Raw genomic sequence first — 63989 nt, forward strand, 5'->3', positions numbered from 1 at the left:
TGCACAAATCAGCCCCTAAAGTAATAACAATGTTGTTTTCTTTCAGGCCCCAGCCCACAGGCAAGTGACTGGCATTCAGTTCCCTCTTCCACCAACAGCACTGGAATTCACATTTCTCAGGAATGCGACCAAAGCAACCAGCCAGCCTCGAGGCTTACCTGGGCTGCCCAGAATATGCAGCAGGGTCCTACAGGGTGGAGAGGAGCTTCTCCCCTTGCAGGGTACTGAAGCATTGTACGTGGAGTACCGGTACCAAAGCAGGAACAAATAGCCTTTAATCACAAACACACCCACCCTGCCTCCAGCCTCACTGTCAGGGCACTCTGTACAGCCATGTATATCTACACACACACATATATACATACCAAATGGATGAAAGGACTTCACACTGGTACTCACCACTCTTTCAAACAACTTTAACACTCCCTCTATTTGACATAAATACAGATAAATTGTTTAAATAAATAAATAAATCTAATTGTTCAAATAAACAAGCAGATGCCAGTGATGACCTATGAAGCATGCGATGCAAAAGCAGGTTTGAGAAGTGACATTCGCTGTGGAGATGTGCAGCTCCGTGACATGGGAGACTCAGGAGGGCAGAATCATGACTGGATTAAAGAAGGAATTAGACAAATTCATAAAGGACAGTATATTAAATGGAATAGTTTGGGTGCAGCCATCAGCTCAAAGTCTAAATTACTGATCCCTAGGAGCTGAAAGGACAGAACAGAAGGAATATGTATCTGGTTTCTTACACTTTTAAAATTGTTTGCTACTGACCACAGACAATAAACTGCATGGACAGGCCCACAAACTGCCATTTTGGTGCTCTTACATCAGCAGCAAACACAGTGGGGTGGGAATACCAGAGAATTAATATTCACTGTACCTGAAAGACGGAGTTCATAGACTACAATCCCACAACATAGATGTGGGGTCAGTTCTGCCACTCACCCTTCACCAGGCTAGAAGGGCACAAAGCAACGTGGGCTAATTTTAAGTCTCAATAAGCACCACAACGTGGTCGTATGCAATTTGAAGAGGTTCAAAGAGGATCTGTGGCTTCAGCTGTTTGAATGCAGGCCACCTCCATCCCTCATTTTTCCCGTGACAGAAAGGTAAATGGAGTTCTCCCTCCCTCACACCAGGAAACATAAAGCAGGAGATTACAGTTATTACAACCACCTCTTGTTTGAAACAAAGTTCAAAGACTTGTCTTCTTTAATCAATCTTCCAGTGGGCTAACGGGGCTGTAAATCTCACTTTCATGAAACCAAAGCACTAAGGCTAAAGCAGAGTTTTTCCCTCTGTTTCTCTTTTCAAAGCAAAGCACAATGCAAAGGAGCTCAGACGAGAAAGTTAGCCAAGCTGGTGATATAAGCCACAGCACTTTCTCCAAGGAAAGCAAAAGGCGAGAGGTAATAAAACATCTTGGCTCCAGTACCATATGCTGGCAAGGCACTTTCAGGAGCAGATATAATGAATATTCAGCAATCTCTGGGTATTGTGGTATAGCAAAGTGCATCTGTCAGGGGAGTCGTTTCTGTGGCGGAGGTGAGAAAATAATAGATCTCCGCTTGGCAGAGGTAACCACAGACATGTTAACTCAGAGCACACGGATCTCCCTAGGTAGTGTCCGGCTCGAGGTTATTAATGAGTCCATTAATGAGCATTTTCACTCCAATGAAGTGGGGAGGAGCTTTTACCATATTTGTGCCAAGTAACTCTTGGAATAAAAGGTTCAAGGAAAAACAACAAAAGCATTGACCAATAAGAATAAAAGCAGTGTTCTCTAAATATATTTTACTATTCTTTAATAGCAACTACAAACATGCAGGACTGCTATTGTGTTCACATAGAGTCAAAGACAGCAAAGAACTCACAAGCAGGAGGGGTTTCATGCTAGCAAAGCTTCTGAAATGCCTAATTTCTTTCCCCATCTTCATAACAGCTCAGACATCATTCAGTCTGGATTTCTTCCAGTTCAGACTCACTGATGATACCATAGGTTTTAAATGGCCCCTCAAAACAGCAGCAGTAATGGAGAGCAGAAAACCTGGTCAAAGGGAACATTTTGCAAACAGGCTGGGGATCTGCGTCTAATTTAAGGGCACATTGGAACAATTCTGTACATCTCCTACCCCCTTTCCCTCTGTCTCTTACAGCCCCGTTGCATAGGGGCTGCATGGCAGCCTGGTCAGTACTGTGAGCCTCCAGGATCATGGGCACCCTCCTCATTGCTGGCTTGCTGCCTTGAGCTGCAAAACCTGCACTTTCCAGAGGGTGAACAAGCCCTGTGAGTACCATGCCTCTCCCCTCTGGATGTATGGCCCAGCAGATGCACGAATAAAACCCACAGCTGCCTCATAGACATTCAGCTCTGCAGAAGGTCAGCAGCATTTCTTTTATCTTCTGTCCCCACTGTTTATGCAACCATCTCATAACTTGAGGATTTTTGACTTGTTTGTATAGCATTGGTCCTTTATTTTTTTTTCTCCTCTCTTTTTGTATAAATCAGCTTTTAACAGCCCCCCCCCCCCCCCCTTTTCCCTGAAGGAAACATGAGAAAACACTGAGTCATGCTCTGCTTTCCTAGAAAAAAAAAAAAAAAAAAAAGCTACTTTCTGCATTGCTCTCCTGTCAATTTCCAGGTGTTGCACAGGAACTGGACCAACAAAAACCAGCCTTCTATCAGCACAGGCACATTCCCAGAGTTGGGGATATTTGCAGTTAAAGATAGCTATTATCAATAAGAAACTCGTCTCCCTTCCCCTTCACTGGGCTCTCAGAGCATCACTGGAAATGGCTCAGTGCTGCAGAGAGACATGACTTCGGAGAGCAAATTGATTAGAAGGAATTTGTTGTTAAATCAAGGATGGGAAAAAGTGATAGGGAGAAGATGGAAGCAGCTGCAGGATGCTCCTGGGATCATGCAGGGGGATGTCAGAGCTGGTGCTGCAGCCAATGCCTCTGCAAAGCACCAGGTGAGTTGCAGCAAGCCATCCTGCCAAGGCAACCAGCCAGCAGCTCCCCACAGCACAGACACAGCCCCAAAGAGAGGGACATGTCCACCACCATGCAAACTGGATTCCCCAACTCCTCCTAATGTTAAAGGCTGAAAGGGAGAGGCAGAAAGCAGGTCCTCGCTTATCCTTTTCTAAGCTACAAGACACCCTGAGAAAGAAGAGGACTGCACTGCAGGCTCGAGGTGTTGGATTAACACCGGAGGCAGCCACTGCCCTAGGGAAGGTCCCCATCTCTCAAGCCTGGAAGTACCAGGGAGAGGCATCTCCATGCTAGCACCAACCAGTTAGCTCAAACACCATACCACAGAAGTGCCATGGGTGCAACATACTTCATTGTGGGCAACCACTAGAGGCTGCAGGAACAGCCTGCTCTGTGCATATGCCAGAGAGCTGAACCCGTCTGAGGGCAACAAAAGGGACAATTTCAAGCATGGTCTGGTAACCCGGCAGGCAAACCAGGACAGGACCCCTGTGTACCTATTCATGCTGCTTGAGAGGTCTCCATTACACCATTCCTAAAGGACAGCATAGTATTTTATACCACCACCCTGCTACACATACCCACGAGAAAGTAGCACCTACAGCTTTACTGCACAGTGCTACCTGCCACGGGGCTTGTGCTCTGGCAGCCACTGGATCTGTGCTAGTCCCACTGCCTGCCACTGGCAGAGGCATTTAGAGAGGCCTCACAGTGCTGACATGCAGCAGTCCTGTTGAGGCAGCATCACAGAGACCAGCGCCAAGCTGCTGCGAAACGTCTGACAGCTCCGAAGCTGCAGGCACGTTAATGTGAAGCTGTCTGTGCTGCAGCACGGCCGTCTCCAGAGAAACAACACCACGGGGAAATACACGCAGCACTGACACCAGCCAGTGGGACAGCGAAGGGTGAAGGAGCTGTCTCGTTTCTGTGCAGGTCTGGGACTCAGTAGAATAATTCACACAAATGGCAAAGCGTGAGACTGCAGGTCCTCACTGCTGCCAATTTATCTGCAGCCTGCACATCACCAGCATATTCTCCAGGCCCTTTTGGCCAGCCAGAGGGTTCTGGCTCAAATGCAACCTCCCTTTCCCTCCAGCTATAAAGGGAGGGAGCTAGAGGAAATATCTGTGGTCAAACCAGGTTTTCATACGTGCACTAAGATGGGGGATAAGGCGAAGAGCAACTGGTGCTGGCAGCATGTCAGAGGCAGCATCAAGCCTTCTGTAGATCCAGCAGGATGGAGAGCAAAATGCAATGCAGACAGTGATCCAAATCCTCTAGAAGGTGCCTAGGTGCTCAGAGGCCAGGAACATGTTCTCAAAGACAGTAGGAAAAAGCATGCTTTCAAACATGGGTGTTCAGCAAGGTTACCATGGGACCCCTATTCCATATTTACACCCCGAATTCCTCCCCAATACCCACCAAAACCACAGCTCATGAGAAGACTGCAATGAGACAAAAAAAAATATCCAGAAATCATTAATTTATCAATTGATATGATAAATCATTAATTTATCGATTCTGATGAGAGGCTCTCTCTGCAGCAGCTTCAAGTCACGCTTGAGGTTTAAGTGCCAGGGCAACGTCCTCCAAGCTCACTTGTGGGGGGATAGGACAGTGCAAAGGCTGGTGTGCCCAAGCACAAGGCGTGAAGGAGCAGCCACTGAGCTGTGTCTGCTGCTACAACTTCCCTAGAGGAAGCAATAAGGCTAAACAGGGGTTTGCCAGCCAGCTTGAATCCATGCCCCTCTCTTCAGTAGAATTGTGCATTTATCAAGTGAAGAAGTAAGGTGTTTCAGGGGTGCTGGGAGCCCTGCTGCACACCAACACCTCTGCTGATGTTCACACCTGCTCTGTAACTTTTCTTTACCTGTCCAAGGAGCATCACAGAGAGCAAGGGCACTTTTCAGACACCATGCTGGTGTGGGAGGTTTGACACTCCCAAAGAAGGGAACCAGGAGACAGCATCTATACCACAAACACATTCCCCACTCCTGGAAGAAGAGTGTGAACAAGACAACCCCTCCCAAGCTCTGCCACACCTCTAAGAGCACCGAGCGCTCGGTGAGCCACAGGGTGCAGGTCCCTCTGGAGCTGCTCTGAAAGCTGTGGTAATGCAGCCACTGTGGCAGACGCTGCCGTGAGATGTTGCGGAAGGCATTCAGCTGTGACAGTGATGGGAGCTGCGCAAGCAGGAGGCAGAGAGCTAATTAAGCAGCCTTATGGGTTTTTATGTTATCCATAAATGCCCACCAGGCTCGTAGCAAGGGTGTCACACCAGGTCACCGTGCCAGGGAGAGCAGCATGGGGACTTTGCTCCTTGCCAGACATGTGAGTGACTGAATGAGTGCATGCGTGTCTGGCATTTCATGGGAAAGTGAGCTTTAATGGGTTGGGAGAGACTTCACTTCATCTTGCTGTACAGAAACCTTCCCTTCCATCCCCTCCATGCAGATCAATGTGACATCTGGACAGGAATTATCCCTATCCTTTCCGACGACTCCATCAGGGCCAGTTACTGCCACAGAGGCTCTGTGCAGCTGAGGCAGCATGAGGGGGGTCAAGAAGAGAAGGAAATGCAGGAATAAAATCCCCAGACACCACACAGCATTGCGTACGCTGGCTCTGACCAAACTCTGTTTTCCAGCCCACTTCCTGCAGTGTTACTGGGTCCCTGAGCCCCTGCATAAAAAATACCCTAGCAGCCAAGCACGCAGAAGGGTGGAAAAGAGACATCTGAGCAAGGGAAGAAGAGATTTACAGTGCTGAGCAACATGAAGAGGGAAATTGTTTGCTCTCTTGCCCAGTGTACAAAGTGGCATCAAATGCACTAGCAGGCAGCAGGAAAAAGCAGAGCAGAGAATGAGCATCACACACCACTTTGTTAAGCTCTCCCCACAGGAGGCTCAGGACACCAAGTGCCTATCTCAATGCAGAGAGCAGCTGGACAAGTTCAGGGAAGAAAAGTCCCATCAAGTCACCAACATTAATTCTGGTTCAAATAGCTGCTGAGCTGCAAGCTGCTGGAAATCCTCACCCTGTCCTTCCAGCTCTCCCACAAGTAGGCATTTCTGATGTGGCTGCTGAGCACCATTTCATAGCTGGACCTTCCTCTGCCTTAAACCTGCTACTGGAGGATCAGCAGAGAAAAGCACCAGAGCTCCCCAAGGGATCTCAAACCAGTTTCAGGGCAAATACTGATGTCCGGACAGGTCAGGGAGAGCTTGCAGAGCTTTCAAACCACAACACCCATCATGAGCCATTGGCCTGAGACTCCATGGAGAAGTACACTTGTGGTCTTAGTGATGAAGAATGGGCTGATAAGGGATCCCAGCAGGCTGTCCTGACGCCCCACATAAGCCTTCACCATGGATGCTGGAGAGACAAGGCTTTGTCCCTTGCCCATTATACAATGCTGGGTAGAAATTTCCACAGAAGAACAGCATGAGCAGGATTTGCAAGGTGAAGAGTGCAACTGCATGCTGATGGGAGGGGTAGGAGAAAAGGAATGATTCCAGCTGAGGTTTTTATTACCTCATTTGCTTTAAATACATTTTAAACAGACACTGCTAAACCCAGGAAGACTTACACTAAACTAAGCCAATTACACTGTGATCAATAGCTTAAATTTTGAAAAAAGTCACGTTTTAAGCCAGCTGTGAACCTCCACAGAGTCTTGCACTTTTTTGACAAAAGAGTTTAAATGCGCCCACTGACTTCGAAGGCCGGGCTCCATCCTGGCAGTTAAGTCTTCAGTGCCTCTGATGTCTCCCCTCTACTCAGGGTGTTTAAAATCACCCAGCCCCTCCAAACAGACTGCTCAGTCTCCAGGCAGGCCACCTGCAGCTCAAACACACAGCTCCTGCCACTTGAAAGGAACACACCAAAAAGCCTTTTTCAAAGAAACCCCTCCAGGCGGCCACGTTTGAAGCGGCAGAGACAAAAGCTTTTGCAACTAGCACGGGGCTTCGAAGGCTCTCGGGGGCTTGCGACTAACTGCAGTTTTCCCTGGGGAACCCATTTCTTCTGCCTCCCGCACCGGTTTCTACCAAGGACAGCTTTGTGGGTAGCTCAGGCAGGGCTTTGAAGCTTGGCCAAACACAGCCCAGACAAATTACCTGCGAATTGAGCCTCTGCTCTGCTCCTCAGCTCACTGCTCTACCCCAGGGCAGTGCTGGAGGGCACCGGGTGCTGGACTCCAGATGCAAACTGAGTGACTACAAATGCATCAGGGCATCCCAGCTCCATCTGTTGGGCTCAAACCACTCTAAACCTTCTCTCACCTCTCCCCAGCATAACCGTGTCTACAGAGAGCCCACAAGGACAGCACAGGCTCTTTCAGTGAGGCGATAGCGTTGTGCTGTTATTCCCTCCTTGGTGCAAATGTCACTTCTTCACTTGAGTAATTAGGCTGTGAATAGACTGCTTTTTCCCCTCTCAACCCCTGCTTATATCACTCCATCCCATTTTGGCCCTAATTACAGAGAATAATAAATCCAGCTAGACAGCGCTTTTCTGAAGAGCAATTTGGTTTGACTCTTCCCAGCACTAATGAGTTCGTTAATAGAGGATTTTCCCTCTCCCTCCCCTCTCTTAATCTATATTTCCCTAAATAGCATCACACACATGGGTACCTTTCCCATACGGCTGCAGGTGCTGCCTCTCCCTAACCCATCTTCTCCACTCCCCGACAGCAAGAGAAGCAGAGCGATGCGCCTCCCCGTCTTTTCCTTCTGGCGAAGGAGACGGAAAGCAAGCACAATTAATAACTGATTGCTAACTAGCACCAGGAGGATCACTCGCCAGTTCACAAGCATGGCAGACAGAAATGCTGGGCTACTACAGCCTGCCAGGTTAGAACCAACATCAGGACTGGCAAAGCAGCAGAGTGCTGGGGAGGTAGGTTAGCTGCTAGCCCAAATAGCAGAAAGACAGCACATGGTGCCTATCACAACTTCACTGCTTCATTCAAAACAAACCAAACACACACAACTTCAAAACATCTCGTTTACATCATAGGAAATATTGCTGGTGGCCTGCAAGAAAAAATTTCCACCTCTCACTCCTGACAGAAACAAAGGACCCAAAGCAGCAGATGTTCTCTAATAAGTAACAGTTTCCCCCTGACTCTTATTCAATAAAAGCTAACCAAGAAAAGGGGAGATGCAGATTCCCTTCCCTAACACGCGCAGAGAAACAAGAACAGTCTCTTCATGCTTAACCAAAATTTCCTAACAAGGCTTTTATCAGTGGCTCTGTGAAAGTCTCACTCCAATTGTTATTCCTAGAACTTAAATCAGAATTTCCAGGGATGGGTGTTAGATTTGATAGTTCCTAATTAATCCAGCTCTAAGAGGAATCACCCAAAATATTGAAGGGAAATGGCTGCATGGGTGACCTTACCTGCACTGACTCTGCAGACCAGATTGCAGACCCCAAATTCCAGATTCCATTTTCCATATGAAAATGGAAGCATTCAGTATTTTTCAGCTTATACTTTCAAGGCTTTGTCAGAAACTATTCCATAAATTCCACTCAAATTCACTGATGGCTTCTGTTGCTCTCATTCAGAGTATTCTCGGGATATTTTCATGCCTGCCCTGTGCCTGAAGACATGCCCACTGACCCCAGAGCACGCAGCATGTCCCTAGGCATTTCTCTTCTTGGATATTTTACAGTATAAACCTGAACTAAAGTACCAAGTCTGAGACAAGGAGAGGTCATCGTGGTGATGTGCGAGGTACAGAGATACCAACGATTCTGGAGATTTCAGTTCTGCCTCCATGCTCCACAATCTTTCCCCTAAGCCCCTTATTTGACAAAACTATTTTCTCATATCTCTCAGCAGCCCATTTATTATCCTCTCTGTTAATAAACCTTCATTCCCTGATGAATGAATGCAATTTATCATTAAATTAGAAGATGAAATAGGGCTATTTTTTTTTTTAAACAAGGAGATTAACTACTATCAACAGGATATTTCTCCATTATAAAGCTCCATCTTCCTCAGCGAATGCAGGAGCAGCACTGTTTAAAGCAGCCCTAAGATGAGGCAAGGCAGGAGGGACAGCCAGGTGACATCCTGCTATGTAAATATACGGATCAATCTAAAAGTGTCTGTGAAAGAAAACACAGGGCGTTATAGCCATGATTCACTCTGGAGCTTTCCAATAGAACAATTAAAAGAAATTTAAAAATTTCACTCATGCATAAATAAAGCTTCCAGGAGCTGACGTGACAAAGCACTGCCTAGATAATAGAAACCATCTCTCCACGCGTACCCCAGTGATTAATCACACAACAGAAGGTCAATCAGGAAAAGCATTCAAACCAGATATGAAGCAGCTTTCCACTGGAAACCCAGGCCAGCCTCCCATAGTATTTCTGTGTCCTCCAGGTCCTGAGAACTGTCCCTCACAAGAGCACAAAATCAGCGCTGGCACAAGCACAGAACGTGTCCTCAACACCACTGTGGCCGAGCAAGTTTGCTTTCCTGCAAGTTTCTCTGCAAGGCTTCATCCCCTGGCTGCCACCTCTCTCTTCATGATGCAGTAAATGCAATTCTAATTTCATCTAGGGGGAGTCCACTATACGATACTGGAAAAGCTCCAGTGTTTCCTGCAGGCTGATGATGGCTCCAGGACTGGTCCCAGGCAGAAGCCAGAGAGGAAAGCACCTGTGCACATCCCGTGTCCCACTGCAGGTCACTACATCACTGCCAGGGCTGCGCTGGCCTGCTTGCCTTTCCTCCCACATCCCACCACCTTTAATCGAAAAAGGCAGCCTTGATGGGGCATAACAGAAGTCAGCCAGCACTGGGCACCACGAAAAAGCAAAAACTTCCAGTACCATTTCCCGACTATCCCCAGAGCCAGTGCCTTCACACACCTCATTATCTGATTTCTATCTCTAAAGCCGAGGAAGTGATTTTCTTTCATTTTTGGATGCTAAGGATGTAGGCCATCTTCTGCCCCCGCAGTGCGGAGAGAAGACAGAATTGGGTTTCTACCTCCCTGTCCCTGGTCAGCTGTGACGAGGTTTCTTCTGAAAGGAACACAGCGAGAAACTGGACAAAATCCACCCTGCTGAGCACACTCACACAGCAGTGTGCCCTTGCTCCAGATGCAATCTTTCCTGGAGCAGCACACCCTGGCTGGGCTATTCACGGCCCACGTCAGGTTCCTGCACTGGAGGAATCTATTAATTCCGAGTAAGGGCTCATTCTCTAAAGAGCTGCAGATAAAATGGAACTGATAAAATGGAGGTAATTTAAAGGTCAGATGAAATCCAGCTCGTGTTCATCCTGCCTTATAACGGAACATCACCAAGATACTTCATCGGCAAAGGGGCATTTATATGTATTTCTATTTTTTCAGAAAAATTGCTTATCTGTAACAGAGACACTGAATGCCTGATAGGAAACCTTCCCACATTAATCTACCTAACAGCTGGCATCCTGCTGCCCGCCTGGGTGTCCCTTCCTGGAAATTAAGTCTCCTATCTTCTTCTTATCACACTTTGGAAGAAAGAAATGGGAACCAAACGCAGCATCCACATGAGCAGCAGAAAGAAGAGCTGAAACAGATAGGTCTGCATTAACCCAAGCATGTAAGGAGACAAGATGCTGCCGTACTCAGTCACATTCCTCCCCCTTTGCTCAGTGCCATCTCAGTCCAGCTGCCCATGCCACATTTTTGTTTGCCATTGGATCCACAAGCCACATGGACTGAATCTTGCCCTTGAAACCAAATTCTCTATGTTGTCCACGTTACCAAAAATCTTCTCACTTTTCATGATATGGGATAAGCTATATCAAAGAGCATGTCTGCACTGCAGCAGAAGCAAACTCACACGACAGGAGTAAGCTCACACATTTCCCCAGGAATCCACAGGAGGAATCAGGCAGTACCTCAAGTTGCTTGCCTTCTTCACACTCCCCTGCCTCAGCAGCCACTGTTGGCTGCCACGGAAGACTATGCTAAAGCTAGACCTGCTACAGTGCTTCCAACATGCTAAGGTATTTGTTGAGGTACTCCAGGTCCCAACTAAACAGGGGCTTCCAAGCAGTGATATCCAACCCATAAACTTTTCTCCATCTATCACACACCCTATTCTTTGCTAACTGAACTCTCTGCTGTTCCCATCAGGAATACACATAGGCCCTGGATCTGTCTACAACAAGGGAAGCTTCTCTGCTGCCACAACTCAACGGGTAGGAGGTTCAGATAAACTCCCCCATGCTGATCAAAGGGACAGGGCTCCCCAGCTGCTCCACTTCCTTCTGCAGCAGGAGACTGTTGCACTCAGACCTCATTCCCTCCAGCCTAGTCTCTGCTTCCATCCTTCCCATGCTCCTCCCCAATTCCCTATAATTAATATTAAACATCACAGTTTTGTTCTATTAACACAGATTGCCCTTTCCAGAGGCAGATTAAAGAGTTTCCACTGGGGATTTCTCTTCTCCTTAACAATTTGGCTTCTGTGATCAGTGCTGTCTGTGTCTCTCACTAGCTCCTAGGGGAAAGGAGTGGGAGGGAAGAAGAAGACAAACACTTATTAACAACTACTTTGAAGAGCTGGAGATTGTGAATTAAACTGATGATTAACTCCCGTTTTGCCAACAAGGCAGGTTCCCCTTTGCTTCCTCCTCCTGCTTCTCCTATGGGAATGACAACTGGGAATCACCCAAATCATGTGCAGAGTTTCACCTAATCAGCAGACTTTCTTTCTTTCACTCCCTCTCTATTTTATTTATTTATTTTTGTGGCTGGGGAGGCAGGGCGAGGGAGGAAGGTTGTTGCTCAACAAGAAATAAATGCACATAAAATACTTGAGCATACAGGAATGAGTGTGGGGGTGTACATGAATTCCCCACGATCCCTCCAGTTTGGTAACGCACGTTGGCCTTGAGGCAGCTCTAGCTCCCTTCCCAGCTAGGTCCTTACTGGTATTTTAGCCCTGAATTTTTAAGGGGCATTTCAGGACAAACCTGACTCATCAGACAGCATTACCTGCATGCAGCATCACAAGGCTTGGCAGCAAGTACCGTATTTCCACCAGCAGCACGCAGCCCGCCACACTAAAACCCATGTATTACCACAGCCAGACTTTTCCAAGTCCTCACCCTGACACTCCTTGCTAACAGTAGTGTCCAGAGACACCTTAAGTCCAAAAGAGCAAGTAGTGGTCCTTAATACAAACCCCCATTCACTGACAAAACCTTGGGCCACCTGTAAATGTGGTGATCTGTGAAACAAACCCCACACACATCACTTGTGCTTTCCCACAGACAGCTGGGGGACAGCTGATGTTCTCCTTCCCAAAAAACACCAGTCCCAGGGGAGGCTCTGACCAGCCTGGGGGCTTTAGGCAAAAAGCAAAATTCTGAGTCTTTCAAGCCAAGCAAAAAGGAGAATGTATGTTTTTCAGTTTATTAGAACATTCCACAAGTGAATTACTATTTCCTCGTCTGTCATGGTAAATGGATAACTGAATTTTGACACTCATGGTATCACCAAGAAAATCCAGGCAATGAGAATTCACTATGATAACTCATCAATTGAAAACCAACATTATCATGAGATTTAACATCTATGAAGATGCATGCTTAAAGTGAACAAGCTACTTATAATCAAGACACATTATTTAGCGTACAAGCCCCATACAAGATCTGAGTTAAATACAGAACTACCTGTACACATGTGGCATTTATTTAAGATGTTTCAGGATGCAGCAGCTTTTTCAGCAAAGAGAACTTAATCAGTCCCTTGAGCTTTCCCTTCTCCTGCTAGGGAAAGGAAAGTGCAGCTGTATTGATTTCTAATCTACAGCTCTGCCACGTGAGCCATTTTATTGGGCCAACAAACTGTTTAACAGACAAGGTCCCAGAGGTCTTTGGTTTTTGCAGGAGCATAGACACACCCTCTATAGAAAGCTGATGTCATATTAACTGGAATTTACGAGACAATACATCACAATACTTGGTGCCAGGAGCATAGGCTGCCTGGAGTCCATTGTAACGCCCTGTGTCATTTCTTTATTACTTTGTCCACTTTCTGCTAGTAGATCCAGCGTTTTCTATACCAGATTTCTCTTTAACTTTCCAACAGAATAGCACAGACTTTTAGAGGAAAATACGTTGTTTCACCAATGCTAAAAAGCACCCCTCTGTAGAATTTTTTATAGGCACTAACCTCTTCCCAGTAATTCTCAGTGAAGATTTAGATTCAGTAGGGCTGAAGGATGTGCCTGTTACACTTCCCAGGAAGAATTGTCCAACATCAGCCAAGTTATGAACCCTTGCAAAGCTTCAACGAGAAAGACTCCACCAGATAGCTTGGAGGTACCACGAAATACCTTTCTGGAAAGGAATAAAAGTCTACTCGTTCTTGGTGGAAGGTCACAAAGGGAAAACTTTTACTAAACCTGCACAGGAAAGTTTCCACCTAAGGAACTGTTCCCTGGGTTACATGTCATAATGCATGTTACATGATGATTTTTATGAATTACGTATCATGCTAACAAGGCTTTGGGAGCTATCATACTCTGTCAGGTTTCCACAACAGATCTCAGAAAGGTAAAAGATGTTAGGGTTTGGGCTCATATTTCCCATCCAGAAATCCCACACAGCTGTTGTAGTAAGTTGGTTATTCCTTCACAGACAAATCTGCCTGCTCTCAAATACCAAGAAAAGTGTATTATAATAGCTTGTGTCTACAGAGGAAAGCTCTCTTAAAAAATTAATTTGGTACCTAAGTTCTAGCCCTTTGACAGAGTTCTTCCATTTCAAATAACACAAAGACATCGGAAATATCTCTAACGTGTCGGAGATAGAAATCAAGCAATAGTCAATGTTGTGTTTCTCTCTGACACTGAGAAACACTGCTTCAAACCAACTCTACTTCCTGCTTTACTCTCGCCATCAAAGCCTGAGAGAGTTTAAGCAGAAGCTAGGATGCTGTCAAATAAAATTCTCCACCAGTTGAAAGGGCTGATTTTTCCCATGGATGTGTTATCTGGGAAGAGAGGGGAGATTTTTCTCAGTGAGGGGAAGTCACTCTTTAACCATAACACATTACATGAAAGTTAAAAAGTGGAGTTATATTTACAAGTCCACATGCAAGCAGAAACGTACATGGATATGTTTTAGCAACCGTTACATTCAGACAGCAAGCCAAAGGAGAATACGGCCTCACAAGCTTCTTCGGCTCCTGTTGAAAGATGCCCATTGATTTGATTTACTGCCTTTTGTTTCCAGACAACAGCTTCATAGATTCAGTAATCAAGCAGCAAATGCAAAGCGAGGCCACGTCTGGTCATAGGCATGGAAATTTAATGAGAGGATTGTGATTCCCTATGTCTCAGCCAAGCTGTTTCTCACCCTCAGTGTTCCAAATCTTCCCTGAAACCTAACAAAGCCTTTTCTCTCTGCACAGCCTACATAAATCACTTTTGTCTAATTCAATTGCCTTGGTAGTGAACTATTTTCATGGGGAGGGAAAGCTATATAAAAGAAAAATGCTGGCATGGTGCAACATCATGAATAGGCTGCAATTTCTTTTCTCTGACTTGTCCAAAGGAAATGCATGATAAGGCTCCCATTTTTACCATAAAGAATTATACTGACGCTTGGAAAAATTCAGAGCTAGCATATCTCCCCCTCTAACCCCTCCCCAAGAAATCCATTCTGTTTATAACACTTTTTTTTTTTTTTTTTTTAACGCATCCATTCCTTTTAATAAATGCTGGCCACTGATACTTAGCAGGAATTTGCACAGACTTTACAACTCTAGCTCTTTGCCATGCATGCAGCAGGTAAAAGCAGCAGAGAACAGTACTGCAAAACTCGTACTCGATAGCACGTTACTACCTATGCCTTAGCTGAATTCTAGATGCAGAAGCTGCCTGCCTTGAGTTTCTACAAAACACAGTTATTTTAATATTTTGAAAAGGGATGACAATTCAAATTCTAAAGTGATAAATAATATTGTAGTTAAGGCAAAAAGAATTGTGATATAGGGAATTTGGTGACCCCAGGGTATGACTTTAAGAATATTCACCATCTAGAAGAAAGGTCATTAATGATTAGCATCTTAGGAAAATCAAGACATTCCATTCTTTAAGGACAGCAGTCATTTGGAGCAGGAGCTTCATCAGCTGCTGTGATCCAACAGAGCATGTAGAAGCCTGTGTCAAAGAGGAGTGCTCCCTCTGTTCATGTTTAGCAGAGAACAAGTCAGTAAAAGTGACTATGCCAAATTCCTTTTGTTGAATCCAATGAATAGTCCACCTTCTCTCTCCAAGAGCCTTCCCCAAGTGGTGAATTGATAGCATCACACAAAAAGTAGAAAACAGAGTACACCAAGCAAAATTCACAGGCATCCTACAAAGGCAAATTCTGCCTGAGTCTGGGACGACCAGCAAGCTGAGAGATGGCATGAAAGAGGACTTGTATCTGTCATCGGATTTAACTCAGCAAGCTGCAAGGAAAAATATAGCTTAAGGCAACAACAAGCTGCTTGGCAAAAATATTCAAATCCCTATTCTTCCCAGGCTTTCTGACAGGCACACCTGAGGCATGAGATACCACACCTGAGGCAAGGATTTTAGGTGAGGTAGGCATCTTGACTTACTCACAACCCAGCTGAGATTTTCAAGTGACATGTTTCACCTGTGGTAGGGTTTCCAGAAACAGTTATCTGCATTCGTAGTGCAGAACCATCTTTAGGAATGCAACACTACAACATCAACCCTCTGTGCCAAATAGAGGGGTAAAAGCAAGATGTTTTTATGAAACACCACGAGCTACCAAACAGCTGGGTTAAGTCAGTGGTGCTCAAGTAAATTTCCACAAATCCACAGGACCAGTTTTGAACAACAAAATAAAATACAGCTGTGTAATCAATCAGCCTTTTGCCTAATGACCTCTCAAAAATCACTGTCGGTCACTTTAGGTAATGACTGCTTTGGATAACAACGAAGCTGCCAGTCCATGTGAATGAAATAATCTTGAAGTGTATCTGTTAACTTGGACAATTCAAGGAAACTCCAATACTGAAGCAGGAAACATATTCTACCAGATTGAGGCCCCTACCAATGCATGACATCTCAGCAGCACAATCAAACCTGAAAGCATCTCAGAGGGGTGGAAAGCTGTTTCTTCTGCTAATACAATGCGAAAACCTACCCTGTTATCAGCATTTTCTTGTGCTTGGAGATCACTAGCAAGAGCAGTTCCTTACTTCCCTTCAGAGTCAAAGAATTTCATTAAAGTAGAAGAAGGATCAGACCTCTTATTTGCTAACAGAAGAGCTTCATTTTATCCTTCGCATGTCTGACGTGCAAATATTTCCATTGCCAAAAGCCTTAAGGAAAAAAAAAAAAAAAGAAAAAAAGAGCTGCAGCTTGTTTCTTTCACTCCAGAAGATAAATTATGCTACTTGGTCCTATGAGTGAATTGGAGCATGTAAGAGGATGTTTCAACTTCTAAACACATGCACACTGAGGGGCCACTTCAACATTGCCAGCTGTGATCTCCCAATTTGCTTTCTAAACCTGTTGCTTACAGTAAAGATTTTCCTCTAAAGGGTTCTACTTCTTGGTGTCACCCCCTACAAAAATAAATAAATAAATAAATAAAGACTGACTGTAAAAGCAACTTTGGCTTATTTTCCATTCACAAGATATTGTAGCCCAAAAACTTTTGTTGGCCAAGATCTTGGAAAGAAAAGGTAGTTGAGTTCTCAGGGATCGCCTAGTAATTATTCTGTACATCTCAGAAGATATTAACTTGTGACCTGCAACTCAAACTTCTGATGGAATTAGCAATGTCTTTTCTCTAGGGCTATAAGGTCCATGCTGCTTTCTTAATAGCTCCCCTCCACATACTACATAAATTATAACAGCGACAAGCCCATGATATGCAGCAAAATGGCTCACAGCTCAAGTCAGGTGCCATTATATGAAATATGAGACATTGAAAAATATTAATAAATCAGCACTACTGGAGGAAAAATGACCATCCATTCTTTCTTAATTCCTCTTCTTCAGGGATTACTGCTTTAACCTGATTCATACACCTGACAAAGGAGGCAACCACATTCATGGGAAGACCCGAATGCTTCTCTCAGCAAGCTCTTCAGCCAGCCTTCAGCAAGCATACAGTCTACCAGGAAGCCACCTTAGTGCAGGGCTTCACACCACTTCCCAGGAGTCTATGATCACAAATCGGCTAAGCTTAAACTCATTAAACGTGTTCCAGCTATGAGAAACTCTCGTCTTGGGTGCAGCTCCTAAGAAAGGGTCCATATAGAAATGAGGAGGTACTTTTCTAAGGACTCACCACACACGATGGAGTACTTCATAACCAATAAGCTCCAGCATATTGACAGAATTCAGCTTTGATACTTTTCCTAAGACTAAGTTATGTATCTATGATTAGACCTATAATTTTATAAACAAATCAGGCAAAATATTGTCAATGATATTTGGTCTGAATTTCATCCAAAATCAATCAGCTACACCACAAATCCCTCAGCTTCATACCTAACAGCATTCTTCCTTACTCTTCAAATGCTGTTGAATTTTCTATGCAAAGGTCTCCACTGGTTTTCTTCCACAGATCCACTTCATACAAAAACAGAGCTTATCAAAAATTCCATCGGCATTCCACTTTAAACATATTTTTAAAAATATGGATAAAATGGACGTTTAAATTTATGCCAGTGGATTCTTCCATCTGCGTATCTCTTTAGCAAAATCTTGGCCAACCACTTTAGAAAACACTTCAGGAACATTTTAGGATGTTATTTTAACAATAACTGGAGGGGGAGGGAAATCATAGGCTCTTGAGTTCCTAGGAAAACCGTATTTAGTTGAACTGTCTTACACAGAAATAGTTTACTAAACGTGGAAATTAACTGAATAGGAATATAAATTCATAGAATTCTTTGTAAAATTCCCCAAACTTGAATTTCAAATCTGGTTTTATTTTTCAGTATCTGAAAGGTAAGCATAGCTACTGTAGCAATTTGAATCTGTGTCTGGGGGAGCACAATCCAAGTTGTTGGGCACTGTTTCCTCATCAGACATTCTCTAAAGAACAAACTGACAATAATGGATTTAGTAGTCCCAAGTTACGCTAAGTGTACTTCACTTCTGTGCTAGCCACTTCTTCATTGAAAATCCAATAATTTATCTGGGGAAAGTAGGCAGTGTGTGCATGTTTTGTTTTCAACTTGAAGGAGTTTAAACCCTGTATCCGAGTTTATTATCAAAATTTTAATTTTAAAAAGGAAAGAAGAGAAACTGAAAATGGCTTTATCTACTATAAAATCCAGAGATGAAAATCAGATCTTGAACAAAAACAACTTGCTGTTGTGAAGGAGGCTTTAGGTGAATTCTGCAACAGCATGCAAGTTCGTTTAGTCACAGGGCAATTTCCAAGGCCTTCTGGGTTTCCCTTTCCCTTAAACAATACTTAGGACCAACTATCAGTTGATACTCTTGGACTGCAAACAACACTGAAAGATTCATTTTTCCCCACAGAGAAGAGAAGAAATTCACTTACAGACTTCAGGGAGAAAAGATCAGGGATGAACCATATGAAGGAAGAATAAACTGTAAAGGAAGCTGAGGGAATAGGTATTCCCTGACTCTCAGAGCTGTAAGAATAATTAATAAGGAAAAGCAGATAATTAGAAAAATTTTTGTTTGTTTCCAGCCATGAAAGATTTGGACCTTCTGACAGACACATCATCTGAATGTTATTCCACACGCATTTTCCTGCATGTGTGCATTTGTGGAGTAACAAATTTTAGCTAAGAGGAAAAGAGGTTAAAAGCATTTTGCACATTTCCCCTAGCTCCTGTTGTGTTCTCCAAGTGTCTGATTTGAGCCTTTCTACCAAAAGGTTCTAATCTGCTCCTACTGTATGGGGAATTGAGAGCAGAGATATTGAAAGCCTTATGGCTACAGGTGCATTTCAGTAACTCCATTCTGCGTCAGACTCAGCCTTTGATACTTACTATACAACAAAGATTAATTCAGAGGTGTTTGTTTATTACCAACCTCTCTATGACAAATAATATTCTGAAGATTTCTGACACAGGCGCTGAGCTTCTGGGAGAGGAGATAGGCCAGATGTTTTCTTGTAAAATTACCTTCTACAACTGACCTAATCACCTTGACTTCAACTTGTTGCTTTGTTCGGTGCCCAGAGAAGGCAAGAGCATTAATTCATGAATTCTTTCCCATGTCCCTGTTTCCATCTCCCTCAACAGCTGCCTTTTATCTCACCAGTCATGATGGCCCACTCTTGATTACAGTCATTTCCTCTTCCTGGTAATCACCACTTGTAGAATAGCCAACCATAACACTGAAGATTGAGATCTCATATAGAAAATGAGCATCAGAAGTTAGTGATCCCTGAAAAAACAGGCAGCCAGTTGTCCATCTATCTGAAACACTAATAATCAAATGGAGAGAAACACAAAAACAGCCAGCTGCTACATTGCCTGGACTGAGTCACTACAGAGTCCTCAGTCATCAATACTAACTGAAAGGTTTGAATCACCAAAAGGAAGGATAACAATCACATTCACCTGCAGTGAAGACAGTCACAAGATTATTATGATAAGATAGTGTTAAGATCTAGCCTTCTGCTGTATGACAAGTGTCTTCGGCCCCAGCAACTTCCTTTTCACCGAGGTAGCCTTAGAAATGCAGAACTCAGTCCCATCTGTTGATTGTTGTAGCACTGGAGCAGGCTGCCCAGGGAGGTTGTGGGAGTCTCCTTGAGATATTTAAGGCCCATCTGGATGCCTACCTGCTTAGTCTACTCTAAGGAACCTGCTTTGGCAGGGGAGTTGGACCCGATGATCTTTCGAGGTCCCTTCCAACCTCTTCAATTCTGTGATTCTGCAAATGTTGCATTGCTGACATTCCACTGTCAACTGCAACATTTAAAATGTTGAGCCACTCCTGAAAACCTAGATGTGAATATTGACCTCCTAAATGAGAAAATATTTCATCCTACACTCCAGCAGTTGCCCCACAATAACCATCTCTACAGTATCTTATGATGAAAAGAATCCATCAGTCACAGTCAAAAAGAAAATGACACGGAAGATTCCCAGACAACTTTACCCAGTTTTACAAGATTGTTCCATTTTGAAGAAAACTAAAATAAATAAATAAGTAATAAGGTGAACACACAATAGCTAATTCTGATTTTAAGAGCCTCATTGATATTATGATGAGTTGTCTTCTATCCTGTTATTTCTACAAGTTACACCATGGAAAGGTATCTTTTAAATGTTTTTTTCAAAACTATTTGGACCCTGCTTGAAAAATAAGCAGGCAAAATAAGGGCAAGTAAACCCTCCCAAACATCACAAAACACTGTAACAAAACCAAAAAGAGAGCTAAAACACAGCCTATGAACAAGCCAGGCCCCATCCTGGGAAGAGTCCTGCCAACCTGTACCTGATGACAAAGGTTATTTACAGTAATGGTGATAAAACTAACTTCCAGCCTTTGTTAGATCTTTCATAGCTTCTCAAGAGAGATGAAGGATACTAAACCTGGCATTGTCCAGAGCCACCTTGGGTGACTTCCTTATTATTCTGAGATTTCTGCAGAAAGGTTTCAGTGGAGGTTGGATTGCTGTTTCTTAAATCACCTGGGTTAAATCAGATAATGGGAACTCCAGGGAGCTGGAGCCAGCCTTGAGAAAGGTCCCATGGCACTGTACCAAGACAAGCGAGCAACAACTACTTTGGCACCAGGAGGATATACAAGAGTATATATTGTGGGGGCAGATATCCCAGAAAGAAAAAAAAAAAAATCAATGAACATTTTTATCCAGAATGTGTTCTTGATACAGCAAAATATAATGAAAGTGCAGGTACATTTGGGGCCCCCATAGTAAGACATAGAAAACTCATCTCTCTTAAATTGACACCTCTTGCTTTTACTGTCTGATTTATGTTGCCTGAATACCTAGACATGCTCCAAGCATCTGTTGCAACCTTTTTTGCCCATTTCCTCTAATGCCATAAAAGGCAAACATGGCTCTTATTTCTCGCATTAATATGGCACGTTCAAAGCAGAGGAATCCCTAGGCCCACACCAATCACTCAGTCTGCCAACTAGCATCACCACGACAGAGGACAGCAAAGAAGGTAAATGCTTTCACTGGGAAAAGGGGAAAGCTTCACTTCAAAGGGAACAGCTGTGAAGCATCACTGTGTTATACACACATGCATCTGCTTCCTCGATCTTATGCACAGCCACCCTCCTCCCCTAAAGCTGAGGCAGCGCAAGGAGAGCAGGTGGTGGGGAAAAAAGAAGGCAAGCCTGAATTCCTTTGGTATAAAGATGAACAAATTTACAACCAAGGGAGAAATCACATGAGATGGTCATATCTGTCAGAGCTGATTTCTAAATGCTGAATAACCTCTAGATTTAAACCACAAATGCCAAGGGATGATTCTACCTTCTGTCCTTGGACCTGCTTCCTGATAAAAAATACAGAGAAACACCATTCCCCTCCTACTGTTTGGGTCCTATTAGCACTCCCAGTCTGGAGCTCCTCCTCTGGGCTGGCAGCTCACTGGGGGCTGGAAAAGAACAACATCAAGAGGCTCATCCATGTGAGGACAAATTTCAGGAGAGGAATTACAGCAAGGAGCCAGCAAGCAGCAGGGAGGATGCCCTGCATGGAACCATGTCCCCAGGAGTCACCATGAACTGAAATCAGAGCTTGTTATTAATCTAGCTAGACACCAAGACCCAGTAGCTGGGGTAAATCAGATTAAATTCCTTCTCTTTAATGGATAAAAGCCAAGCAGGTCTTTCTTCCTCTTTTCTTTTGAATGACAACTGAAAGGATATTTCTGTCTGCTTGACTAAAAAAACATATTGGTTTAAAACAAATAAAAACAGGAAATCAAAAACATCAGGTCATTTTTGGCATTGCAACAAGGTCCTTTGAGATAAAACCCAAAGCAAGAAGAAACATTTGGCTAATTCCTAGCCCACGGGGGCTGCAGTACTGGTGAAACACGCACTCCATTTCAAACCCCTTCTTCCCCCCAATGTACAGATAGGAAGATTCTTTGAACAAATTAAAAAAATAGAAGAAAGAAAAAGAGAAAAAAGAAAAAAAAAAAAAAAAACAGCTAAAAAGGGGTTAAAAGTGACTCTTTCTGTTCTGTGGGGAGTTTTACAAAGCACTGGACAAGTAAACAAAACTGAACTTGAAGAAGACATGTCCCATTACACCAGGACAGAAGAGAATTAAAAGAAAATTTTAGGTGATTCATGAGAGTTCAGTTTTTGTTTCAATTTTCAGAAGCAAAGCAGAGTGGCTGGCTGGCACAGTGGCTAAGGAGCCCATTCCTCCCCCTCCCCAACAACCACGCTTAGCCCCCTGTGAGCACAGCCAGAGCACAGGGTCCTGGAGCTGCGATAGGAAACTGCTAAATGCTCCTTACCTGCCCCAGCCTTGGTGGCTCTGGTGTTTGCCAAACCTCTTTGCAAAATGGGTGAAAAAGAAAAAAGAAAAGAAAAAATAGAGAGAAAGGAAAAGAGGAAAAAATAAAAGAGAGAAACAACACACAGATGCTTCTTAAAAGCCAACAGCAACACATAGCAAATGCTAGTCAAGCAGATCTTCCACGAGATGGAGACTTAAGGCATGTTACGCTTGCCATGTCAAGGGAGACGATTTCAGAGTGTTCTTAAAAAGACAGCGATTTGAGTTAAAAAAGCTGAAATAAAACAAAACGTATCAGCGCTTTAAAGGTTAACAGCCTCTGCTGAACAATATGCGTTTATCCAACCACGTCCTAGAGTATTTTTTTCAGCCCTGAGACCAATGAGCACTGCTAAGAGGAGGGCCTTGGGATGGTGGAGAGGCTGAGTTACCCCCTCCCCTCTGCTTTCCCTCTTCTCCACCACCACCACCCCCCCCTTTTTTTTTTTTTTTTAGTTTAGTAAATTAATGCAGCAAGAAACTCCCAAGATCTGGTGAGTCCTAGCAGGGGGAGAGGGCAGAGGGGAAATGAGATGCATTAGGAGGACACTGAGCCACTTTCTTTCCAAGCGCGATGGGAGTGCTTCCCAAGAAACTTCCCCTTCGCTCCCCTCCGCTCTAGCCCTGAGCAATGGGACACCTTCCCTGCAGCAGCAATAACTTATTCGGGAGGAAAATAACCCAGAAAGCCGGAATCAACAGCAGCCAAACGGCGAGCAGGAAAGCGACACAACCGGGACTGCAGCACGGCTTCACGCTGAAATTCCTGTGGATGTAATTAGGAAGACACCCCGGCTAGCGGCGGAGATTAAAACCCCGGCTTGCCGAGGGTCGCCCCCCTCCCACCCAACCCCACCACCCCGATGGCAACCCGACACCCCCTGCCTCTGCCCCGCTCGCCAGCCTGATGTCCGGAGCGGGATCCCGCTGAAGGGAGGGAGCGGTGCGGGAAGCCCGGCTCCTCCGGCCCCGAGCACCACTGCAGTGGCGGTGGCGGGGGCACAGCGGAGAGGCGGGACGAGCCGAGCCGCCGCCGTCCGCGGTGCTGAGCGGGGCCAGCCCCGGGCGCTGTCCGTGGTGCTGAACCGCGCCAGCCCCGGGAGCTGTCCGTGGTGCTGAACCGGGTGCTGTCCGTGGTGCTGAAGCGGGCCAACACTTGGCGCTGTCCGCCGCAGTGAACCGAGCCGCCCCCGGCTCCCCCCAGCCCGAGAAAGGGAGGTTCGCCTCCCCTACCAATTCTCCCCAAGTGCTGGGTTACTTTATTGGCCAAGCCCGCCGGCCCACCCCTCGCGGAGTACAAAAAAAAAAAAAAAAAAAAAAAAAAGAACTAAACACAACAACAAACAACCAACAACAACGCGGCGAGAGCTGGAAAGATGTGCAACGTCAACGCGCTCGGAGTCTACGTGTGGGAGACGATCGTTTTCTTCAGGTAGGGTTCGGCTTTTCGGGATGAGCGGGTGAGCAACGGGTTGAGCTGCCGTGCTCATCCCGAGCGGGGCAGCACATAACCCTGAGCGGCCCCAGCACTAGGACAACGGCGTTCCGCCGTTCTCGAGCTGTTTTTTCGCCTTCGCTCGGTTTCCCGAGACTGGCTATCGCCCAGCTCCAGGCTCGGGACTTTCCGCGGCTTTGGGAGTTACTCCGTTTAATTAGCACCGCAATCTCGCTAACCGCAGTGCTGAAAACACCGACCCCGGCTGGTTGCAAAGTGACAACTAGTGGCGGCTGGGAATGCTGCACTTGAATTTGCCCGGGTAAATATCCCCAGTTCGCCCCCTCCCCGTCCTAAGATTGCAGGTTAAGGTGAGTTCTGTAGGAGGCTTTCCCTGCTCAGCTCTGTTATCTTGAGAAATTGCAGGCTTCCTTTCCAAGGAGAGCTCACGCTGTCACTAGAGCTTGCTATGCCTACGGCCACTGAACACAAAGAAATAATCATCCTCCTTCCCTAACTTTGTTTTTCTTTCATGTTGTTTTCAACATCCTTCCCTTGTGGAATCTAAATGGAAGGTAGGGGGCATATTGTGAGCTTTTTTCAATTATATCTATTACCAAGTAGCTGTAGTTTGACTCTTTGTTAGTTGTGCTCAATTTTTTTTTTTTTTTTTTTTTTTTTTTATTAAGAGCTAAGGTAAGAGAAGGAGCAGTTTTTCTCTTCAGGAATCATTTGTTCCATCTCTCCTTGCACTGGTTTTGTTTATTTAATAAAGGAAAATAGAAAGAAGCAGCTCTTCTCCACCTGCATGAATAACACAGACTGCTGTAGCAAGTGATAGGTGCCAGATAAATGCAATTAAAAAAAAAAAAAAAAAAAGCTTTCATGACCTGAACTCCTCTTCAATCTTAGACTTCATTTCAGTTGCATGACTCTCCTACATTTCTGGGTTTTATCAAAGTTTAAGCTTTACGTGAAGATGTCATATTGCAGCTTAATATGAAAGGACAGACATTATTTACATATACATCACTGGAGTAATACCCCTATTTTACAAATCACTATAACATACCTGCTGACACTGGACAGAGCTGTCTAGCTAGCAGTCTTTTTCCTTAAGAATACTAAAGTCTTTCTGGGTATAAAAAAAATCAGGATATCTCCACTTTTCTTGCAGTTCCACAGAAAAACAAAGACAGTATGACCTCAAAGCACTTAACAAGGTTTATCTGTTTGGTAAACCAAGAAAGAACTTCTAGAAATAACTAACATCAGAAAAGCAATTTACAACACTCAGTATTTCAGAGCCCTCCTTCCTTGTCTCATTCAGGCAGAACTACACAATATAGTAGGGTAGACTAAAAAGAAGCATATCTACACACAATAAAACCTCTAGTATAACAAACAACATTAAAGCAGATAAAAAACAAGATTAAACAACTCAAATACTCTCTAGAAAAGCTAGAAGACAAAAGGAGGGAAGCGGGGAGGGGTGGGAGGAAGAGTGCATTCCCAGGCATGAGCTTCCTATGGCCATAGTATTAATGCACTTGACAGGCTCTCCTCTGAACCACCTGCACAAGTGAAATGGGTACACATTTGTCTTGTCAATCCTGTTTTATGATGCACACTGTTATGCGTTGTACAACACATGTGAGCACTTACAGATTCTCAGTATATCAATTAAAGTCTGAGGCATTCAGAGCCTTGGTAAAACAGTCCATGTTCTAGTGTAAATGTTTACAATGTTATAAGTTACATATATGCATACATACATGTGCTATATTTGAGTACGTCATATTGCATACAAAAAGAAGTCTAGTTTGCCTGAAATTAATATTTAAGAAAATTTGAAAGTGTTTTAATTCAGTTGCAGGGAGATGTTGAAACCAAATTATTCTCTGTACAGCTATCATTTTTCAAACAAGAAACAGTTCAGTAATTGCTCAGAGTCAGTTCTGAGCAGGAATGTTTTTCTTTTCTTCCCCCCTCTTCATGTTATGCCTTCAATTTACTGCAAGCCAAAAATCCACCAGCCTTTCTAGTCCAGGAATAGCCTCGCTATTTCAGCTTCAGTAAGAAAAGTTTATTCATTAACAGTCATTCATAAACTTAGCATGCCAATTACTCAAGCACTCAGTCATGCATAATGTTGAAAAAAACTCAAGCTGATAATCCAATAATCCGTAATAGAAGTATACATTGCCTCAAATTACAGGGTGTACCACACTTCATTTTCAGCCTGTTTAAAATATTCTGGAAAGTGAATCTATGTTAGCACGTACACTGCAAAAAAAATAATGAAAGAAAAATCCAAAGTCTTAAAGGAAAATCTGGTATAATCAACATGAAAGCAAGACTAGATCTGTTGGTTAAGAAAAATGTCCTTAACCAGCCTTTTAAAAAATAAGACCCTGTGGGAAAGAGTAACAGCTGGTGTGTGAACACAAACATTATGGTATTGCCAATATAATATTTGTTTCTGTTACAGTTGGGATGCTTTAGAAGGAATTTGCCATAAGCAGCTTATTCTGACATGCCTTTTCTTTCTGGAAAAGGCATTTCCCTTTTTGCTACCTGCCTTCACGGACTGCAGTCACTTCGCTGTGACTAAGACATTTACTGAGAACCCGGGTTGAGGTGGGGATGGAAACTGGGTTGGGGTGGGAAGGTGAAAGGGGTCTTCTGACAGCCAGACTGCTTGGGTAATCCTTTCTTAACCATCTCTGTCAAGAAAAATGGTATTTCTTGAAAATTATAATGATTGGACAATATTTACACAAGGTCTTCCATATGCCTTGCGTATTATCCACAGAGACACAGATAAATGTTCTCCCAAAGCCTAACTGCATGTTCATATCCCTCCTCCCCCCCAGCTCAGTTTTGAATTCCTTCATATAGAGTAAAACACTGTCCCTGCCCTGTGATGATCTTGCCTCAGCTTTTTGTTGTGCATTTTAATAGCTGTAGTGATCCGCAAACACCATTGCAGAAGCTTGGGGGTAGGAATGCACCCTGTACACATTAGGAAATAAAAGATAGCTTACAATTGGCACCTTACCCAAGTGGACACTGTCCTGTGAGGCTTTGAAGTGGTCTGGGTCTGATTCTTATTCTAATTACACTTCTGTATGTCAGGAATTACCAGTATGACCTTCACCTAATCAAGATGAGTTGGCCCCTTCTGAGCAGGAATGTGTCAGATTCCAGGCTACTGCTCTGAGCAGTTCACAGCCTGAAAGTTGCTACCAGCCTCAGACCCTACTGGATTGCACTAACCAGCTTTTTTCTATTCTGTCAGAGACAGACAACAGCTCTTCAATTCCAGATTTTAAAAAATAAGATGCCATTGTGACTATGATGCCTCTTAAAGCAAAAGACATTTTTTCCTGAAAAAAACTTTCAAGTAAAATAGGTGATTGGAGGGCTCCTGATTTCAGCCCCTTGAAAATACAAAGAAACAAAAGGCAGAGGAAGGAAAAGGACAGTAAGCATATGCATCTCCAAACCCTCTGCTATACCTCCGCAGTGCTAAACAGCACTGCAGAGGTACTCGCGAGTGAAACACTAACCAGAGACTTCTAGAGTCACAAGCTAAGCAACGTAGCAGATATTCTCAGCAGATAGAGTGGTTTACTCGTGATAACTGAAATCTAGCAGAAGTTGTGCCTTATGACCTGTTGTGCCTCTGCTCCGAGGCTGTCAGCTCCTCCATGAAATACAAATGATTTAGCAAAGCCTTGCACTAGGCAGCTCTAAGGATACTCTTTAGCTTCTTTGGTCTGCAACCTATGATAAGCCCATTTAGAGACCCCGCTAAAAGTGCTGTCTATTTGAGGTTTGGAAATGTGATGAGGTAGACAATTCTACCTAGAAGCCCTTATAAATCATTCAACAAAGATAGATTAATTTGTCAGCCCACCAGAGGTGCAAAGTGTTTGGGACCCTGTCTTTCGCAGGAATTTTATACACACTTCCTTCCACCCTTAATAATTCACTCACATCTCAGGCAATTAAGACAAATTAATGTGACGTAAGTAAAACACTTTCTAACTTGCAATCTAATCTTAACCTTCATCTCTAATTAACTGCCTTAAGCAACCCCAGACCTACTCTCTGTGTAGGCCAGAACAAAAGAAAGGTTCCACCTGTCCAAACGGAAACCATTTTCCCCCTTTCTGTTGGGTGCAAGGAGCAGGAAACCAATAGATAGGCGAGGTGAATAACAAACATTACCAACAAAGCTGCTGTCTCGAATGCACTAACAAAGTGGCCTACATCTGTGATACACTGGTGCTGTGCAGATTTTGGGTAACGTGGACTGGCTGTCCACCTTTGCTCCCACTGAACATGACCCTCTTCTGCAGGACCCACTGACAGAACACACATTTACTCCTCAAATCCCCAAAGGGAGCTGCTTCTGGAAAGACACCAATATGTGACAGGAGCGGTAGGATCCTGACCCTACATACAGGGGCACTGCATAATATGGGCTTTCTACTAAGACTTCTTTCAAGGAGGAGACTTCAGGCATGTGAATTTGGTCATCTCCCCCTTACTCCTCTCAAGAGGGTATTGGAGACACCTTTTTTGTATGGAGCAAGTCAGCAAAGGGCCTCTGTCTCTGTTTTAAGTGTTTCAGATTTAACAGCAGAGAATAAAGACTGAAGTTCATTCTGCTACCCACCAAGTGACCCACATTAAGGAGGAAAGCACTCGTAAGCAGCAGCACACTGCAATTCTCCTGTTCTTAGGCAAACACTTCCCTTGGTGACATAAATTTCATAAGCCAACACATCCCCATGAGATGACCTGGGTAGAAAATGATTCCACTATCTGAATGAGGATGTTAATCAATGTCCAGAATTAAATTACTTCATTATCCCAGTGGCGACCAAAGATCATTCATCTGTGATAGAAAACCAGCAGAGAAGTCTGTTCTCATTTCGTCCTAGCATGCAGGTGAAAAGGGCTCTCTAAATTTCAGTCTTAGGAACAAGATGTCTGACCACCTAATGAATATAATTGCTATTTAGTTGCTGATGAAAGACAAGGGTTTTGAGAAAGGAATCCTGCTTTAAAAATCACAACATCTAAATCAAAAGCACAACATCTAAATGTGTCAAATCATTTAAACCTATTCATGGAGTTCTGCTCACTCATCTTCTGCAACTCTAGAGCTTCCCTGAGAATGCCCCAGAGTGACTAGCACTAAGACAGAAATCAAAAGGCACCATCAGCTTATTTTGTCTGTATCTGCTCTCACTGTTGTGGCGTGTTAAATCAGGGTTTCACTAATTCCAGTAAATTACCCTTTTGATTGCCTATTGTTACCTCACATACTTTCTATTGATCTTTGCCTATCAGCAAAGGTGGAATGATTTCTATTCTTATCAAGTGTGGTTACACTCCTGCATCCTGCACCTTTCAAGAAAAATGGCTTATCATGTTTTGTCATAAACTACCAAAAAAATAATTCCAGCAAATCCTCCCCATCATGACTTGATTCACCAGCTTTGACAAAAAAAAAAATCAGTTCAAATACTTTAAAAAGTTCAGTTTGCAGGGAAGGGGGAAGCTGCTAACACCAGGGTCTTGGGATAAATGGAGTATAAAGGAAGCAGCGAGAGGCAGGAATTCTTCCTGCTGCTCCGACATTAGGCACTGGAGCGACCGGTAGCAGCCATGAGCAGACACCTCATCACCAGGCTGTCTGGCTGCTGCCTTCTAGACACATGCACAGCCCAGAAAACAGCAACTTTTGCATTTCACTCAACTTAATAAAATATTGCTAATTCAGCAGGTCAGTTCTTCTTAAAGGAGCAAAAAAAAAAAAAAAAAAAAAATCACTTCTCACCTCTTTCCCTCTCCCTTCCCATAAATTACCCAGAACAATTTACATTTGTATTTACAAGCCAGACAACAGAGGACATTTCCCTTGAGGGAAGAAGGTTCACATTGGTATCTCTCAGACCTGCTGACTGCTTGGTGCAAAATAACAGAGTCCCCTTAACCTCTTGGAAAGCTGCCGGTTTGCTCTGGCTGATCTGGTCCCAGAGGTCAGCATCCTTTGATCCTTGTGGTGTTACTGATCAGGTACACACCTCCGAGGTGCTGCTAAATCTCTGCTGATCCTTCAGGAGACCAATGCTCAGAAAACCAAGAAACAAATGTAGCTTTTGTGCCCCTCTGTAGGGCCAAAGCCTAGAGAAGGCTTGCAGAGAACAGAAATAGATGGAGACAGATGCACCCATCATTTACACGCGCTGAGCACACCCCATTATGCAGACAATTATTTCATCCATATAATGCACCATGGTAAGCTGCTGATCTGGGGACTGCAACACATCTGGCTGGTACATAGACACAGTTGGCATCCTGTAAATACATCTCTGCTGGATTTAAGTGCCAGCTGAGAAAAACAGGAGAAATCTTAATTTACCAAACCCTCATGAAATTTGGATTTTGAGAGGGAGGGGAGGAAACAAAACCAGCATACTTTTGCACCTACTTTCCTTTTGATTTCTCCCTCTTCATCTTGCCACTGTGGCTCACAGCCCACTAGTGAGGGGAAAAAAGAAAAAAAGAAATGCCTTAGCAGACGGGGAACTCTGTTGTTTTTATCAGCAGCTCATTGTGGGGTGGGTTAAAAAGGGGGAAAGCCTGCCAAGAGGCTGCCAGTATGAGGAGTGCCGCATGCACGGAGCAGCAGGGCTTGCAGTGCCATCAATCATCGCACGCGCTGCCGGCAGACGAAAGCTGCCGCCTGCAGCTCCCCCCGCGCCTACCCCAAAGCGATTCCTGCCCCTCCGACCCCAGCCCAGGCTGCGGATCCTGACCCCCAGCCCAGGTGAGATCGGAGCAAACAAGCACATGAATCAACAGACAGCAGCTGTGATCAGTGGTGGATCGGATCGCTATCGCATCTGTCAGCAGCAAAACACAGTGAGCCAGGAACCGTGTAGGAAAGCCAACAAAACCCATCACTTGTCACCTTTACCTGTTTTCCTTTGGATTTGGGTTTGTTCTTTCCTTTTTGGATGATGTGAGTAAAAAGATGCTTTGTGCAAAGCCCCAGGGAGCACAGGCACCTCCTCTCTTCACTTACAGAGTGGGTATAAACCCAAAACCACATAAGGGTCAGCTGTTATCAGCACTCTTAAACAAATCCTTAGCTCCAAGCATCCTTGTTGGTGCCAAGAACCCCTACACAAAATGAGTAGGGTCCCCTGTTACAGCAGGAGCTGTGCAACACAGGCGTTACTGCAGGTAGGAGCAGGAAGGCAAGATGCTCTGAATTCCTGGGTGAGGCAGCCTTTTCTTATCTCCTAACAACTGCAAAGACAGGCTGTGGACAAGAAAGTGACTTTTCACGTGATATCTTTACGATCTTGTCTCTCTGGTCACTCCTACTGCCTTTACCTGCTGGAAATGCTGCTGAGCAGGGCAACTGTTCCCAAAATACCCCCGTCACAAACACAGAGATCATTTTCTTGCACCAGAGCTCCCAAGATCTGATCCCCAAACTCTAATGTGAGCATCCCAACCCTCCTACTGCCCTATGTGCCTGAGAATCACAAGCATCCTCCAGTTCCCAGCCCCATCTATTACTCCCTGACACAAGGCTGGGGGTTCAGAAATCACCTGCTGTCAGTGTGGCTGACAAAGCAAAGCCCTGTCAGACCCAGCTTGCTCTCCCACATCAGTGTGGGCCCAGCAGCACTTCCAGGACTCAAAATCTTTTTTTTTTGTCAGGGAACTGAGGAGACCAGAGTCAGAGGACAGCAGGCAGGAAGGAGAAGAGCTGCCCTCAGCAGGGATGCCAGAGCTTAGCCATTTGTTCCGAAAGTTACATCTCTTTATTGCTCATGAATAAGCTGATAAGTAACACCAGAAATCAAAGACAGCTCACAGGGAACACTCACCTCCTGCTGCCTTTGCGAGGCAGGGCATTTGCCTCATGTTTGTGTACCCAGACCTATGCCAATTAAACTGCACTTTGCCTGCAATGCTGTTGGACACAACAACAATAGCTCTATCAGAAAACAACAAAAGTTCTCTTACCACTCATTCTACACAACGTAAGATATGCACGTCAGAGAACCCCAGCTTTACAATGGGGCCCACAATTTTCTAGGTAGGTTGTGTGCTAGCTCGGGTTCCCTTAGCAAAGGATCTGTAGCACAGTTTCAAAAAATAGAAGCCACCACCACTCAGCGATGGACATTAAATCCATTCTAAAGGAATTCTATTCAAACCACCTGATTCATCAAAAAAAAGAAAGAAGCACTTGCAATATCCTTACTCATTCTTAACAAGCAGCATAAGTTCTTAAACTAAAACTAATTTTTAAAAAGCTGCCGTGGCAAACTATTTGAACTGATGAAAACGGGCTGTTGGCATGACTGCAGAGCTATAGATAGAAGAGCACCCGCAATTTCTCGTAATTCTCTGACACTTGTCTAGGCTATGATCTAAAACCTTCTGACGTCAATAGAGGTTCCCACCACAGCTCTCCATGCAAATGCTAAATCAAGAACACGTCAATGAAGAGAATATTATTACATAAAATATGAAGCCTTGTCTTGTAAAGACATTTTCCCCCTTTATACACCACGCTTGGGAAGGTGCTTTATGCATAACTTTAAACATCTGCCTACTCCCCTTGACTTTAAAGGGAATATTCAGCATGCGTGAAGCTAGACAAGCATTTGTCTTCACAAGGTCTTTTTTCCATTTGTTTTTCCATAACAATGCAATTGTGTCTTTTTTTAAACCCTTTGGTATATGCACATGTAAGATTCAATGCTGACGTTTGCTGGATTTACTTCACAAATGGTTAAAATCTGGGCATTGACTTGTGATTCTCCCCTGTTCATGAGTTATGGTTTCAAACTTGTCTCAATGGTTTAAGATTATAGATTTCCATAAAGTCACTACGTGTGCTCTAATAGCTGAAGCCTCCTTTGGAGGAAGGTTTAGTCGAGAATGTAATCAGAAGGAATTCTAGCTTAAAAACTGAATTTAACACACTTCTTTGGGTGGAGAGAGGGGGAGACAAAAAGCACCTTCACTAAGTAGTATAAAGAACCAAATGGGCTTAAGCTTGAAATATCAGCCAAGCTTATCTGTAACAAACCCAAAGAAATCAAAGGCTGGAATAAACCTTCCCTCTGGCTCACTGGGGCTCATCTGGAAGGCAGGAGGCAGCAGGGAGGGTGGTGGCACTGCAGGAGGCACAGCAAGGGCAGGAGGGATGCCTGACAGTGGGAGAGGGTTTGAACAATGGTCCTGGGAAGAGCAGGGACTGTGCATGCACCCAAGCATCATTCCCCTGCAATTTCTTGACCTCCCTGGGCTCCTCCCATCCCAGCTACACACAGCGCAGATTTCTTTTGCCCCCTAGCCCATTGCCCAGTCATTTATTATTTCTGTATTGCTCTGTCCAGGCAGAGTCAGCAATTGTTCCGAGTGCTGGTGTCTTTCCATAGAGTTAATCAGTGTAATTGGGATGCTTTATAGCTCCAGACAGGATGCTTTGCCATATGGGGTAGGAGCCATGGGCTGCAGGAACGTAGCAGTGGAATATGGAGACATCTGAATGCTGCAGTCTGAAAAGATTTTCTCACTCCAGCAAAGTTGTGGCAGCTTCCCCAGGCTGGGAATGATCGCAGAGGGTTAATTCCACTTGGGCTGTGGAAAAGTGCCTCCCAGCTCCTCTCCTGCTGTACTGCTGGTCCCTGGGGCTGGAAAATGGTGTGCGGGACCTTTAACCCAAAGGATCCCCAAATGCTCTCAAAACTTTAACTGATTACATCCTGCGGCTACTGCAATGCAGTTACTTCTGGTGCAAGAGCTAGAACTGGTTTAAGCAGCTCACAGCAACTGAGCGCAACCACCCAGGCCAGAGACAGCAGTATTTACATTTACAAGCTTCCTTTTTCCTTCCTGCCCCTCTCTTCCCCCTGTGAGTAATAGCAATAAAACAATAAGAATAACCGAGTAGATCACTGCATAGCTTGCTGTCCAGTTCTTTCTCAGGGTGAAAACGCCTTTCTCAGATGTTCTCCAATTCCACATCTCACCAGCCTTGCTGTGCACAGCTATCTCCCTATCCTTTCCCAAGGTCCAAAAGTCTGCTCTGTGCCTCCATTGCACAGGCTCTCAGATGAGAAACAACACAACCAAAAATCCTAAGCCAAAACCTAAGCAAGTTGCAATTCCTCCCCACAAAAACCCATCATGAAAATTAACTTCACAAATCCATGCCTGTAGTCCACCCCATATCCATGCTGCATGGTGTAACCTCCTGCAGCTGAACACGAGCATGCAACCAGCACACCCGTACTGCTTGGAACCCCTGCTCTGCACCCAACCAGGCCAGAAATGCAGTGCCCCTCTCTTGCCCCCCTCTCTTCATCCCTCCTGGCCACTTCTGCTGCTGCAGGCCAGGAATCCAGGGACAACGTGACAGAGAAAAACACGCAGAAAATAAGTTTCATCCTTTTTAATTGAATTGTATATCAATATTGACTGTGCTATTCATTTTGATAGTAAATCTAATTATTTTTAAAAAAGTCTGCTTGCAGTCTCTGCCAAGCATCCCCAGGCCAGCGCCCGGCAGCATTCCCCTCCAGATAACATGCTGACGTGCAGTCAGGAGCAGCAGGCTCGCTGCAGGGTTTGGGGCTGTCCCTGTCCCTCCTTACAGGGAAAGATCTCATCTGTCTGTCCATCCTCTCTCTGGTTGCTGAGGACAAGATGGAGACAGGCAGCCCCGCGGTCAGGCTGAACAGGAGCTGGGCCGTGCTGGGCTCAAGTTTCTGCTGGGGGAGAACTGGGGAGAGCAGAGCAGGGATCAGGACTGGGAGCACTGGTGGCCACGCTCACGTCTGGCCTCAGCGCATTCCCCCACAGCCCCTTCCTGCAGGAGAGTTGCCATGGGTACCGCAGCTCTCGCTAGTTAATCATGGACAACACGGTGTTTCCCTCTGCCCAAACAGCTGACGGGCTCTTTGCGACCGTGGCTCCTGTCAGAGCCTGCTGGAGTCAATAAAAGTCCCGAATCCCTGGCCCATGCTGCAGGCAGGGAGGTTGCTGGCCTCCCCGCAGCACTCCATCCGAGCACCTAGCAGTTCCAGGGCTGCCCAAGTTTCCTTGTAAAGGCAAAATGCATCCAAACCATCAGCAACGTACTTCCCCCCCACACACACACACCTTTGCTCCCTGGGGTAGTGGGGTGCAGCCTGCTCTTGTGTCTCACAGCCAGCTTTGTCAGCCGTGGAGCAGGGACCATGCCGAGGTGCAGCAGCATTTCAAGCAGAGAGGGAAATTGCCCTGCAAAGCAATTACTGCTGCTGCAATTAAAACCAGGAGAGAACAGTTTCCACCAGGAGCTCAGCTAGCCAAACTTGGCTACTTTGGCTTGCAGATGGGAGCCACTGCTCACATATGAAGCAACCCAAAAAAAAAAAAAAAAAAAAAAAGAGAGGAAAACCAACACAGAGACAGCACATGGCTCCTCAGCAGACAGGTGCCTTGTTCTCCCTCCTGGCTGCACAGCTTGGCTTGTGCAGTCTCTCTACCCCACCTCTTTTTCTTCTCCAATGATTGGGCTGGGGACTGCCTCACCCTCTGCATGAATAAGCTCCCCTTGTCCTCAGAGAAGTGGGGAGGAAAACCAGATATTCCCATCCCAGTGCTCAGAATCAAATCAAATAATCCACCCACGGACAAGCTGAGGTGTTCTCTTCATCCTCCCACCCAGGCAGGGGCTTGCAGGGTATCAGTACCATAGGTCAGAACAGCACCAATCTCTGTGCACATCCAAGTGAGGAAGGCAAAGGCTCTGGCCCCAAAGTTATGTGGTTGCATCTCTGGTGCTGCTGTGCCTGAGCTATCGAGTGCAGGCAGCAGTTTCCTTCTGCTGCATCCCAAACCCCTCCATTCGTGGAAGCAGGGTTTGCCATAACACTCGTATTGTGAGGCAGATATTCCAGACTGAAATTCAACTGCACTAAGGGACGTCAGTGGCATCCAGACCTAAACCCAGCCGCAGTGACTAGAGGCATGAGTAGCCCCCACGAGAGCTGTGTTGTGCCTGAAGAGCCAAGGCCAGGGACAAGCCCAGGGCATGGAAACAAGCTGGAGTTTGTCCTCCCTCTGTCCCCAGGACCCCACACTCTTCCAGGCAGACCTAGCTTTGAAGGCAATGGGGCAAACAGTTATACTAGTCACCTGAGCCTGCCCCAAAGACTCGGTGTGATATTCCCCTTTTAATACCTGTTTACAGAAAACAGCACATTTGAAGGACAAATGCATCAGTCCGCAACCTGAACATTACTGTCAACACACCACAGCCAAACTTTCTGGCTTGTTTTTGTATAGATAGACCAGGTATCTTTCATTTCATCAGCCCACAGAGAGCCCAACCAGAGGAATAAATCCAGTGCCAGTCTCTTGAGCCACTGACATTGCACCAGCTTCCCCTCACAGGCACCTGATCCTTCCATGCTTTTCAGAGATATATTTCCTCTGCAAACACTCATTTCGCAATGTGCTTTTGCAGCCAGACATTCTTTTTTTTTTCCCCTCTCAGAACTAAAGATTAACAATTAAATTATTTGACAGGGGAATAGAGGCCCAGTGCTAATTAAATTCCTTGGTCTCTCCTCTTTGCAGAGGGAAGAAAAAAAAAAAAAAAAGCTCTCAGTATCAGCATTCAACCAGAACAGGGCAGTTTGTGATGTTGGAGTTAATTAGATGGGCAGCCATGGGCACAGCCAAAAAGAGAAGAAAATAATATTTCTCAAAGGCCATACAAAGGTTGTGGGGAAAGAAGGAAATGACCAACTGGGAGCTGGGAACTGAGCAAGCCGGCGTGCCCAGACAGCACAGGGTTCACCTCTGAAACCAAATACCTGTTTATATTTCATCTGGCTGGCTGAAACTAAACAGCAATGAGACACAAAGCAAAACAGCACTTGCATAGGCTGGGAGAAATCTGTACCGGGTGTCCTGCAAAGCTTGGCTGCTCCGTTTTAAGGAATGTAATTCTTCAGTGGCCTGAGCAGCCGGGCTCTTCATCTCCACCTGCTCTCACATTCACATGCCTGCCGGTGGGCTACAGCTCCCGGGGGCTTGCTGGTGTCTGCCTACACACCGGTGTTAATATCACGGAAGATTATGCTGGTTCAGTCCTTTGATGCAATCCTTCCCGATGTTGTTACAGTGATGATTGCGCGATGGCACTTTCTCAGCCAGATCCACCAGGGATTGCACCAGTGTAAATAAGATAATCCGCTGTCTGGCTGCTATTAAAATGCACCAAGATGCTCTCAGCTCAGGCAACACTCTTGTGCCAATGCAAACTACATCCTCTGTGTTTTTGTTATGTTTTGCCTCTATTTATTCAGAGAATAAATTCTCTCCCTGAACACATCAACCCACTCTAACATCACAGTTCTCTTATCACCAGCATTTTTCAACTCACTTGGTGACTTCCCCCTCCTTGTCTCTGCTGGGCCAGGAGAGCAGTAGTCCTTGGGGACTTCCAGGGGTGTTTCTGTACAAAATAACGCCTGCAGAAAGGCCCAGAAAGCTCCCAGAGGAGCACACACTGCACTGGCCAAGATAGACCAGGATGAGAACAGAAGCTGATGGCTTTTTGGGTGCTGAGCTGAGCTGTTAAGGCAAAGTTCGGGTGTCACACCCATCCCAGGGAGGTTTTATATTATTATTCTGACCTAGAAAATAGATATACCTGCCTGCTGCCCACAGAGCCTGTTGCTGGAAAGGTTTTGCTGTTTCCTCATCCCCCACTTCCTTGCCAAGTCTTGGGGGGAAGTTGTTACAAGCTAGTTTTAGAAAACCGTGTAGTAACCAAGTACAACCAGGAGAAAAGTCAGGGCTTAATCATTCCTAAGCCACCCAGATACAACACACAAGTCACCAGAGCTCCTAAAACACACACCAGGAGGCACAAAACCATCCTCAGCAGTTTCAGCGTAATCCCAAGGGTGCTCAACAGAAACTGCTCAGGAGGGTGGGCACAAAGCTGCAAAAAGCAATGGGGCTGTGAGAGGGTGTTCCTCCCCCAGACACTCACAAGACATCATTTTTACCAGCTGTATACCTCCATGTAGGAACTGAGCCTGTGAAATTAATTCTACTTGCAACTTCAAAGCAGACAAACAGAAAATGGCACCCAGAAAACACCAGCAGAGATGCTCTTTGGAAGTAACACCAACACATTCAGCACGGGCTCTCCTACAGCACTTACAGGAAAGCTGAACACCAATTTCTGTGCTCTTCCACCTCATTTTTAAAGTGAATGCCAGGGGAATTGTAGTTTTTAATTATCTTTTTTTGCACTTAAAGCTTATTAGATTTGTATTGCCTCCATCTCCTTCCCACCCCCCACTTTCTCTCTTCCCTACACTTCCTCCAGTCGACAGTTAATGAGAAGAAATCAGCGTATTGCACTGTCTGGCATCTTGCTGCTGAAGTGGCAGGAGTCTTTGGTTACCAAGTCATTTGCTGCTTAATTGAAATCTTTTCTCTGGATTCATTGCCATGCAGACACTCTATTGGAATGCAGCATTGGAGCCCAGTATTGATTGCCCTCCCACTCCCAGCTTTCCTATTCTGAGTTTGCAAGTCAATTGCACCGTGTTGTTTTCCTTCAATAAATAAACAAATAAATAACTCACCCACTCCACAACCCCATTTACCCCTTCTTAGAGCAGGGGTAGGATGAGACAAGAAATGCCAGGTGGCTATAGGAAAAGCTAGATCCACATTTCATCAGCATGAGCATGCATCAGCTTGTTCTGATAAGGTTCAGGTTGGGAACAGACTGAAGATATAGAGGGTACATGAAATCCTAGCTTTATGTTCTTGCTGGAAATTACCTGGAATTTATCTCCCCTCTGTTGCAGAAATTAAAGATCTCTTTTTTTTTTTTTGCTAAAAAAAAAAAAAAAAAAAAAAAAAAAAGCTAGCAAACACAGCACCCTAATACAGTTGCAGCCTGAAGCCAGCCTGCATTTGTGAGCTTGCAGGGCTGAAAACCAAGGCTTGGCAAGTTGTGACCTGCTAACACCGGCGAGGAGAGTCAATGCAACATGCATTGTCACTGACTCCTGACTTAGAAATTATGGCACTCAAGACCTTTTTAACCCCACCTGCTTTTAAAGTCCCTGGAGAATTCAGTGGTTCAAAACGCTCTTTTGTCAAGGCCTCACGCAGATAATGTTTGTCCCAAGTCTCAGCTCAAACTTGCTTTGTATCAATAGATCTGAGAGCTGCAACACATTAATGTTATGCATAGTTACTATACCCAAATTCCTCCTGATGGCTTTTGTGTCAATGCTGAACACCACACTTCTGAAAGACACGGGGTTTAACTTCTGCAGAGTCTCCCAAGTCAATGAGAAAATTCAAAATTTCTCAAAGTGTTGTTGTCCTGCTGTAAGAGGATTCTATAGCATCATTTGTGACTGTTCAGGCAGCAAAACACCTTGTGCTTGTTGTAAACATGCTTAAGCCTCTCAGATGCTCAACCACGGCAATTCCTTGCAGTTTCCACACAGCCCTTGTGCTTCTAAAATCAGGAGCTTTGCAGAGGGTGATGCAACAAACCCCACCTCCTCCCAAGTGGCTTTCTTTGCCTGATTACATATTTGCATTGCAAGACTGCCTGGAGGCTCCAGCCAACTTCAGGCTTCTGAAGCCACAAGCAGAGACCGCCCTTATCTCAGGCACCTGGCAAGTCACCTGTGGTGGTTGTTATTGGTGGTTGGTTAGGATGTGTTTTTAATTATTAATTGTTTGCTTGGTAATCTAGGCAATTTTACACCCCAGTTTCACCCTGGGAAGAGATCTGTTTGCATAGAAGCCACAAACACAGGGCAGGAACTGAACAGTGTCTGTTCCTGTCTTCGAAGTCAAAGCTTCCTTCAAAACTGGGAATAAGCACCCGGTACCAGGGGTCACTCATTCCTGCACAGATAGCACCAAGAGAGGCTGCCTAAGCCAAGATCACTGCCCTGCAGATCCTGCAGACTCCCACGGACTCAGAAGGCACGGTGCCAACCTTAGTCAGGCTGCTGAAGGAGATGATTTTCATCTTTCACAGATCAATCAGTAGCGCTTCACTTTTTCTGCCCCATAGGTCAAATAGGTTCCCAAAAGGTTTTGTTTCTTTTTATCTCAGCCCAACATGAGTTCCATTTCAGGATCACACCCCAGACACCTCGCAGTCCAGTATTGGTGTGGCTGTATCAAGCTCAGCCCCCTGCATTGCAGGTACCAGCAGCAAGCGCTGGGCTGACCAGCAAACAGGGAGCAAGCTCACATCCATCCTCTACAGTCCCAAATGCTCTGCAGCAGCTATGGCTTCATGTGACATTCATATAAGCCTCAAATTCCAAACTGCTCCAATCCTACCTGCCTTTTCATAGATTAGGCTGGGTAACAAATATGTTCCTTGCTATTTGCGGTGTAATTAAGCAGTAATTGCTGCCCAAGGCTAATCTCAGAGTGTATTTTTCCTGCAGAACCCAGTGCCAGAGTTCACATTTGTCATTTAGTGGCATGCCAGGGAGCTGTACCTAAACTCACAGAAGGATTTTCTCCACTCATCATTTCTCTTCTACTTTGGTGGCAGCTGGGATTCTGCATTCAGAGATGTTTGGGCTGGGCAAACAAATTAGCAGAGACCAGCCTCATTAGGAATCCACATGGGTACCCATCCTGCCTCGCAATGGGAATGAGATGTTGATTGCTCTGTTTCTGGACCCCAAACTCTCCCCAGCATGGGATATGCATTAAAACCTCCTCTTTTTTTTTCCTACTCACACAGCCTGGCGGCCTCCAAAGAAGCTGAAGCAGCAGCACGATCTGCCCCTAAACCCATGTCTCCTTCTGATTTCTTGGATAAGCTGATGGGGAGGACTTCAGGATACGATGCCAGGATCAGGCCAAATTTCAAAGGTATGCAAAAAAAAAAAACAAAAAAAAAAACACATTGCTTTTGAGACTGAAGACTGCATGAATACCTCCCTAATTGTACAAGGAATACAAACAATCCTTATGTTCATATGAAATATGTATGATAATAAGAGATTTGGCACATAGACACCCTGTAGGTGTCTGGAAAGATCTCATTTCCACTCAAACAAAACAACCTCGTACCAACTTTACGCACAGCCAGCACTTCAATATCAACCCAGCAAGGGGTCAGGGATGCCTGCTGATCACTGACTGGACTGGCAGGAGCTGAACCTCTCACAGGTTAGGAGGAAAACTGATTTTTCCCTTACATCACTGCCCACAGCACCCTCTGCCAGTGGGTAATGCACCCTCCTTGCACCCACTGAAGCTCAGAAGAGGCTCTCCCACCAGCTCAGGAAGGAATTCAGTGGGGTGCCAGGAGCAGCTCCAGCCAACCCATCCATGTCCCCTGCAGCAGGGGTCTCCCAGGCTGGGGCTCAGCACCACTCCATCACAGCAGTTTCAGACCCCTTTTCAGCCACTGCGCAGCCCTCTTCAATGCTCATTTCATTCATTTCCTTTGTTTCTTACCACCAAGTCCCCCTCCTCCCTCCCAGAGCCCCTTGCAAGGCTAACACAGGACTCCCAGGAACCATTAATCAGTGACAGCACCTGCCATCCAGCTTTGTGAAACAAGCCCTACACTGGGTTCTTAACCCTAAAGCTGGGGGGAAGCTCATGCCCTAACAATCAACTAGGCAACACAAAACACTGCTGTTTCATCTGGATCACAAAGAGTTAAAAATACCCTGTAAACTGTCCTACTGCTAAATTATGCACACACACAAAAGAAATTAAACTTAAATATTTAATGAAATGTGTACATTATCTTCTTGCTGAAGGCAGCTGTATTGTAATTTTATTCAAGATAATTTAATTTGTTTTATTTCAATGAACTACACCTTCCCCACAGGGCAGTTTTGCTGGCTTAGCCTCCCACACATAAATCAGGCTCCAATTTATATGGGAGGTACAGGAGGTGCATTACAGAGCTTGGGGCTGTAGCTCTCAGAGTACGTCATTGAAATTAACTGGCACTAACTCATAGGGGCATTTTAATCGCTTAGATCTAGATGAAAATAATACCAAAGCCCCCCATGATATTGATTTTGTGGGAGGGGGAGATTAATAAAAAGAAGATTGCAGCTTTTCCACCCTCAGGGCAAGCTGGGTTGTCCCAAGGGTGCCCTGCTCTGAGCCCAGACTCAGCTTCACTCAGCACAGGGGCAGGATGAGCAGGGCCAAAATCTTCCACATGCATTCTTCTCTGATGTGCATGCTGTCACCCAGGATGTTAGTGCAGAGTTTTTCCTTCTGGGTCCTTTGGGAGGGGAAGCCACATGTACATAGATGACCTATATGGTCCACAGAATGTATAGAAGCATCCTCTTCCTCCTGAGCATTATGGATAGCAGAAACCCACTGCTAAACCCTGACCAAGTGTGAACTTACAGCTGCTGGATAGACTGCAGTACACGGGCTGATGAGCTCAGATCTCAGTTACATGGATTTGTTAACATTGGGCCTGCCAGCCATGAACCCGTGGGACAAGAGGGGTAGTGAACAGGGGAGGGGAACAACAAGGCACCATTTTGTACCTGATGTTAGCCCATGCTTGTGTTTACCCGTCTGGAGAAGGAGCTGTGCAGACTGAACAGCCTGGGAGCTGCTGCTGAGCTGGCAAGGGGCTGTCTGGAAGCTGGTCAGACAGAAACCTGCTCAAATTGCCTGGGATTCATACCAAGAAAATGCTGGGCTGTGGAAAGCACTGCTGTAACGGGGCTGCAGCCTTACTCCTACAGAGGATGGGGAAAAAGTTTCAAAAGAGGCCAAAGCAGGAGAGGAGGGAAGGGAAGCTGATAGGAGCAAACCAAGCTCCAAACGTCCCCTTAATTTCCAACACAAGAGGAAGATTGCACTGATTGCAGGCACAAGCTTCTCATTAAAGCCCCCCCAAGTATTTCATCTCACAGCAGCTGCCAGACTGCAGATGTGGCCTCAACGGGCAAGCGTCGCTCCCTGAGCATGGCTGAGCCATCAGGCAACGATTGATATGCAGACACCATCCTGGTCCCCATAAGCATGGAGGAATTATCTAAAAATCCACACTTGCTATTTCCACAGATCTATTTCTTCCCAGAAGCATGTCTCAGGGATGATGTGAGATTAATTCCCCCGACATTAAAGGGGGATTTTGGTTCCTGGGGCGTCCTTTGCTTTCTGCATCCTTCCCCACCCCATGCTGGGCAGCTTCAGCTCCCTTAGGAGCCCCCAGGGTAGGAGCCCCTTTTGCTTCATTTCGCTTCACCCCTCCGCTCATTAAAGCTCTACAGAAACCCCACAATGTGTGCAAGTCACTGGTGTGCCAGGCACAGAAGGCCAAATGCTGTCCTGGTTCCAAAAACCTCTCCAGCTTTCTTCTTTGTGCTGCACTGCAGCTCTCAGCATCTGCCTAGGTCCAAATGCAGCATTTCCATCTGAAGTTCACCAGGCAATATTGTTATTTACATTTGCTCATACCAATAACACCAGGCACCAGAACCAAACAGACTGACAGTCCCCAAACCTTCTCTCTAATCAGTCTTTTTATCCTTTAATCCCCACCCACTCCCAACTTCTGCAATCCCATAACTTTTCTAATATGAAGAGGTTAAGCAAAGCTTCAACCTAAAAGCAAATAAAGTCCCAGAGAGGCACGGTCCAAGATCTGGGATTACTCTCTCACAAAACACGACAGCCAAAGAACTTCTGAACCCTGGCAATCTCCCTTCCAGCTGAGAGCCTCAGACACAACCATTACCATGTGGGATATTTGTTCCATCACCCAGCTTGATCCCTATGGCACACACTGCCTAGTCATGCACCAGCTCCATAAGGAACCTAGAGTATTAATTCAGACACATTTAGATGTTTTAAACCAGTATTAAAAAAAAAAAAAAGACAACACACCATAGAGCTGTGAATAAGAGAGCCTGTCAGTAGTCTCTTGTTTCTTTCCTGGCTCTTTCCCTCACCATCATGTTCAAGGTGAGTTTGACACCCATACACCAGTGTCGAGATATCTACAAAGCTGTCCTTCCTGGCTGTGATCTATCCTTTTTTTTTTTATCAAAACAGTTTACAGAAGTGGTATATAAACACTCACCCGACCAGGGGACCAGAGGTGAAGCAAGAGTACTGCCTGACGTCAAGCTGGCATCAGACCCAAGGCTAGACTAAGTCGGGTCATCCAGACCTCATTCCCATCCCCAGCCACGCTGTTATCACAGCAGGTTTTAAGATTGCAGAATGGAAATCATTTGGCTTATGAGCCCACAGTGAAGTACTGTTCCAATCTGTATTTGTCATGCAGGCCCACCAGTGAATGTCAGCTGCAACATTTTCATCAACAGCTTCGGTTCGATTGCAGAAACAACTATGGTAAGTGAAAATCACAGCACAGCTGTTCAGCTACCCCCTCAGCCTCACTGCACTCCCAGAAATGCAACAGCAGCCTCTGCTTTAGTGTGACCAGAGGAAAGTATCTGTGTTCCTGAGTTTACCTCGGGTTTTAGTAAGTTCATGGCCAACACGCAAGATTCACACTGCATGTAGCCACACAGTCTCTATCCATCTGCAACTCTATGAAAATGCTGTAAAGGCAAAGTTTAAAGGTCAGAAAAGGGAACAAATGATTTTTTTTTCCCCTACATACTTGACAAAGGCTCCAAGCTCAGAGACATTTGCAGCTGCTTTGTATTAAGTGCATTTAGATAAGTGTTGATTCAGACCTCTTAAGTGAAGGGAAGCCAGCTGAATTCAAATCCAGTCTGCACCAGATTTCATATTCCCAAAGATCAGAAATGGGTTTTCTGGAAGATGTTAAAAAAAATCATTACCTAACAAAAAAAATAAATCAATATTTGCAAGTTAAGGCCATCTTCAGACAAAATTAGTGAACGTGGCTAAAGGCTGGATCTAATTAGCAGGGCACTAGGAGGAGAGAATCAGGAGAACAGGAGATAATTGCTCTATCTGAAACCTATTAAAGATTGGTTGTGACATGATCAGTGAACAGCAAAGGAAAGCTCTGGAGGTGCAGTGCTTTACCTCCATGCTAATTAGAGATAATCCAGAAATATGGGACTGAATTACTCTGGTAATTTTTTCTAGAAAGCTGTTGAATGAAGGATACAAGATTCCAGCTTCAGGTGTTTTGTGCATTCAGCCAGGATGTTATAGACTTGATGTATGGGTTGCACCCACTGAATTCAATGAGTTACTTGTAATGCACACCGCTGTCAGAGTTGATCAGCAGCCATATACCTATGGTTATAAGTCTCTTCTAATGCTGCTCCTCATATCTTGCTTCTGGCAGTGCTTGGGGTGGGGGGTATTCAGTTCCAGGAGTAGAAAATAGCTGTGACTCTGTCCAAGCACAAAAATACATTTCATAGTTGGATTGCAGAATTTGTCTGAGTTTATAGATGAGAAGTGCATTTACGGATTCATTTGTATATAGTGTAAAAGAGAAAGAACTAGAACTGAAATACACATCTGTTCCTAATGTACTGTTTTATTGGACACCTCCTATAGTGTTACAGGCAATCCTACAAAAATTCAGCAGAGAAGATCCACAGCCTGCAAAAGAGAGGGGCAGGCCCACAAGGGATCCCTATGCAACACACAGAGCACATTATACAGTGACATGTTTTTCAAAATATGCCCTATACCACAAGATGCATTGTAGGAAGACACCACAAGATCCCAGTAAGCAGAATGCTTCATAAATATTAGCATAGACTACCACAAGAGCAAGAAATGTAGTTCACCTCCAAGACATGCTGCAGGGACTTGCTGTCCTCTCCAGATGCCCCCTATTACATATTCTATCTTTCATTTAAAAAAAGAAATTCCCATGGGAACCCAAGAACACCCTGTAGGCACATTGCTTTGTCTAGAAATACCCAAGCCAGCTCTGACAAGCTACTCCAGATGTCAGGCTGACACAGCATTGCACACAACCTAATATAACGTGCTTCTTTGGGGACTGCGTTTCTGCTTGTAAACGTTGACAAAAGACACAGGCAACACAGATACTGAAGCATTTGAAAAGGAGAACTCAATAAGCAAGAGCAGTCTGTGGGATGGGCTAATTTGGGATTTACTCTGCAGAGAAGCCAGACTCTCTTTGCAGCAGGTCAAAGAGGCATCAGCTCCCCACCAGTCTCTGGGAAGGAAAGGTCCTGTTGTGGAGGAATTTTGACTCTAGAACCTGACTACTTTGAACTGGGACAAGTGATCGAATTATGTTGAAGGAAAAATGTTTGAGTGCAAGAGAAGCAATTCAGCCTTTCACCATAAAGAAGGTGATAGTCCATCTGACCCACAGGACTGATCACCACAATGCTCCACCGGCTGCTTCACTGGTCACAAGGGAGAGAACAGCACTGTGGTGTAAACCACAGCCATTAGGCACACAGTCTGGCCACATTCAGGGCCTAGAGTACTGCAGCATCCTGTAGTTGGTAATTATTTCACTAGTAGCCACAGAAAAAGAGATACAGATTTTTATAGACATGAGTGCGATTAGAGAAGATTTAAAACTATATCTGTAATGGGACTGTTAGTTCATACAGAAGACACCACTGGCATTTGAGTTTACATTGACTGCATCTCACAAATCAGCATAAATCATGAGGTCACCATGCAAAGGACTAGAGAGACTGGAGGTGAAGGTGCACCTACAGCTTGAGTTATCACGGCAGGAACAGTATAAAATACTGCAGGAGAGAATGAAACAAATATTTTGTACAGTCACTGAGGTCTACAGACCTCGGAAAAGAAGGAGAGTTGGTGCTGAGAGAAGGCACAGACCTCACAGAGCAGGCAGAAAGACAGTATCTCTGCCACGAAAGTTCAAAAGGAGCAAGGCAAGCAGTGGAGGCCTGAAAAGTCTTGCAGGGAGAGGGGCAAAAAATAAACACATCAAATAAAAATAAAAGAGACAGCGATCCACTAAACTGAATTCCCTAAAGCAGAGACGAATTAAGCTGAGGAAAGTCAACTCCTTTCAGCATCCTGCAGAGCTGGAGACCCATCATAAAAGCCTTTAGTGGTGCCCATAATTAGTGGGACAATTATGTTAGATTGTGGCTCCTATAGTACACTCATCAACCTTGCTTGCAGTTAACTCTAAGGACAAGGGAACATGCAGTTGGGAACATCCTTGTGAACCCAGCAAGTGCCTCAAGAGGAGACACTACCAGCTACAGAAGCCAGACAGGTTCAGACAGCCTCCTTCTGTCCCACAGCTTTACTACAAGAGTGCATCCAACAGCAGGGGAATCCAGATGACAAACAGGATGCATACGCTCTACTGGCTTACTTTTATTAAAAAGTTAAACAGAAAACTCACGAACTGTTAAATCCCTATTCCGCTCTTCAAAAAACACACACACACTCTCCCCTCAGCCTTATCAGAGTAGGAAACTATAGCAAAGCTACAAATACTTCATTTAAAATGAAATAGAGATCAAGGACCTAGGGAACACAGTCCTGTTCTTTAGTGAATAAACTGAATCTGCTAGTATGAGACAATGCTAGGATTATCTGATCACTTCATCTAACAAACCCCTGCTATAACAAAACTCTTGGAATAAAGCAATGCCCTTGATCTCTCTTCCTGTGGAAGCTCAGATTTGTTTATTGATATCTAGCTAGCTCAGGCAGCTGGGAGTATTTTGTATACAGCAAAGGAGGAATATTCTTGAATATCATCACCTAAAGTTGCCAGGAACTCAGTGCTCAAGGTGACCTGTCCTAGTGTCATATTTTTAAAGGACTCACAAGCAGCAAACAAGTCTAAGATAAAGAATTACAAAGCTACTAATACAGGCTCCCTCAGACACAGGCCATATATATAAATTCATCCCCACTGATTTCATGCTATTGTAATCCCAGCTGAAAAGAACAAACCAAATGTAACCTTCCAGACAGCTGCAGCACAGCCACATTCGCTCTCCCAGCATCTCCTAAGGACAGGAGAAGCTAGAGTCTGCAACTGTCCAAATACAAAATACTTGCTTAGAGATATCTGTATGAGATTTTTCCAATCAGATAACAAACCATTCCTGCAAAACAGACTGAGCAATTCACTGCAGCCTCACAAGCCACAGAGCAGCAAGCAGCAGACATAACTGATGCAGTGTACAGGTCATGCATTTAATACAGGGCCTGATCACCCCAAGGTCAGCAGAAGACATGAATACCAGAACCCAAAGCCTGCAACAAAGGACCCCAAGCACCTACCTTCCTCACACAGCATGCTTCCTCCCCAGGGCAATGGCAGCCTGCATGACTGGCCTCAAATAGGCAGACTAGCTACAGCTGAGGTGAGGTTACATTACATTACATTAACCCTAACGAGGGCTGCTCCTGCATGTGTCTGTAATCAGTTGGTTGTAACACTCCTCGGCGGGGTGATAGCCTGTGCCCAAGCCAGGAATTAAAAGTAAAAGCCTTTGTTTAATCTCTTTCTAGAGAGTCAACTCATTGTGAATGCAGGCCCTTGTGCTCTGCCACCCAGGTGGGATCCCCACCTGAGGGAGCCCACTCTCTGCTTTCTTTCTTCCATCAGCAAAATGTGAAGGCTTTCACCCCCTTTTCAGTGCAAAGGCAGCTCTGAGAGAACCCCTGAGGCAGGGACTGAAGCCTTTTGGGCTTCCTGACAGCCTCTGTCCACTTTCTTCACAGTCCTACCCCGGTTTGCCACTGCTTTCATCACCACTGCTCATCAGGTGCCAAGGCCGTGGTGTCTTGGGACAGAGAGATCTCAAATGGTCTTCCATTTCCCTGGCTCCTCATGAGGCCACTACGCAGAATTTCAGTTCAGCATTATCAAATTGAACACTTTGATCATTTCAATTATTTTCTTCCTGCCCTGTGTCATTTTCCCCTTGGGAGCAAAAGGTCTTTGTGCCAAATTGCAAAGCTCCTGAATGGCACCACAGCACGGGCTTGCCGCTTGCCGCTCCCCAGCCAGCCAGAGGAGCAGGCTGCATGCGATAATCAATGCCTGGATGTGATCAGCACACGAATGAGGAGCTCAAGTGATAAGAAGGAAATGGAGAAAGATTTTTTTTATATTTTTGCTGAGTTAGCAGACCCAGTACTTTTTTTTTTCTTTTTTCCTTGAGAGTTCACATCAGAATTGCTCTGTTCTGTCCATCATCTAGCACTAACCACGGCCTTCTTGGTGATGCTAATTAAGATCTCCTACAACTGTATCCAGAAGAAACACTACAAGACTCCAGGTAGCCTACAAATGAGTGTTATTCAGCTCATTGCCTCTCAGCTTGCCTGCAGTACCTAGGCACAAAGCTTTCAACACACAGGATCCTTCAGCTAGCCCAGAAATCTGCAGCCCCTGCTTTTGGCTATGCCATGGCCATAGACATGACACATTTGTTCTCCAGGCCTTGCGGCAGCTCCTCAGGCACTGTCACGTCCAGTTTGCAATCACAGTCCCTTTTTTCACATTTCTGTTCAGATTAGCCTAATCTACTGGAGGCAGGTTGCTGCTCGGGGTGGCAAGTTGTTGCTCAAGCCCTGTCCCTGCCCACCTCCATCTGCCCTCATATAACAGGTGTGAGGCTCTAGAACATGACAGTCACATCAACGACGTAGATGAAAGCCCATCCCAGTTGGAAGGGAAGGCAACCTACCCCTCGCATTGCTACAGCTTCTGTCAAAAATGAAAGAAGGGTTATCATCAGGGGGGGACTGCCTTCTGAAAGGGACAGAGGGCTCAATATGCCGTCCAGACCCAACCCACAGGGAAGTCTGCCGCCTCCCTGGGGCTTGGGTGAGAGGGAAAGAGATAAAACCAGGCCTGCCAGTGACAAGCTAAGGGATGGCACGCTAGAATCAGAGGGACTGTGTGCTAGTGAGGCCCTTCGGTCTGCTCCACAAGGTGCTGCATGCAATGAGATGCATTTGAAGTGCTTCTACACAAAAACACACAGTATGAGGAATAAAATGAGTAAATTTCCTCTTGCAGCAAAGCTTGCCTGCAGTATCACAGACCATTGTGGAGAGATTGGCTCCATTCCCCACCTTCCAACACTCCATCAGGCTGAGAACACTTCTGGGCAGCTACCACTGAAGTTTCTTCCAAACATGAGTTTAATTTGTGTTGTACATGACATAAGCCCCCATCTAGAGCTGACCTGCTAGCATCCAGCTTATTTGTAGCTGAATAAGCAAAACAACCTTTTGCTTTCTACCTATTAGGTCAGTGACACTGATTTCCCCTGACTGCAATGACTGCAGATCTTTACACACAGACAAGGGAGAACTGAAAGTATATGAGTTGTTCCAGGAGCTGCTGTGTGCCAATGGGAAGTGGAGATTCTGTGTTTGTGGAGTGTTTTCCTCTGTCAGGTTTGCATGATTGCACTAAGACCCTCTATCCTAGCTGTCTGCAGCTATTTACATTTTCTGCAAACTCATTATCTGGAGGGGACAGAGATGAACTATTAAGTCAGAGGGACCCACTAGGACTCATGAAGGTGACATCTGGAATATCAGCAGAAGGAGAGAGTGTTGCAACTCTTTTTCATGTTCAGAAGTCTGCTCCTTTTAGCGTCAAGTCCTTGGTCCATTTGCTGTTGTCATAATCACGAATGTCATTAGCAGCTTCTCTGCTCCAAGGATGCAGATGGCACTAAGTGGCCTGAAAAAATAAATAACTAAATAAAAATGTAGAACGTAAGCTATGAACTACCCTGACCAAAACCATGAAGCAACCAAGACACAATCCTCTCCTGACCCTCCAGTGTGACCGGACCATGAAAGAGTCATGTCCTTGCAGACAGAGGCAGTAGGTTCCTAGCCAAGTGAGCACTTGAGGCAGCAGTGTCAGACTGTCCTCCAAATGAACTCTTCCACTCCAGAGCCTTGTGTTCTCCAGATGGAAAGAACAGATCTGACGGTGGAGTCAGGGGGAGTCCTTCAGAGATGCCAAGTATTGTCTCACTGAAGAAAGTTCCTAGTGCCTGCAGCAGGTATTAGTTACTGGCAAGCACATCAGAGTCCCTCCATTACCTGTCACTTAATAAAAGTCTTCAAAGTACATCAGTGTTAGAAAGGCACCAGAGAAACCCTTAATCATGATAGTAACTATAAATTTGGGCCAGGGCAGTGGAATTGGTTTATTATGTGCTGCTTTTTAGACACAGCTTGCCTCTATACTTAGTAATGTCCATTAATTTATGGATGTGGAGCTTTTATACCTCTCCTGATAGCTGCCATGTCCTCTCCCCATTTAGATTTGCTGGCTAACTTTCCTATGTACAATTCAGCAGAAAAGAGGCATGCAGATCACCCTGGGAGAACAGGAACTATCTTTAATTATTCAGGAGAGCTTCTGGGACATTTGGGCTAGACCTCAGCAGCCAGTCCTGGCCAGGAGAGCTCAGGGGAGCTGTAAGACATAAGGTTATGAAGCAGATATGATTTTGTGTGGTGCTGGGGGGCTGTCTACAATTAAAGATGTCTAGCCTACAAAATCTGTAGCATTTATGACACATTGACTTTGGAGAGGGGAAAACAGAACACCTGCTTATGGTTAGGATAGGAGACTCTATGCACATCCCTTCTGTGTTCATACTCTCATTAAGGACATCTGGTCCCATCAGCTCAGCTGAATTACCCTTACATTAGTGCACGCACAGGTCTCTCTTCTGTGTCACTGTGCCTTTTTTTTTTTTTTTTTTTCAAGTCTGAAGGAACCATAAATAGTCAGAAAATGGGATGGTTCAACACTGAAGGGAAGCTGGCTTCCATGTCCCTTTCCCCTCAATTCTCTGCCACAGCTGTCTTGCTGATAGCAGCCCTTACGACATCTGCAACTGAGCGTTGCTTCTCCAGCCCCAGGGTTTGGACTAGAGGTCTTGACACTTCACACACAGCTGAAGATTGCTGTGATGGAAGGATGCAAAGACAGACAACTGCACATGCTATAAGATAGCTGTAAGCTACAGGGCTAAAAATAACAGCTCCTTGAGAAATAATGCCAAGAAGGCCTGCCATAACTTGGGAACGTGGGTTTAGATTTTTGGTTTTGAGAGCAATTTTAGCACATGCCCACCATTTCTCAGCAATTTCAACCTGCCCTGAGCACTGACTGTGTTTCTTTGCTCCCTGCTTACACCATGCAGGATTACCGGGTGAACATCTTCTTGCGACAGCAGTGGAATGACCCACGGCTGGCGTACAACGAATACCCTGATGATTCCCTGGACCTGGACCCTTCCATGTTGGACTCCATCTGGAAGCCTGACTTGTTCTTTGCTAACGAGAAAGGAGCCCACTTCCACGAGATTACCACAGACAACAAGCTGCTGAGGATCTCCAGAAATGGAAACGTCCTCTACAGCATCAGGTGAGGCGACTGACTGGGGAGGGCTCCACCAAATAGAAGAGGGTAGAACTGAGATCCTACTGTATATGCCTAAAATGAGCAAGCAGAGACTTTGAGCATGCCACTGGATAAAAGGAATTGAGTTGTATTTTTTTAGTTGGGAGAGCATTCTATTAACTGTGTTGCAGCTGTGTGGTGGAAAGGGACCTCTGGAGGTCCTCCTGCTGGGGCTATGATTATGTGTAATAGTAAAACCTTAGTTAAGGATCTCACAAGAAGGTGGACTTTGTCTCATGGACCCAAAGCTCTAGCACTAGGTTCATCCAAAAACACCCTCAAGGATTTTGCTCCCTGATCCCTTCTGAGCACACACTTGTCCAGCACGTGTGTGCTGTCTGTCTCATGGCATAGCTGCAGCCACAGCCACCCCTGTGTCACATCTGGCAGATATTTAACATGAATTCTTCCCAAGGGGCTTGTTTAAAGACATAATTGAAGGCTTATCTCTCTGATTGATCTGAAATGGAGTCCCCTGCCAAAGATGCATTGAGAAAAACAAAGCGGACAAAAGCTAGTGGTGGTTCTTTCCTGCTCAGGTGCTAGTTTAAATACAGAAAATGCAGTTGCTTTCATAAAAAGAACATTTGAACAGGTCAATTCTGTCTTCTTTTACAACATCTTCAGTCACAACATGCCCTGTAGGTCTGATAGAAAAATTCAATTCCTGTCCCCCAGGAAATTCTGCTATTTCTAGATGAAGGCAAGAAGCTGAAAAATCTAAACACTCTAGCAAACAGCATTTTCAGCATTATCAAACCAAATAACACAAGTCTAGCTATCTGAATCAAATCATTTAATATCAGCCTGTAGAACCAAACAAACAATTTGAGCACAGATCATCAAATAGGGCAGCACAGCAACATAGCACATGAAATGCAGCCAGGACCAAGTGGAAAATGGAGCTTGAAAGGCAAAACTAAAGGTCTCAAGAGGTACAGCAGGAATTCAGGAAGATACAAAGATTCATACTGACTTACCAAAGGGCATTTTCCTTGCATAAAATCCCACCAAAGTCTCCGTTTTCCCCCACAGAAACCTGTGAACTTGACCAAGCTTCTTTTTTTTTTTTTTTTTCTTTTCCTGACACAGAAATGTTCTGTTCAAAGATTTCCAAACAGTCCAAACAGTTTCAGTCTCTAGAAATGTATCTGGGGGGTCCATAGGATAAGTCTGGGCTTGCTGTTAAACCAGACTGTTTTGAGCCTGAGGCAAGAAATGAAGACAGAAGCATCAAAATGTTTTGATGTGAGAGCTCTCTGTTCTGCACTGTCCAAAGCAGCATTACAATGAAACACCACCTGCAGCAGACAACTCGGATGGAAATTATTTCACAGACCCAAATTCTTTGCATTTCTTTCCAACACCATGTGCGAAAGCTCAGGCAGGGAAGGGGTAAATAATCAGTCATTCCCTCCAGCACTCCAGTGTGTCTTGGGCAAGGTACCAGCCTGTATGCAATGTTGGGTTCGCCCCTCCATTAGTAGCCCAGACTGCTTGGCACTCCCCTGTGCTCTCTTTTCTCCTCAGGATCACGCTGACTCTGGCCTGCCCCATGGACCTGAAGAACTTCCCCATGGATGTACAGACGTGCATCATGCAGTTAGAAAGCTGTGAGTCCTGCATGTCTCCATCTCAAAGAGGAGACAACATGTTTCCCCTCTCCCTCTCCTTTGCCATCTCCCTCCCCAGCTACAGTTCCTTCCCAGTTCAGCCTTCACTGGGCTCTCCCAGCGTGGAAGAGAGCAGAGGATGGACAACTGGGATAGGCTTGCTCTGCTGTGTGTGCCTGGGGCACCTCTCTTCCAGCCTTGTTTCTCCTGCTCCTCCCTGCTGGCACATCCTCTGCAACCCCCATACAATCCTCTGCATCTACATCTTCGGCCAACGCCAGCAATAATGTTTGCCATCAGAGACAGAAAGCTCTTAGAACAAATGAGGGCAAAGTGAGTTCAGATGTCTCCAAAACAAGAACCAGCCTCTAAACTGCTTCAAGCCAGTGTGTGGTTAGAGACCCCCCCTCAGGCATTCATCACTCTTTGCCCCATCCCAAGAAGTATTTGCTCAGGATTTTCCATTCATTCAGCACGTGACATTTCCTAGAGAAGCTAAACCTCAGAAGGTCCCGTGATAGAAGCCCTGGCATGCTTGTATTTACATTGGCCTTTCACTTTGGAGGAGAAAGGTGAAAGTGCTCTCAGCTGCAAATGGGATGTTTTTCTCTAGCTGAACATTTGCCCCTTGTACATGCTGCTTATCCCAAAGGAGGGAAAGATGATGAATAACTTCATCCAGATAAAGAGGTCAGGTTTGAAAACATAAACAGCTCAAACAGCTCATTTCAAGTAAAAATGTCAGATTATTCACTGAACACCATCAGTGCCCCAGCACAGGTCATTGCCCTAGCTTTTACCACATGTATAAGCAGTTCTGCTTCAACCTAAATCCCACCCATTACAGCATTGCCTGGGAACACCAGGTTCAGCCCCTGCCTCCAAGCATAACTCTCTGTTACAAATCTGTCCCTTCCCATGTCAGTATTTAGTATTTATTTCACATGCTCTTTGTTCCATCCTCTCAACAGTTGGCTACACAATGAATGATCTAATATTTGAGTGGCAAGAAAAAGGAGCTGTGCAAGTTGCTGATGGGCTGACATTGCCTCAGTTTATCCTCAAAGAAGAAAAAGACTTGCGATACTGCACAAAGCACTACAACACAGGTCAGTACTCTTCACCCTTAGCCCCTACACTCATCAAAGATGAATTCAAGACCATGCATGTGCCAGAATTTCTTGCTAGGTCTGATGGCAGTCTGATGACGTAAGCCTTGTTCAACCCAGCCAGGAACAACATAACTAGAAACACACATAGATATGTTACCAGTAAATATATAGACAATAAAAAGCTAATAGACACAAAAATTGGAACCATCTTGTCCCCATAACATCTGTATCAGTTCAAGGGAGTTCGGCTTGGACCTTTGCTCCCTCCATCTTCCTTTGTCTTTGATGCAGGGGAGCAGGTGAAATTTAACTGACAAAGGACATACTGCCACGAGCTTTCTTTGCTATGTTGATGTATGTGCATGTTTCAGAACTGGTCAAATGATGTTTATGTCCTCATCTCACAAGATTCTGGTTTTAGGCAGTGTGAGGAAAGTGCCCAGACAACAGCTGAATCCAAGAGGCTCACCGTACCTTACCAGTAAGTTTACATTTACCTCCTGTCATTCTCAGGCAAATTCACCTGTATAGAAGCTCGTTTCCACCTGGAGCGGCAGATGGGCTATTATTTGATCCAGATGTACATCCCCAGCCTCCTTATTGTCATCCTGTCCTGGATCTCCTTCTGGATCAACATGGATGCTGCACCAGCTCGAGTTGGCCTGGGGATCACCACGGTGCTCACTATGACCACTCAGAGCTCTGGTTCCCGAGCATCACTGCCCAAGGTAAGGAACACACTTAACTTAATTGAGAGCAAAACAATCACACTCTAGGGACAGAATATGTGTAAGCCACAACACAAATCCTCCTGCTCAACGCAAGAGGTATTCTGCTGCTATTGGACTAAGACCTGGAAGTAACATGAAAAATGACAAACAAAAAGGCATTTGGATGAACATGCCATCACATCCCCCTCTCTCCCTCTGACTCCTAGGTGTCCTACGTGAAGGCCATAGACATCTGGATGGCTGTGTGCTTGCTGTTTGTGTTCTCTGCACTTCTAGAGTATGCTGCCGTCAACTTTGTGTCCCGGCAGCACAAAGAGCTGCTCAGGTTCAGAAGGAAGAGGAGGCATCACAAGGTAATACATAAGGCGTGAAGGACATGGCTGGAAGCTGTCCCAGCAGAACATCACTACATGGTCAGCTGGCCAGGGAAATCCTCAGTACATGGTCAGATAGTAAGGAGAGTCATGCATCAAAAAGCAGGGCAAACTCGATGAATTGTGTCTCTTTTAACAGTCTGCTGACCACAGGGGTCTAGCAAGCTGGTTTTTGTTAGCTAGCCAAGCATTTTGAGCCAAAAGGGTTGTTCTCATCAGAACAATTTTCACACAGAGAGATGTTCTGGTCTGAGTTCTCCTCTTCAGAAGACGCAGTGAGGGCTTGGGGGGAGGCAGGCAGGGAGCTGGGAGGGATGCCTGTCAGAGAACGGCATCCCCCTGAAAGTCAGCCTACATTAGCCCGGAGGTAAGTGACACCTCTTTTGTTTCTATCATCTCTGTGTTCAAAAGCATCTGCTGCTCAGACTGACTGCAAATTCCTCTCAGAAGGAATTCCTCTCACAGCCTTAGCCTCGCTCCATGCTCATTGTGATGACTGATGCCAACCTGAGCATGCACATGTCACATAGATTGCACCCCCTGCAGCCTGGACTCCACTAGCTTTTAGGCTACAGTGCCACAGCTGAGATCACATCTCAAAGGATGCACTAGAAGGAAGCATGAAGGTGATTGCGATCAATTAACAAGTGCCCTTAATTAACTAGCAGAATCAGGTGGCAGTATCAGTTTTTATCACCAGGTCTGACACTGCCCTCAAGCTAGCATGAAATAACAGTTTAATTTTTAGAAAGAAACACTGAAAATTGAGCTGAGGAGGATCTGAGGATAGCTTCTAGGAGATTATCAAAGTTGAAGCTACCTTGCCTAAAATATTTCTTATAAATATTTGTCTAGCCCATGTTTTAGACAGCCCCCTTTGAACCATCCCACACAGAGACCACTCGATCCAGAACTTCTCGGCCTCAGCTATGAGAAACCCTTCCCAGGGTATAACCCATCACAGAGCAGTTCACAATGCCTGCCTGGAGAACTAGCAGCATTCCAGGAGGCAGCATTGGTTAAAGGGCAGGGTCTCAGCATGCCTGATTCCCTGGATTTTTGTAGATTTGTCTCTGACAGCAAAACACAAGATGACTTTTCCTTAGTCCATCCAGGACATGGAACAGAGTATTGCATAAATGTGAGGGAAAAGAAGTAACAGATGGGACCATCAGCACCTGTTAATTTTTTCAGAACAGAGTGAGACCCTGCCATCACATAATCAACTGGGGCTATTTTTGCTCAGAAGACATGTCCTGATTAATAGAACCGAAGCTAAAACCACTCAACCTGTGTGCCTCATAGTGCTTTTATCCCTTTATTCAGATTTAAGCATCCTCTCTGAAGACGTGCTGTTGTATGCAGATAACTCTGGACTAGTGTTGATAAAACAATAAGGAGGAAAAAAAAAAAAAGGAAAAAAAAAAAACAACACAACACTAATATACCGATGAGTTTAAAAGATATTTGCCAAAGATGTTCCATTGAACACAAGGCTGTTATTACAATCCCTGCCTAATCTCACAGCAATTTTAATTGGAACAAAGCATAAACAAAAACACTTGAAAAAGCAAAATGAACAAGGTTTGCAGACTCATCAGAAAGATAGGAGCTGACTGCAAATATACAAATGGATTAGTACAGCTGCCAGAGAACCTAATTGCTCTGTCCCAATGTCCTGATGTGTCTGGGTAGCTCTGCCTGGTTCAGACGTGACGTGTGAGGCTGAAAACAAATGATACGTTGCAGTGATCCGTCTTGGTTGAAGAAGCTGGGTCAAGGACTATCCCAGACTCACATTAATAGGCCTACCCAAACCAAAACCTACTAGCTGTTCTTCACAGCTCAGCACCCCAGACCATGTGTCACAGTCTGGCGGTAGCACAATGAGCAGTCTGGCGCTAACACAAGTGAATCCAGATACATCTGTTTCTTGCTTTCCTGAGAGTTAGATGCAAGATGCTAGCTCATTCTTGTCAGAAAGACTCTTTTTTTCCTCTCTAAAAATAAAAATTAAATTAAAAAAGCTAATAGCTAAATATATATTTATAAAGAAAAAAAATATTAGCTAAATAGCTGCTGCCAGGGTTTGATTGGCCCTTTCCACCTCTTACCTCCTTCTGCCTGGAAAGAGAAGGAGAAATAGATCAGAAAGTCTGACTAGACAACTCTCTCTTTGAGTGTTTGAGTGTTTTTTGGAGAGCCAGGCCAAGGATGCCAGCCCAGCCTGGCTAGTGATGTGGAAGCTCTCCTGATAGTGACTGAAAGCTCTCCCTGATTCCCCAGGGCCGAGTGCTGCCAGGCACTACTGCCACCCCCAGCACCGCAGGAAGAGGAGCAGCAGCCCAGGGCCTCCTGCATCCACCCCGTGCCACCAGCCAGAGATGCACGGGGTGCTGGCAGCACGGCCAGAACTGCTGCAAGCAGCAGGGGGGCCAGGTACCCTTTCCCCACTAGCAGTGCTGCAGGTTGTGGCTACCCGGCAATGCCTGCATCACCCATCAGCAGCTAATCGGGCTTTTAACTAAAAAAAATAAATAATAAATCTCTCTAGGAGAGCCAAAAGAACAGTTTCTGTGAACCTTGACTCCCAGCTTGCAGTTTCTCTCTTAGGTCCGATGGTCCCCAGGAGCAGCTGGGTCCTAATTTGGGGTGCCTCAGTGTCCCCAGGCAGTGCACCTCCTGGCAGAGCGCCCCTGGGAGGCAGCAGTGGTTAAGGATTGTCTCAGACACGAGGAATGAGAGAAGTGGGCACAGCCAGAGGAGGGAACTACTTAAAGGCCTGCACAAATTGTCTTAGCCAGGTTTCTGAAACAAATAGGCCTGCTGCTAGGTCATACAGCTCAACAGCTTGCCTCGAAATCAAAAAAAAAAAAAAAAAAAAAAGCTTGATTTTGTTTGGGTTCTTTATTTTTGCTTAGATAACACCTCTTCCCTCTGCTTCCCCTCCCCAGAGCGAGCACAGTCCATCCATCCCACGCAGCTACCCACTCAGTACAGGGGCCATCCAGAAAAGACACTCTGCAAAGAAATAAGGACGGGAAATTTCCCCGTGATTCCATAATTGCATCCTTGTGTGCAAGAGAGTAGGGCTGCAAGGCCTCTGCCAAGAAAAACAGTAACAACACTTGCTTTGAGATTGGCAAATAAAGGATTTTTTCTGCTCGTTAATTGGAATTAGCACAAGGAGCTGTGTCTTAGCATTGGCACATGGAAGGGACACTTCTGCCGCTCACCTGGCAGAGGGATGATGGGGCAGGGGCTGAGGGGCTCGGGGATATCCCACAGGCAGGCGAGCTGAGGGCTGGCCCCGTGCTGCCTGCAGAGGTCTTTTCCTGGACAGGCCGTGCCGCCCGCACGTCCATGTAACTCTGTAGGAAGCCTCCTGGTGTGGCTTTGACTGCTTTGAGTTCCATGGAGCCCCCTCCTTCTGGGCGAGCTGAACCCCACAGGCAAAGCAAAGAAGGTGCTGCTAGGGGCAGGGGGAGGGAGGGCCAGAAGCAAAACAGGGGATGCAGCTGGAAAAAAGAAACGCGGTGCCGTAAAACCGTTCGAGTGTGTCAAAGATACCAAGGAGGCTGGAGTCCTTCTGCTCTCCACGGGGTGCCTGGATCCCCTGTTTTGCCTCTGCGCATCACCCAGCTGGCACCCCTCTATAAGGCTGACCTCCCAGGAGCAGAGGGTTGGGGTTGGTCCACCAGTGCCAAGACTGGGGTTCGCCAGAGGATTCTCTCCCTCGAGAGCAGGGCGCTGCCAGTGGAGAGCCTTATAGCAAGGGTGCACTGTCTATATCTCATTTTAAGTAGAGTCCCATGCTCAACCTGTTTCAGGAGGACGAAGCCGGCGAAGGCAGGTTCAACTTCACCGCCTACGGGATGGGGCCGGCGTGCCTGCAAGCCAAGGACGGCATCTCCGTCAAGGGCGCCAACAACAACAACACGGCCAACCCCGTCCCCCCGCCGTCCCGCTCCCCCGAGGAGATGCGGAAGCTCTTCATTCAGCGAGCCAAGAAGATCGACAAGATCTCGCGCATCGGTTTCCCCATGGCGTTCCTCATCTTCAACATTTTCTACTGGATCATCTACAAGATCGTCCGCAGGGAGGACGTGCACAACCAGTGAGGGAAGGGGAGCAGCTGGGAGGGAGAGAGCAATCCTTTATATATGTGCAATAGCAATGCAGCAATGCATGAATTTAAGAATGTGGCAATATCTACTAAAAAAAAAAAAAAAAAAAGGGAGGGGTGGGGGGCTGGGAGGGACTTTTAATCATGGGAAGTGAGGATAACGGGCACAGGGAGGAGAAAAAAAAGCTCTTGATCTGGGGAGTGCAAGGGCAGGGGTTAGTTTTACAGCATAGGAAGGTTTGGATTGCTCCAGCTGCAATCCAAGCAGTGTAATATATTAATATATATTCATGCTTAATTATAATGCAAAGAGAAAACAATCAAAAAAAAAAAAAAAAAGATAAAAAAAATCCTTTTTTTAGCCTATTAACAGCTTAGATTCTCAAGTCACTGGAATGATCCATAATTCCATGTGCAGAAATGATTGCAATTACGCTTTATCTGACTTTTGCTATAGAAAGGCCATACTAGTTAAGCACGTGGGGGAAAAAAAGCCCTAACAAAAGAAAAAAAAAAAAAAAAGCAAGAAAATCATTCTGTGCTTCTCTAGGTTTCGCACTTTGAAAACTGGATAGACGGGGAAACTTAAGAAAGAGGCTGTGGGTTGTTGTTTATTTTCTATATTTATTTTTTTTAGTCACGGGTTTGCCGTTCAAACATTTTGTGTTTTTTGGATAGAGGAAAGCAAATATATTCTGTCTCTCATCCCCATCAGAGAGCATCCAATGGGAAACTCGAGAAGGACAGCAGAGCCTTCATCAGAAGTCACAGGTACCTTCTGTCCTTCTAAACGACTTGGAAAGATTCGAGTCCCAGGAGTCAGAAATACTGTTCAGACCACTAGATGATGAAGGTTTTTTAAAATAGCCTTTTTTTTTCCTTTTTTTTTTTTTTTTTCCTTCCCAAGCCCCTTTCTGCCATGTTTGTTTACAATACGGGGGGATAGAAGTGTTGGGTGAGTTATAGCATAAATTATATTTAAAATATAGTGAAACCAGGCATATTCATGCCTTGTCACGACAGGAACGGGCGAACGGCAATATTCTCAGTACGGGGTGGGGGGGAAGGTGTGTACAGAGAGAGAGGCTGTTATTTTCGGACATTTCATAGCAGTAGTATTAATAGTGAAATCGGGCCAACGGACCCGAAACTCTATTTTTGTAACTATTTTGGTGCTGCATTTAGCTTTAACGTGGATGGGAGGCTGGAGCAGGCAGCTTTGCCCCTCTCTGCCACCCGGCAGAACCCCGGGGAGGCTGGCACGGGGTGCTGGGGATGGGGAAGGAGGGGAGGGAGGGCGGGATGGGGGCGGTGGGTGCCCATTGACAAGGAAACAAAGGTGTCTCCCTTTGGCCAAATGGTGGCACAGGTTGGCACCAGCGTTTGGGGTGGGGAGGGCACGCCATTTATCGCCAGGGTTTTATTTGAAAGGCTGGCTCAGGTCTGGGCTCTGCGGGACCCTGCTCGTGAGCTGGGCCACAGCACCCAGGGCGATTCAGTTGCGTTCGTTTGCACTTTAGCGAGGCGGGTAAGAGGGAGTGGGAAGGAAGAGACAATCAGTCTGCACTGAAGCACTTGGCGTGGGGTCTGGATTAGGCACTACAGGAAGGCAGAGAGATGAGCAGCTCCCCATCTCATGCTCAGGCCCGCTGACCTGGGCCGTGGACCCGACGCCTTCCTCGGGAGCAGGAGTTGCATCCCCAGGGCAGCTGGAGCAGCTCACGGTGCTGTGTCAGCCCCGGCACTGCCAGCTCCAGCCTGGCCCAGGTCAGCAGCAGCAGAGCCTGGGTTGGGAGGTGGGAGCCCCCCCTCAGCCACCGGTGGTCCAGGCAGCTCTGGGAGACCTGGGTGCTAGCACGGGGTCGGTGCCAAGGGGAGAAACCACCAGGGCCAGGCAGAGGGACACCCATCTCCGATGCTGCCAATTCAGCACCTTTCACCAGCACTAAATACACTTTAAAAATAATTAAAAAAAAAAAAAAAAAAAAAAAAAGAAACAAAAGAACTAGAAGGAAAAAAAAAATCATGATGGTCACTGTGTGGACTAGGGCAAATGGCAATATTTCCTAATGTTCTGGCAAAGGCCACCCAGCTTTCTGTCTCTGTTGGCACTGCTGGGACAGGGAAAGGTCACACGATACCAGTATGACCCAGTACATCAGCCCCTGCCCCTTTTTCCTCTGTTGGAGCAGCAGAAAACCTGTGGGCTGGGGATTTCTCCTTCCCCTAGCAGACTGTGCTTTCCCGAGGAGGGAGACCTCAAGCTGTTGAGCAGAGCTGTTATTTGATGCTAGGACAACTTTCTGAGCTTTGGCTGGAGCCCAAGCCTGCTGCCAGCTCGGGGTTTGCTCACTGAATTATTGAGCTCCTCCTGCATGTGCGACGGCTGGCCGTGCATACCACGGGTTGTGCAATTGCTTTAAACAGCTCGTCCTTGGCTGAGACAACGAGCAAAACCGGGGAGTTCCCCTACCTGCCCCTGTCTGGCAGCAGGGGAATGACCACAATTCGCTGTCATTTGGACAAAAGCGGTCCTTGCCTCTGTGCCCAAGCCTTGCATGTAGGAGTCAGCAGTGTGGCCGTGCTTTACACAATGTCTGGGTGTTCCCAGGACCTCAGGGCACAGCCAGCTCCAGGTTTCCTCGCAGGGTGACTTCATCCCAGCACATCTCTGTGCCCATCCTGCTGCCTAGCTGGAGCTGCTGCAAGGAGCTGTCTGTTGGCTGTTAACAGATCCCGCGCACTGTGCTCCCACCCTTTTAGGTCTTGATCCTACATCCCAAGGGCAAGACCAGAGCAAGGAGAAGGAACCTCCTCCCTCGTTCATCTCGTACGTTCCCCTCTCATCTCGCTCTGCTCTGGCTAGGAGAGGGGGCAGGAGATGTAGATAAGCTGGTGGTTACTGCTTCACTGGAGCTCCGGTGTCACTTCTTGGCACTGGGTAAGGCCAAAGGAAGGCAAATTAGGGGCTGGAATTGTCAGAAAGGTGCTTGCGTTTCCTGCTCATGTACGAGCACTCTGGCTGCTGGTGGAGTCCATGGGAATCCTGGGACAGGAACGAGAATTGCACACTTACCAGCCTGCTTCTGCAACTCTGCCAACCCCTAGACATGTTATATGCTCTCCATAATACTGTTTTCTCTTCATGAAGAAGACAGTTTCCACCCGGGCCATTTTCCATTTGCCCGCATGGTGAAAGGGAGCAGCACTCGTACAGCCCAACATGAAACATGCTGGGGTTTTGGCAAAGGTCGGATGCTGCTGATAGCTGGCCCACAAATGTTCTGCCAGATCGCTTCACCATGTAGACAAGACCTTAGTTCGTCCTAGGAGCCCCTGGAAAGTCTGAGAAGTTTTCAAAATCAAACATTTTTCTCCATCTGTACTTCCCTGTTTAGTCGCAGCATTGCAACAGAACTTGCTTTGATAATCTGTCTCCTAAGCAGGCTGCTTCAGCAGTGCCAACAATTATATTTATTAGTAAAAACGTACAGGATTTGATATTGTGGGGTAGCTTCCAGGAATGTTGATGGAAT

The 63989-nt window shown here is 45.6% G+C and overlaps 1 protein-coding gene across 2 annotated transcripts; it reads left to right on the plus strand.

Moving 5' to 3' along the window:
• Nucleotides 1-23922: 23922 nt before the first annotated feature.
• On the plus strand, nucleotides 23923-60448 carry GLRA1 (glycine receptor alpha 1; the record flags this gene model as incomplete). Of its 2 annotated transcripts, none has more annotated exons than XM_084295060.1 (9): nucleotides 23923-23978; nucleotides 40846-40976; nucleotides 44389-44456; nucleotides 52238-52461; nucleotides 54028-54110; nucleotides 55082-55219; nucleotides 55736-55950; nucleotides 56160-56306; nucleotides 60134-60448. In XM_084295060.1, 9 exons carry the CDS (start codon nucleotides 23923-23925, stop codon nucleotides 60446-60448), a joined length of 1377 nt encoding a protein of 458 aa, XP_084151186.1. The 2 variants fall into 2 exon arrangements, with proteins under 2 accessions (XP_084151186.1, XP_084151187.1); XM_084295061.1 differs by having other exon boundaries at nucleotides 60158-60448.
• Between the last annotated feature and the right edge of the window lie 3541 nt (nucleotides 60449-63989).

The sequence above is a fragment of the Netta rufina genome, assembly GCF_964035555.1.
Source record: "Netta rufina genome assembly, chromosome: 14".
NCBI classification, from domain to species: Eukaryota; Metazoa; Chordata; class Aves; order Anseriformes; family Anatidae; genus Netta; species Netta rufina.